General features: G+C 41.0%; 1 protein-coding gene across 1 annotated transcript; it reads left to right on the top strand.

Moving 5' to 3' along the window:
- The first annotated feature begins 10438 nt into the window (after positions 1-10438).
- Positions 10439-42899, top strand: Cand1 (cullin associated and neddylation dissociated 1). Its single transcript, XM_027392324.2, has 15 exons — positions 10439-10807; positions 18717-18860; positions 22507-22661; positions 23831-23954; positions 25358-25614; positions 25894-25999; positions 27167-27312; positions 30139-30431; positions 32167-32308; positions 32598-34091; positions 34583-34678; positions 35926-36095; positions 36176-36340; positions 37558-37665; positions 42131-42899. Exons 1-15 carry the CDS (start codon positions 10740-10742, stop codon positions 42353-42355), a joined length of 3693 nt encoding a protein of 1230 aa, XP_027248125.1. The 5' UTR covers positions 10439-10739; the 3' UTR covers positions 42356-42899.
- The last annotated feature ends 29190 nt before the right edge of the window (positions 42900-72089 follow it).

Below are 72089 nucleotides of genomic sequence, written 5' to 3' on the forward strand. Positions count from 1 at the left end.
ATGACTTACTCCTATGTCATAGATCAAATACTGTCTTCTGGGAGAAGTCCATAAAAGAAAATCAAAGCCACTTTGACACTTAAAGTCTAAATAATTATGTTTTTCAGTAACATGTTTTTATTTTTATTATTTTGACTGTGTTATGGAAATACAATTAACATCCAATAAGCAATACACTTTGTACAGTATATGTGTTGATGAGTTTTGACATCTGTATGCACACGTGCAATCACTACCAAATTAAAGTGCAAACACTTCTATCATTCCCAGTTAACCTGGAACTCTTTAATTAGTCCCTCCCTCCACCCTAACTCCTAGACAAACGCTGAGATGCTTTGTGTCCCTATAGATAAGCAGTTTCTATAATTATCTATGATTAATGAGTAGATTCATAGATGATTTTTCAGTTCCTTTCACCTAACTCTCTTTACTAATGATTATTTTGATAATAATGATACTAATGATATTATCATTATACTAATAATGATAATAATAATAATAATAATAATAATAATAATAATAATAATGAACTCCCTTCATCTGCTGTGGTGCATCCTACCCATGGTTCATCCCTCTTTATTGCAGGAAGCATCCACTGCTTAGACATGATATAATTTATTTATGTATTACCGTGTTGGTGGACATTTGGAGTATTTCATGTTCTACTTCTTGATATGAATATATGTTTTTATTTCTCTTAGGAAAGTATCCATGAATGAAATGGGAAGGTCATATGGTAGATGCATCATTAACTTTTGAAGAAATTACTAAACTTTTCTACAGTCTATATGAATTCCAGCCATCCTATTGTCTTTATCAACACTTGGTCTACTCAACTTCCAAATTTAGCTATCCTAAGACTTATATATTAGCATCCCATAGGATTTTATTTGCCTCCTGTAGCTTCTTTGTTGATGTATCCAACCAAATATATTTCATATCTTTAAAACCAGGAATTGCATCTTATTATTTAGTTGTATATGCTGATTGCATGTTATGAATTCTAGACCTTTTCAAATATACTTTTCGGGTGTTTTCCCTTGTTTTAGACCTGGATAAAAGTAATAGTCCAATCAATAAATATTTTCTTCTGCACTGATCCTAAGTAGTGACATGGCTTAACATTGAAAATAGATTACAGCAAACCAATGATGCTTTTGGAAATTCACACATGCTTATGGCTTTTTTTTGTGATATACAAGGAGAGGTTTCTTATAATGCTTTTCATAGTCCATATGGGAAAGGAAAGTGCCTGTTTTTCAAACTGACATACATAGATAGTGAATGGCTAGTTTCATGTCAACTTGATACAACTGAGTCATTTGAGAGGAGGGGACCTCAAAATTCCCCCACCAGATAGGCCTGCAGACAAGCTTATGGGACAGATTCTTACTTAGTGATAGATGTGGGAAGACCTAGCCCATTGCAGGGAGTGCCACCCATGGGTAGGTGGTCCTGTGGGTATATAAGAAAGCAAATTGAGAAAGCCAACAGAACAAGCCAGTAAGCATCACTCCTCCTTGGCTGTCCCGCGCCATAGTCTTGCCAGCAAGAACCACACAGGACATTCGGATCCTTCTGCAGTAAAGCTTTAATGCGTCTTGAGAGGAGAGCATTAGCTTACCAGAGCGGAGACCCCGAGCCAAGAATCCCGTCCCCTTATAAAAGCTCACAAACTCTGAGCGATGCGTGTACAGCTGGGATAGGTGCATGACTCGTCACCCTATATGACGCCATGGAATAGGCGGGGCTAGGCAGTGGAAAAACACTGGGCACATGTATACCAACGTTGTTTACTTGATCCGTCAGCAGATGTCAGCGCCATCTTGTAATGGCGAATGTGAGTGCGACTACTCACACTTGGCCTCTGTGTCAACTCATACCTCCAGGTTTCTGCCCTGCTTGGGTTGCTTGAGCTCCTGTTCTGCTTCATTTTCTGCCCCGACTTTCCTCCATGATGCAATTTTCAGCGATTTTGAATATTTTTTAAACACACACACACACACACACAATGCTTGCACTGGTGTTTTGCCTTTGTGCATGCCTGTGTAACTGGAGTTACAGACAGTTGTGTGCTACTATGTGAGAGCTGGGAATTGAACCTGTGTCCTCTGAAAGAGGACAGTGTTCCTAACTGCTGTACCATTTCTCCAGCACAAGAGATTTTGAATATTTTAAGAAGAGTTTATATTTTTAAGTGTTTGAAATTTTAAGGACTGTAGGACTTTTAAAAGTTGTAATGTTTTATATTGTGATATTGATATTGATGTGAGATCCTTGGGGATGAATAAGAAAGGAAGGGTTATGGCTCAGCAGTGACATGCTTGCATGCCAAGTTGACAAGAGGTCAAACGCCTTGGATTTTGGTCATGGTGTTTCACCACAGCAACAGAAAACTCTAAGACAGATAGTAAAAGCACAGCTTATATGATCAGCTGTTTTTCCTAGAATGTATTTTTTTACTTACCTATTATTATAAGTAGTAATTATGTACTGATATTAGTTCATAATGTCCCAAACTATTTCTCTTTTTCTTTACTTCTTCCTTCCATTTTTCTTGTTCCTCTTTTCTTCTTGTTCTTCTTCTAGAAAAAAGGTTTTATTTTGGCTCACAGTTCAAAAATACAGTTCATCATGGTGGGGAAAACTGTAGAAACAGGAGCTTGAGGCAGCTGGTTACATTGTGTCTGCAATCAGAAAGCAGAGAGAGCTGAACACTCAATTTCTTTTGCATTTATTTTGATTAAACTACTATTTTCCAGCCTCACTTTAAGTTTTAAAAGTTCCTGATCTGCAGGTTCATGACTTCTCTTTAAGTACCCATTAACACTTTTTCTCAAAAGTCAAAACTTATACTTGGTAGTATAAGTAGTATAGCTTATACTTGGTAGCATAAGAACAATATACTTCTAAACAATAGTATGAGGATCATTAACACAATATATTTAAGGAAACAGCTAGTGTTTGCTGGATTCTAGCACTTTCTTCTGCTTCCTTATGCCCAAAGCCATGGCAAGTTTGACACTGGATACAATCATAATTGCATTTTCCACAAACATCCTGGAAAAACTCTCTTGTCAATTCATATCAGAAATATATGGTGTTTCTTTTATTGGTGTAAAAGTCAGACACAAAACTGGGATGGTAGGCATTCCAACAGAGCACCTCAATGACATAAATAATCTCTGCAATTTTCACTAATATGCTGCACATGTATTTCTAACTCTAAGAGAATAATTCCTTCACAGAATAGCAATTACATTTGATTTAGAGGGCCACTAAAAATTAACCAAGTGCTGCTAGCAATTGTTTAGTAGAGGATAGATCATAAGAAAAACTAGCTGTTGGGATGTTTCTCATCAGTTTGAAATACACCAGGAGCTTAGTCTCACATGCATTTTCTTCCCTTGGCATCTAAGTTGAAGTTGGTATTGATAAATGATCCATAACAGGAAGCATTTGTGTCTATTTGAGTGTGAAGCTGTCTGCTCCCAAATACAAATCAGAACTGCCCTTTTCCTCCTCTCTTAACATACCCCCCTTGACATTCAAACAGATGTCCTCATATCTTGGAAATGAATAACTAGTTTAATAAATACAGCTCTTTTTTAAAAACTCACAACAAATGTAGGAATTGATTGTAGCCAAATTTACTTGGTAGGGGATTAATTTTAAAGTAGATTTTGAATTAGTTTTGTCCCAGGGACGGCCTATCCATCATAATTCAGCATTCAGTTTAGAGAAAAATATCAAGAAGGCAATGGTTTCCAACTTAGTTTCACAATGTTTTCATCCTTGAGATGGTAAATAGTTACAACTTGAAACTCTGTGTCCAAGCATGTCCAGCACCTGGCATCTAGGTGCTACTTATCCCTGTTTGGGACTTGGGATACATGTTTGCATACTAAATGTTCTGAAACACTCCATAAATAAGAAAATAGTTTTCTAAGCTTAAAAAAAAGAAACTTCATGGGGGGTGTCCATGAGTGTCACCTATGCATATAAAGGTCAGAGGACAACTTGTAGGAGTGTGCTCTTTACGTTCCAACACCTGGGTCACAGGGATGGAACTCACAGCCCAACTTCTTTGCCCACTGAACCATCTTGTCAGTCCAATTCTTTCACTTTTAACCACTGCTCTGCTACCACGGACAGCATATATTCCAAGATACAAATGTGGTTTTTGTTTGGTTGTCCAGGGTTGGAGAATGAACCCAGACCCAAGGGAATCAGTAGTATTAACATTTTATGAAACATGTTCACTATAGTTCCATTTGGGAAATGAAGCAGACCCTCAAAGTGGACTTTTCTCCTGCCATAGTAGGGATGCTTTAGTGAAAATCTTTAGTGGACTTCAATTAGATGTAATTTTATTTTACTTTCCTTGTTTCTATCTGGGGTACTGGTGAACAGTCAAACAGCTGATAGGGAAGATAAGCAAATGAAATTATTTGGAAGTTGGATCATAGGTCGTTCTAGTACTTTTCTTAAAATCATTGTTGATATCAAATATCAATATATTGTCCCATACTTCCTCAACACGTGTAAAATGAGGCAAATTCTGCTATTTTAAAAGTCCCAGTGTTAGCCAGGCATGGTGGGGCACACCTTTAATCCCATCAGTGGGAGGCCTAGGCAGGCAGATCTCTGAGTTCGAGGCCAGCCTGGTTGGTGTACAGAGCTAGTTTCAGGACAGCCAGGGCTACACAGAGAAACCCTGTCTCAAAAAAGAAAACAAAACAGAAACCAAACACAAAGCAAAAGTCTCAGGGCTGAAAATATTATATGTACTTTATCTTCATATTTTTAAAACCAATCTAGTCAGACATTTTGCCTCCCACCAATGTGCTCCAGGCCTCAAAGGTTCCATGTGGAGAATGAATGCTAGAAGAAATAGTGGAACTATTGATGGCTGGAAAGTATTGGGTCTTTCTCCCCCTGCTCACTGCATAAACAATATAATGACCATAACAGAAAGTACAGGAAATGAAAGTCTTTTCAAGAAGGGAAGATTCAATAGAGATTTCTGGTCAGCCCAGGAGTCATTAGGGGTGATGAAAAACATGGACATTGTGGTTGCAATGGTGATAGGAAAAACCAAACAACAAAGAAAGCATTTGTGTTGGTGAGCATTGCTGCTTCCTTATTCTTTGCTTGACCACATCAGTGTATATTTAAGGAAAGCAGAAGAGAAGTACAGAGACATGCAGGGTGGAGAGGGGCTGACTATGCAGAGCTCTGTGTTCCTTCCATGACATGTAGCAAAGGGCCATGGGTTTTTCCACACATGGGCATATCTTCTGAAATAAGCTGGGCTTCAGTGCTGTGAAGTTTCCCATCTAGGAGTGCTGTTGCCACCTGGAGGCCTACAAATGTTCTCAGACCTTTTCCATCATGGAAAACGTGCAGTGGAGTGATCTCTGAGGCAATGAAAACAACTCATGGCCTCAGGCCTCATAAAAGTAGTGTTTGGGCATTTGCCAAAACCAGCATTAACAGCAAAGATAGACTTATAGTATGTGAACAGAGAATATCTATGTCCTTTGTCTTCTCTTCTTTTGCAGTCCACCCTCAGCCCTACAGGATCTAGAAGTAGAAGGAAATGTCTGTATGACCATTGAAGTAAATCTGTATCTTGTTTGGTTTTCTGCTGCTCTAACACAATACTACAGGCTGGGCAGATTATAAACCGTAGAAGTCTATTTGGCTTGTGGTTCAGGAAGATAGGAATTCCTAAACTGTGGTCTCAGCACCTGGCGAGGACTTTGTATCATAATATGGTAGAAAGGCCAGTGAAAATACATGAGTCAGAAAGGAGATCTTTGTGAACTCATCTCTTAAATCAGGATCTCACTCCCAGAATAATGGCACTAACTCATTCATCATTCATGAAGACAAAGGACATGTGACATAATCATGTCTTAAAGATTCCATCCGTGGGCTAGGGATGTAGCTCAGGGTTAGAGTGGTTACTTAGTATGTACAAGGCCTTGGCAACACACAAGCATACACACACACATACATGCACACATGCACACATACATGCTTGCATGCACATGCACATATACACACATGCACACGCATACATGCACGAACACACACACACACATAGAGTGGAGGATGGAACACAAGCCTTTTAAATTTATCACAGTGATAATAAACTCCAACAGAGTTTTGAACAGGATGTTTAAATCACTGCATTTAAATTGGATTGTTTTTTTCTGTTTTTCAAGACAGGGTTTCTCTGTGTAGCTTTGGAGGCTGTCCTGGCACTTGCTCTGGAGACCAGGCTGGCCTCGAACTCATAGAGATCTACCTGCCTCTGCCTCCTGAGTTCTGGGATAAAAGGCATGTGCCACCAACGCCCGGCTTAAATTGGATTTTTAATGCCTCCAAAAGTCTGGAAATCTATGGTCTGCCCAGGAGGTCATTAAACATCATTGGAAATATTTTACACATAAGTTTGTAATAATGTAACAGGTCATGCTGTTACATCAGTTACTCAGTTAATGAATTATACATTTCCATTGCTGTCGCCCTAGTCATTCATCTTTTAAAGCTCCTCCTAGTCCTATCATATTTAAACATACTAAAGGCAATGCTAAGTTCTACTCTTCTTTTTAAACATATACCAGAACTCTGTCTTGATTCTATTCTCATGCTGAGACCCTATTCTAAATTTTGCCTGTTATGTCAGAAACCTGTATGTGTATACACATGCTTGAGTATATGCATTTGTGTAGGGGTCGTTAGTCACACATGTGCACCGGAATGTGGAGGCAATTGTTTCTGTCTTCTTTTTTTAAAAAGATGTATTTATTTATGTATATAGGTGTTTTGTGTGCAAGTACATATGCACAACAGAGGAGGGCACCCCAATTCATGAGACTAGAGTTATAGACAGTTGTTGACTACCATGGGGGTACTGGGAATTGAACCCAGGACCTCTGGTACTGTAATACCCCTGGAAGCTCAGGCCTCCAGGATCTCAATCCAGGATCGCCGCTGCCCCAATCACCATGCGGAGGTGGAAACTTGATGCAAACAGCACGAGGCTTTATTATAGTTGTTTAACGAGCTAACCCCATGTTAGCTCGGGTCTTTCATCCACCCGCCATGGCAGATGGCTAGAAAAGACAGCTCGAACCATCTGCATAGAGATCTTATAGGGCAGTATAAGGGGAGTGTCTAGGGGTACACACAGGCTCAGGATTGGTGTGCCTCCTGGCTTGGAGGTTTTGCCCTGTGTTGATTGGTCAACTGGTTGTTATGGCCCATAGGCCCTACCAGGGCAGTTGCTATGCTCTTCAATGTGTGCTTGTCCATAAAGCACACCCAGAGCCGTAAAGCATAGCACCACCAGCTAACTTCTGATTGGTTCCTTGCCACAAGGCAGGCATCTGACCTCCTAGTGACTAAGACAAGGTCAGGCAAGTGCGTGTTTGGCTGTTATGGCTGCTGAAATGGGGAGCTGGTCCCTTCAGTACAGCAGCCAGTGCTCTTAATGGTTGAGCCATCTATCCAGCCCATTGATTTTGTTTTTTTTTTTTTGTTGTTTTGTTTTGTTTTTCTTTTTTGGTTTTTCAAGGCAGGGTTTCTCCGTGGCTTTGGAGACTATCCTGGAACTAGCTCTTGTAGACCAGGCTGGCCTTTAACTCACAGAGATCCTCCTGCCTCTGCCTCCCAAGTGCTGGATTAAAGGCTTGGGCCACCAACGCCCAGCCAGCCCATTGATTCTTAATTGTTTGCTTTCCTTTTTGTTTTCGAGACAGGGTTTCTCTGTGTAGCTGTGGAGCCTATCCTAGCACTCACTCTGTAGACCAGGCTGGCCTTGAACTTACAGAGATCCACCTGCCTCTGCCTCCCAAGTGCTTGGATTAAAGGCATGTGCCCCCAACGCCCAGTGATTCTTAATTCTTAAGACAGACTCTTTCACTAACCTTAGGCTATGTGACAAAACTTTTTCTGGAAGCCCCACCACACTCCACCCACACATCTGACTCTAAGTTTTAACTCTCTGAAGGCAATACTTGGAAGGCCATCATTTTTCTCACGAAGAAACTGAGGTTTGGAAAGGTTAAAATAAATTGCCCAAGATACATAGTAAGTTGCAGGAAAAATTGTCTATATCCCAGGTACCTGGCTGCAAATAATGTAGTCTGTTGGGGATTGGTAAAAGAGTTGCATACCAAAAGACAAACTGTTATTCTCTGTCTTCCTAGATACTAAAGAAGGATTATTCCAAATAACGAAGGTTTGCAGTTTTCAGATTTACATGAGAAAAATGACCTGCTCATGTGTGTTGGGGATATACATTAAATCTCGAGTAAAATTTGCTAATAGATGAAGAAAATTGGAGCTGAAATGGTAAAGTTTGATGAAAAAAGTGTCCTAAGAGTGGTAGAGTTATACTAAATGAAAGGAGTGTATGGCATTAATGCAAAAAAACCTACACTAATCCCATTAATGTCAAAGGAAACATGGGGGTCGACAAAAGCAGCATGAGGAAATGGAAACCAGCACTGAATCCAAATCATATTTAAACTAATAGTTAAGTTTTGTAACAGTTCATTCGGTACTATTATTTGATGACTATATCAAAAAGAAAGCAAAATTAGGTAGCTTGGCTGGGATTTGAAAAATTTGGAAACAGTGAGATTTATTGTTTGAGTCCGGAAATGAATCTGATCCTTCCAATTCTTTACTGGGCTCTTTGTTCTTACAGACATGTCTGCTAGTTAGTTCTCCTAACAGATTTTTAGCTGTTGATCACTGTAATGGCCATCGTTACAACTTGGCCACGAGTTCGGGCGAAGGGATCTGCGGATTAAATAAAGACAAGACAGCCGGTCACTCTTGCAAGAATGCCAGTTTATTTCAGAGGGGAGTAGACTCACATACCAACAGCAGTCACAGTGGAAATTTACTCAGACAAAGGTCCTTGTCCCCAAGCCCCTCGGCAATGGGCGGATAGTTTGCATACTTGCATACAGGCGTAGATGGAAGGAGGGAAATGAACACCTAATCTGGAGGTGGACAGAGAACACCAAGGGCACCTAAGGTCACCCAGCAGGGTCTCATCAGGAACGTCTAGTCATGAGGAGGACAGCAAACCCCAAGGGCACCTTAGGTCATCCAGTAGGGTCCCAACAGATCACTAGCTGGCAAACTTTTTTGAAAACTCTCAAATACTGAACAGGTAAGGAAGCTTGGATAGCAAGGAAACGCATGGCTGCTATTTCACCTCTGATGGCTGTGTTGGTTTCTCTGAGGAGACAGGAAGACAGTCAGAGGATCAAGTGCACAAAAGCGACCATTGAATGATGTAGAGCCTGAGTGTAATCTTTAACAACACTTTTTGTTTTCTTTGAGACGGGGTTGCACTACACAGTCCTGGGTGGCCTGGGACTCGCTTTGTAGACCAGGCTGGTCTGGTATACACCCTCCCTTGCATCTGCCTCTGGAGTCCAGGTATTAGAATCCAAAGTTGGCCTTGGTAGGGTATTCTTACTAGGACCTAACTGGAGTCAGGAAACTGGCTCTAGGATGAATGAAGGGAGCCTGTTCCTCCACAAGTGTCCCGGCCCTGATGCCCTTTAGCTAGGCAACATTAGTGCTAAGAAGGCTCGGCGAGGAACCTGCAAAACACCAATGATGCAATGCTTTTGATCGAAAATAACAGCAGAACATGAGGGCAGCAGGGAGCGAGGGGCGGTGTTTTCAGGTAAATAAAACACTCAAGATAGAAATCTGGAGGGAGGCGACGGAAAGGTTTTTAATTAGCATAACCGCGTAGCCTGCCTGCAAATCCCAGCATTCTCTCCGACCCTGGGAGCCAATGAGCAAGCACCAGGTCAAGCAGCCAATGCCGTCCTTCGCATATCACCGGTTGAATTGTGGGAATTGTGGTTTTCACGTGGCAGCCACACAGCATGGTTGCCAGGGCGCAGCGTCGGCCACGCGTACCGTCCGGAAGGCAAGCTCGTTTCACGGCGCTCCCGTTGGCCTCCGGGTCGGCTGTGAGCACCGCCACTCACGAGCCTCGCGCGCTTTAAAACGCACAAATCTCTCTCTCCTTTTCCTCTTAATGTCCTACGGAGCAAAGCACGCAATCCATTTCAGGAGCACTCCGGCCTGCTGCGCTCAGGGCCCGTCCTTTAACCGTCGCTTTAAGGTCTCGCGAGACAAGGCCCTTGCGGCGTTGTCATTCCGCCTGAAAGGCGGGCCGCGCGGAGACAGACATCGGGCGCAGCCAACGGGAGCGGCTCTTTCAGCAGCGCCTGCGCAGAGCGCTCGGGACGGCCTCGGTGAACTCCGACCCCGCCTCCCCGCAGCGCCCTGCGTCGGCCGCCCCCGCCCTCCCTGCGAAGGAGGCGGGCTTTGGCCTCTTGCCCTGGGGAGCGAGTGCGGAGGGAGTGCGAGCGAGACGGCCCGAGCGAGCGCAAGTGTCTGGCTTCCCGGCGAGGCCCAGCCGTCCGTCCCGCCGCCCATGAGCTCGTTGCTCCGCGAGCAGCTCCGTCGTTAGGCCGTCCCCGTCACTCTCTCGTTCTCCTCGCCCCCTCCCCCCGGGACAGGCACCCACCCTGTCTGGCCGGGGACCGGACATCGTGTCGAAGCGCCTTCCCCAGCCCGTGTCGCGCTGCGACCCTGGAAGCGGGCGCCGCCGCCAACGAGAGGAGGAGCCCCGGCCGCGGGCCCCAGCAGCCACCGAGCCAGCAGGCGGGATCGAGGCCGGCAACATGGCGAGCGCTTCGTACCACATTTCCAACTTGCTGGAAAAAATGACATCCAGCGACAAGGACTTTAGGTGAGACCGAAACCCGACCCTCAGCCCCACCTCGGGGAGCTGTTGGGGGTGGTGGGGACGGGACGGGACGGGGACAGCCGCCACCGCCGCCCGGGCCTCGCGGCAGGCCCTGCCCCACCCCTCAGTCCGGCGGGTCTCCAGCCACCCCCTCCCCCATCTCTCCTCTAGGCCGTTGTCCGCCGCGGCCACCGGGTCCCTTCTGCGCCCCGGCGTCCCGATCGCATCCTTTGTCCACCCCTGGGGACACGATGCTAGCGTCCCAGGTGACGCCAAGGGGCCGAAGGCACCCCCTCCGGTGGGGAAGGTGTTTTTCCCGGCCGGGAGACGAGCGGCCGGGCCTAGTCCCCGAGACACCAGGCCGTCCTGGCGCTGGCTGGGCACAAGCTGCTGCTGCTCACCAGCCACGCAGCCGCCGCCTGCTCTCCCGCGGATGGGAATGGGGTGCAACGATCAACTTTGTGTTTTTTGGTTTTTTTTGAGGTCTCCTCTGATTGGATTATATACTTTTTTTTTTAACCCCCCTCGCATAATTCTTGTTCGCGAAGGTGGGGAGAAGGGGGAGAGGAACCCGGGGTGGGGGGTTGGGGGAAACTTGGCCTGCGGGGTTTTTCCCGCCAGCATCGCTGTCACTTTCCCAGGTCAGGTGAAACCCCAAGCAGGATCTCCGGGTTTCAGTCTCTCTCAGATTCACTAAACAAAATCATGGCCAGAGGGCTGAATTGTTGAGCTCTTTGCCGAGCAAATCAATCTTGGAAAGAGGGGCTGGTGAGCCGTGAAGCTTAATCATACATAGAGTTGTGTTCTGGGAGACCTGGACTATTGGGTCTCCGTGCACATTGAAGGAGTCGTATTTTCACGGATTAGGTTAAGGCCCCCCCCCTACACACACACACACACACACACACACACACACACACACACACACACACAATGTCCCCCCCCTACACACACACACACACACACACACACACACAGAGTTACATCCTTCCTGACTCCTGTTCCTTCACAAATAAATAAGCCCTATGTCAAAACAAGAAAACAGCTATTACTTGTATATTTAAGTTTTGTTCCCTAGTGCTTTGGGAGATACAGTTTTGTGTACATTTAAAAAGAACAAATAGTCTTTTGGTTGAAACTAGCCTAGGAGCTTGTGTTTTTGCTGTGTGAACTGTTTAACACCTGAAGATTTGTCCAAATCATATCAGAAGCAATTTTCCGATCTGGGAAAGGAGATCCCTGGGGAAAATAATGCCTTTGTTCCTAGATAAAGTAATTAAAGTGGTCAGTGAAATGCAGGGTCGTTTCTGTGACTCAGAACCACTAATACCTTAATTTTTTTTTCTTTTCTACTTAGCAATCTTCTAAGTCTTGTTTCCATTTAAGTGGGGAAAAGCGACGTGTTTGTTTCAAGCATTGAAGTTTTAGATTTGTTTCTGGGACTCAAATCGGAGATTGAAGGGATTGTTTTTAGACTGTTGAGGATTAGGATGAGTTTGATTTCTTCTGGGTCTTGGCTTGCTCACAGTTGAAGTCTTGAGTTTTAAATAAATGGAACACACATGTAAACTCAACTGTATGAGGGAGGGAGTGTGTGTGTGTGTGTGTGTGTGTGTGTGTGATTCCCTCCTCACTTATGTCCCGTGGGCTCCCTATCAAAGTACTAAGTTTGATTATTTTTGCTTAAAGGCAGTGGATCACACAGTTTTGTTAATTATTGTAGTTTTGAAAGACTACAGTAGTTTCCTGTGGGGTGATACAGTGCATGTAGCTATCAATTGAAGTAATTTCCTGTAAATGTGTGCAGCCTGGCGATGGTGGCGCATGCCTTTAATCCCAGCACTCAGGAGGCAGAGGCAGGTAGATCTCTGTGAGTTCGAGGCCAGCCTGGTCTCCAGAGCGAGTGTAAGGATAGGCTCCAAAGCTACACAGAGAAACCCTGTTTCGAAAAACAAGAACCAAAACAAAAAACCAACCAAACAAAAGAATGTGTGCATACTTGGATTTTTCTTTAATAAGAAGGAAATAATGAAGCCTTGATGCCATTCTACACCGATTTTCTTCCTTTAGGTTGGGGTGAATCAAGGCATTGATAAAACTATTGGCCACAGTTCTAGAATTTGATGAATGTTACCTTTAGTAACAACAACTTACTTTTTAACATTATTACATTTTTAATAATGGGGGGGGTGTTTGAGACAAGGTTTCTTTGTGTAACAGCCCTGGCTGTCCTTGAACTTCCCGACTGCCTCCCAAGTGCCGGGATTAAAGATGTATGCCAATACAGACCAGTTGTTAACAGCTATTAACTCTGTTTTAAGGACTTTTTTGTTTGTTTGTTTGTTTTATTTTGTTTTTTGTTGTTGTTGACAGGGTTTCTCTGTGCAGCTTTGGAGCTTATCCTGGCACTTGCTCGGTCGACCAGACTGGCCTTGAACTCAGAGATCTGCCTGCCTCTGCCTCCAGAGTGATTTTTTTTTTAATGAGTTTTAACTATCTACTTAACAAATGTTTGGGACCGAATCACTCTGTATGTTAAATATTAAACATTTTTGAAGATTAATTGACACATTTGAGCTCTTCTTTTGAAGAGTTTTCTATATTTTCATTATATAAGTGCATCATTTTTTAAAGCCATGCTTGGTTCTTATTACAAGTTTAGTTGCTTTGGTATTTTTAAATACTTAATTGCCAGAAGATTGGAAGTCAGGTTGAGCAGCCTTATATAATGTCTGACTTGTATAAAGGACTATGGGCAACACTGGAGCACCAGAATAGCTGTTAGTTTTGGCCCAACACAGAATTGTGAGGTAAGAGATTTTGCCGGTTTTGAGGAATGTATGTATGTATGTATGTATGTATTATATATATATCGGCTCTCTAGATGAACTTTAAGTAACAATGTCATGTCATGGTGTCAAAAGTTTGGACATGCTCATAAGGAAGGAAGACAATGTCTTTAGAAGGAAGAAAGAACTACATTCTGTGGTGAAGTACAAAGGGTTAGGCCTAGTTAACAGCCCTGAGTTCTCTTCTGTGATATTCATGGCTTCATTGTCTGTGTTTACAAAGTCTCATGGATAGGATGGCTCTTTTTATACAGCAGTTCAGTCTATTTGGCAGAAAGGTTAAACAGCATGAGCATAATCCGTTTATGGAATTTAAATTACAGGCATATTTTATTTTTAAAACATCACCTATTTCTTTAATTTTAGCCTTTGGTGTTGTGGATAAAGGGAGCAAAAGGAGGTGAAATAGGAACTTGGAAGCTAATGATGGGACATTGTGTGTCCCAATATCGAGGAAGGATAGTTCCTGTCAACTACTGGATAGGGAGCTGGAGTTAGGGATGTTTGTGAGCCACTATGTTGGTGCTGGGTATTGCAACTGAGTTCTAAGAGCAACAAGTACTCTTTAACCTTGGAGCCATCTGGCTCTTCAGTGTGTGGGGACTCGATCTTACTTGAGAGCCTGTAGTACTTGAATTGCATTTAGTTCCAAGGTAAAGGAAGGCAAAAGCATGCAAGAATTTCAAGAAATCTTTTCAAGAAACCATTGTAAAACAATTCTGTGCTGCTTGATACAATCTTGAGATAATTTATGATGTTGGTAGTGGTTTGTTACAAAGTGTGTTTAGTTGTTTTGAAAACTAGAAAATACTTCCCTTTGGAAACTTTAAGGTTAGTAAAAATCTAAGCCTGTGAAGAAGTCAGGAGTGGGAAGGGAGCTTGGAGAGTTTTTTTGCTTAGCTGAAAGTGAGTTTTCACATTGACATAAAAGGAAATGTAAGTGTCACCATCTTAATTGCCTTTTCTTGAAGAGCAGGAGAGTAAAAGGTGACTTGGGATACTTTGTATGCACTCTAAGGCAGGTGATGGTTACAGCTTGCTTGACCTTCCTGCATGCACAGACAGATCAGCAGTGATGAGAGTTCTACTGAAAGGGGAGAAAGGAATGTCATAGAAGGAACTTATCTATATAGATAAATTATTCCAGGCTTATTCATAGCTCTAGTAAATGTATGAGGAAAAGGTGGTATGTTTATAAAGTCTTTGAAAGGTAACTGCAGGATGATGCATTCTGGCCAAGTCACCTAGATCTCTGCTGTAGTAAAGAGTAAAGTTGTATTTATATATTGAGGAGGAGGTGGGGAGAGTTACTCCTTTGTCATGGTGGTGTGAGATGCTCCAGTAAGCTTCTGACTTTTAACGGTGGCTGCTCCATAACACTGAGACAACCTCTCATTAAAATGCCCCGAGGAGCTAGTTCTTCCTCCCTGACATCTGGGGTGCCTGCATAATCTGGCTGTTCTCTCATTCAAGCCTTATTTTATCCCTTAAATTCAAATACAAGGAGTTGGTCCTTACTGTTTGTAGTGGCATGTACTGGAAAATTCCCTCAAATCTGAACTAGCTGATGGTGAGCCTGGAATAATTGTTTTTAAGGTGATTTTGAAGTTGGTTTCTGTGAGTTCCTGATTCCTGCATTTTTATTAGTTATGTTAATAATTTTATTATGTCTATTTGCATTTAAAAACACTTTAATATGGTTGATTAAACCTTGAGCACACTGTCAATAGTACTTTAACACATGCATGAATGAAGCTTATTTAACACACTTTTTCCAGAAGGCCCTTTTGTTTATGGAAATGCTAGACAGTGCTAAAGATTATGTGTGGGGGCCACGTTAAGCAACAAAACTATCAGCAGAAAGTTTAAGACCACGAAGCTCTAAATAACCCGGGAGAAGATTAGTTGTCTGTGGTATGAAAGTTGAAACCAGGATGCAGAACCCTACTGCAATGAAGAGTGTGTGTTGGATGACTCAAATTTGTCATCACTTTGCAGCTGTCTGCAGGTGTTTACAAAGTGGGGCGGATTCTTGCAGGACTTACTAATTTTTTAACAAGTTAATTCACAGGTGTAAGCCTTGATATTTAGTGTGCATTGTCTTTGTGCTGTAGTAGTGCTCCTAACCCTGTCTCCAGTCCAGCTGATGGTTGACTCTTTCTGAAGTGCTATAATAGGTCTGCTGGAAGGCAGGCAGTTCCAATCGTTTCTCTTCTCAGCTCCGTCCCATGTGTCTGTCTTTTGGTAACTTCACAGTGCTCTTAATCTAAAGCCTAAAGTCCTGATGTATTTACAGATCTCTTTAATTCCCAGCCCTTGCTTTCCTGGCATCAGTTGTTTCCCTTTTGCAGAATAATTCTGTCTGCTCATCACATCTCAGTTTTCCTTGAGAGAGGGAGTCCGTTTTTGTTTGCTGGATGTTTTATCAGGATGTTGTGATTTCTTTTAAATTTTCTAATTTTATTTTTCTGATTGGATTCCATCTATTCTGTTTGAGAGGGTGTGTGTTAGCTTCTGTCTGGGATTGGGGGTGTCCTGTAGAGGCTAAAAGGCAATCAGATCCCTTAGAGCTAGAGTTAACAGTGGTGAGCTGTCTAATGTGAGTGGTGCGATCCAAACTCTGGTCCTTAGGACTCAGAACTCTTAGCCACTTAACCATCTCTCCATCTGCACTTTGCTTGATGAGACTTGGCTTTGTAGTATTTATCTCAGTTCATAATTGTGCAAGTACTTAAGTGTTCATTTATGAAGCCTTAAAAGTATTCCCCTTACTGGGTTGTAATGTAAATTCTAAAACAGCGGGGACTTGGATCTGCTTTTACTTGCCTGTGTAACCTTGGCAGTTTGTAGATACCTGGTATGTTGATTTCTTAATGCATGATTAATGAATACTGGGACCATTTGCAGCTTCACTTTAGCCTGCATTTCCATTATCTGTGATTAAATTTCTCCAGACACACTAAACAGGTAGGCAGCCCTTTACTCTGAGGTGCTCTATGGTTCCCTCCACTACTCTCCACTAGGACAGCTTCCCCATGGAATCCCTATTCCTGCTCTGAGACCTAAACTAGCAGGTGCTTTGTTTGACATGATGGTTTGGATGGTTTCAGTAAGTGTTACTTTGTTTTTTTAAGACAGGATCTCCTGTAACTTTGTCTAGCCTAAAAGTCATTTAGCCTGTCTGACCTTGGCCTGATCCTTCTCCACTCACCTCTTAAGTACTGGGATTGTAGGTGGGCTTTTTAGTATTAGAAATTTGTAAGAAAATAATTTTAAAAGAGATAATTATGCATATTTGAAACTTTAGGTAAAACTAATAAATTCTTGGAAAAACTTGTAAAGATGAGGTTTGTGTATTTATGACTGTCTGTCCCATTAGGAGAGGAGAGGAGAGAGGAGAGGAGAGAGAGAGAGAGAGAGAGAGAGAGAGAGAGAGAGAGAGAGAGAGAGAGAGAGAGAGAGAGAATGTCTGCCTTAGAACCTAGAACAGTAGAGTGTGCAGGAGAGTCTTCCAAATGAGCTTTCAGTCTGCTTGAGGACAGCCTTCAGACTGACTGAAAACTTCCTTCCAAGAGTATTATGTAGGTTTTTATGTAGGACTAGGAAAGAAACTTACAGAACTACCTGGTTTTAGCATTGCCACTGAGAGGTAATCTTGGGATTATGGTACTTTCATCTAGTTTTTCTGTTGTTGAAAATGCTGTTGATAACTTTGCTGATATTCATTTCAACCTTAAAAGTATTTAGCTGCTAATCACTGTGGTTTTGAAAATCAATAGGCTTCTTTATTCAATGCTTTTGATGTCAAGGTGTAGGCTTGTGTTTAGCTTAGTCTTGGCTTCCTAGCCTAAAAGACAGTGAATAAGTAGAAGGTGAGTAAAAGAATGGACCCATTCTTGTATCCAGTAGAACACACCAGAACCGTGAGTACTTTGTTACTTGTCACTAGACTGGACAGCTGGCATTACCTAACCCTGAGGGCTCTAAACTATCGAGTATTTAATGTGCTTTATTTAAGGAAAGCACACTAAGGTGGTTTGAGTAAGGATGGCCCCCCATTGGAGTGCCATATTTGAATGCTTAGTTGCCAGGGAGTGGAACGGTTTGAAAAGATCATAAGGAGAAGGGGGTGTGGCCTTGTTGGAGCCAGCATATCATATAAGAGTTGCCTTGGTCATGGTATCTCTTCATAGGAATGGGATAGTGACTAAGACATTTATATACCTGCATTAATGTATTATGCAGTTTTTCCCACTTCTGAATATTAATCAAAACTTTGTTTTCAATATTTTGTTTTGTTTTGGTTTGGTTTTTCGAGACAGAGTTTCTCTGTGTAGCTTTGGAGCCTATCCTGGCACTCACTCTGAAGACCAGGCTGGCCTTGAACTCACAGAGATCCACCTGCCTCTGCCTCCCCTCCCAAGTGCTGGGATTAAAGGTGTGCGCCACCAATGCGCAGCATTGTTTTTCTTATAATGGGGGGAGCTTCAAAAAGTGCCTGTCTAATTTACCTCCTATTGCCTCAATGTGAACATAAGTTTTTCTTTAGCTGTTTTATGGAACTTGATAAAAATTGAGTAATACTTGATAAAAATCAAATTGTGTGCTTTCATGTAGTTTAAAACTGACATGGTTTTAAATGGATATTGATTCCTAATTATTGAAAATATCCTTAAAATTACATTTTACTAATCATTAAATTGTCTTGCCAGCCATCACCATATAGCCTATTGACAACATTGCCAGAATGTCGCTATAATAGTTTATAGTTATGATAGTTGTGTTTTTCAGTTTAAACACAGACGTTGGCATTTCTGTGTGAAAAAGTCAGTATTTTAGTGCTTTAAATCATCCCTCCTTCCCTCCTTTGTCTTCCTCTCTGTCTTTCTCTGTCCACAAAGTAGGATTTCTCTGTGTGGCCCTGGCTTTTCTGGAACTCACTCTGTAGACCAGACCGGCCTCCAACTCAGATCTTCTGCCTCTGCGTCCCAAGTGTTAGGGTAAAAGTGTGCACCACCACTGCTGAACTAAATTGTTTTAACAATTTTTAAAATTTTTAATAGGTTTATGGCTACAAATGATTTGATGACAGAATTGCAGAAAGATTCCATCAAATTGGATGATGACAGTGAAAGGAAAGTAGTGAAAATGATTTTGAAGTTGCTAGAAGATAAAAATGGTGAAGTACAGAACTTAGCTGTCAAATGGTAAGTTGTGTCTTGTTTGGTCACTGTTTAAAACTGATATTGAAGTCTGATGTTGTCTTTCTTTTCTAGAAAGTTTCTTTTTGAGATTTTTAGGTTACCGGTAAATGTTGAAATTGCATGTGATTAATGCAGGGTGTTTCATTATAGAATCTAACTTGTTAGTGTAGACTTTCATGAGATTATTTAACTTTTGGGAAATATATGTTGAATGATTGCATGTGATTAATGCAGGGTGTTTCAAACATTACAGAATCTAACTTGTTAGTGTAGACTTTCATGAGATTATTTAACTTTTGGGAAGTGTATGTATATGTAGAGAAATCAAGAAACAGTGCTTCTTGTGTGACCATTGTCTGTTTTTGTTTGTTTTGTTTTTGGTCTGCATTTGAAAGTCCTGCTCTAGTTGAGGTGAAATTTAAAAACAGACTCAGAAAAACAAAACTTGTCTTACAAAATGGTAGCTATAAAGACTGCATGTGCCTGCCTGAAATCACAAGGGGCATAGGCAGGGGGATCATACATTCCAGGCTAACAAGGGATTAAAAGGCAGACGACAACTAAAGGTGAACTTGATATGATACTGTGTTAAAAAGAATCTGCTTGAAGTTGCAGAAATTTCAGTTGTCCTTTAGTGTGCTGCTAAGGAGCACTTCTCACTAGTTAGAATCTTGGCAGTTGTTATTTATTATTCTTAGAGTATAGAATTTGAGTTCTCAGTAAATTGTTTGGAGCCCATTTAAACCCTGCTCCCAAGTAGCCAGGAGGCAGAAGCAAGAGGGTCTCCAGACTAAAGGCCTACCTAGGGGCTTAGTAAGCTTTGGCTCAGATAAGGAAGTGGAATTCGAGCTGGAAGAATGGCTCAGGGGTTGAGGGTTTGCTTACCATGTGTTCTTCCTAGTATCACAAACAGTAAACGAGTTAGTAAGTCTGTTTAGTTCTGGGATTTAAATATTAGAAACAATGGAGAAAGTAAGATAGCTTCCTCTTTGAAATTCTTTGTCATTGTATACATCATTCAGTATCAATGGAAAGCCTTTTCCTTCTGTGATATGTGTGGAACTAATTTTGTGGAAACGGTAAAGTCAGAGCTGTTTGTTTCTTCCCATATGGATGGGGCAGCTGTTGCAGCGCCGTGCATTGAAAAGACCTTCCTTTCCCCCCACTGAATTGAATTCAGAATTTACTTGGCATCTTTGGAAAAAAAATCAATCGAGTATAGAAGTGTGTGTTTTACACTTTTGTGCTCTATCGACCCAACTGTCTGTTCTTACAACAGTGTTACGCTGTTACATTGTCATTGCTTGGGCTTTTCCACCTGGTCCTGCTAAAATTTTAGACCAGATTGCTCTAAATTGAATGGGGGAGCTATTATGTTTGTGTAGCGGCATCCCTGCCCGTTGTCATTGTTTGCTTTACCACTTCTTTCCCAGATCACAGTGGTGAATGTTTAATAGATGTGTCAAATCCTCCTGAGAGCAAAACTTGCCTTTGGTGCTATAATGTATAGTAACTGAGTTAACATGGCTGACATTGTTTAGCTTGACTTTTTTTCCTTTCTTGAAACTATATTGTGTCTTTAAAAGCCCTTATTATTTTAATCATTCTGTCAATTTTTGTATTTAAAATACCAGCAGGGTCAAGTGCAGTAGTGATTATGCCTCATGCCCCTGGCGCTCAGTCTTTCCACTATGAACCACAGTTTTTCCTATCTGTTAGTTACATGAAGTTTTTTTAACTCCATGGAGTTTTGTACCTAGCAGTCACTTCAGTGGTGAATCTCTTGAATTCCTGATTATTATTTGGGGATGTTGGAGGTAAATCTTCTCTGAGTAGTTTGAGTAGTTATTGGCTGAGAGGGATCTTGGTTTCTGTGATACTGTTTTGCCATTTCTCTTTAGTAATACCAATTCTCTTTGCATGCATTTTAGAAGTGTATGCTCTCAAATATGAAATTATTGATGTTTATTTAAACAATAAGGAAGCCTTTATTCAAACTCAGCAGTTGTGATAAATGCAAGATTATTGCAGTAGCAGGGGAGATTGAATTCACCTATGAATAAAAGGACAAGTGGGGATTATAGCCAAAAAGCAGAAGGGGGAAATTAGGAGATGGAACATAACACAGGAGGAGACATGAGTGAGGGAATTCTTAGCTTGCTGCTTGGCTTTTGCCTGCTTGCCCAGCAAAGATGGAAGCAAAGTCACAGCCTTTATTGAAAAGAGGCCTCTGGAGCATCTGAAAAAAATTTGGCCATTTTTACCAGTGATTAGGTAGGTACATTTTTAATTGCTATAACCTAGTGTGTGACTGTTTCATAGAACAGAAGACTTTATTAATGTTTTTGTAAATGTTGACATAGTTGGATTTGGAGAAGTTGCTTTTCTTGTTTTCTCTGTGATTCCCACCCACTCGATTCCTTTAGATTACTTAAGCAGTAGTTCTCGAAGTGATCTGGGTACCTCCTGAGGTGGTCCATTACCTGAGAAGTTCAGGCTGTCCCTGAATAATACTGTTGAGAACTTATGCTGGTTTTTGAGGATATATAATTGTGTATGTTTGGTGTATGTGCACATTTGTGTGTGTATGTGTGTGTGTGTGTATATATATACACGTGGAAAGCACTTAACTAGCTAAGCCATGTCTCTGGCCTCCTCCTCACTAATTTCTTTCAGTATATATTCCATTTATTTTAGTTTCTGGTCTTATCTCCATTAGAAATGGTTCTTTTTTTTTCCCCCTTGTTTGCATTTTAACATCCTATCCCCACTAAGTCTCCTGACTTTGACCCCTGTATTTGGTTGGGGTTGCTTACCTAAGTGAAAGCTATTGAAATAGTCTTCTTTGCGCTCTCGCTCTCTCTCTCTCTCTCTCTCTCTCTCTCTCTCTCTCTCTCTCTCTCTCTCTCTCCAAAGCCTACTACCAAAAAAATCTTACCCAGAAATCTGCCAATAATATTGAATGTGAAAGTTTTAGGAAACTAAAATAGTACCTTTTATATTTTATAGTTATGTGAGTTTTTTACCTCATAAGCTTGACAGTAAATCCTCTATTTTAGGGCCCAGGCCTTCTTGATGAATGTTCAGGTAATGAACATGCCTATAGTGTGCTCCAGTGTTTGGGCTGGGCAGGACATACAGGAAGGACTTCTATCCTCATGGAGGGGTTCAACCAGCAGGAGTTAATAGAAACACAACAGTATAAAACAAGAGATGTGCAGTGTGCTTTCGTGGTTTTCATTGTTCTTTTAAATTTTAGACAGGAAATTAAAAGAAACTAAAACAGTAACAAGGGTCAAAGTTGGCAATGTAACATTGCATGGAATTTTTCTTATTTGCAAATCTTGTTGGGAGCAGACACCTGACTGTTAAAGCTTTCTGTTTGTGTTTATGTGCTTGAAGTGTTAACATGCAGGATGGAAGTCCTCTTCAGGACTTGTTACTCTGCTGGAAATCAATGGGGATATTGGAAAACAACTACAAGGAGCTATCAGTCAATTCCTTCATCCTTAGTTGTATATCATTTATGGTATGGGCATCTGTGGTTAAAATTGACAGTTACTAGGCAAGATTTATATTTCTGCTTACTTTTCCTGTTTATTTTTGTGTTTATCTAGATGTTAAAAGACCTTCCTTCTTTATGTTGCAGCCTTGGCCCTTTAGTGAGTAAAGTCAAAGAGTACCAAGTAGAGACGATCGTAGACACCCTCTGCACAAACATGCTTTCCGATAAGGAGCAGCTTCGAGATATTTCCAGTATTGGCCTTAAAACAGTGATTGGGGAACTTCCTCCAGCTTCCAGTGGTAAGCAGGGACCCTTTTATTATTTTCTTTCTACATGGAGGTTCATCCTATCCTCCCTGTGTTACAAGGCAGAGAGAGGTGATTTGAAGCCTTATTGTTAAACACAAATGTAATTTTTGAGTAAATGGAATTTAAATGTACCAAGTCAGTTCTGCGCGATATTTATGTTGAAGCAGGGTGTTAACGGTGCTTGCTATGTGTTCTACAGCTGCAGGTGAGAGAGTTCTGCTTGCTGTACAGCCTCTGCAGTGTGGGAAAAGATAACCAGCTGTTAACTTCTCATTACTTTGTAATTCCAAGTTTGATCTAGCTTGTTATGTAAAAGTTGTAACAGTTAAGTTATAGCTATGAAATAGTTTTTACTAGTAGCTTTAGTTATGTTTGAGTTCCTTTCAGTTACTTGATAACTTAATAATTAATGCATCTGGTAATTAACTTTTGGCCTCTGCCAGAATTATCTAGGTAATGTGAATATGCAGTTGGTTTTGACTACAGTGCTGGTGTTGACATTATTGTTTCTTCTGCAAATGGAGGGGGCTTATGTGCCTACTATCATTTTCTGACTATTGATAGTTCAATACATTTGTCATGACCAGGGTTGCTTCGGCGAGTCACACAGTTGAGATTTATAATTTACAGAGATGAAGTTATCACCTGAAGTTTTGACTTGTAGTTGGGTAAAGATCTAAACACTTTTGAGGGGCTTTGAATGAGACTCAGTGGTAAAGTATGCCTATCATGTACAGGGAGGGTCCTGGGTTCCATGCCTCCTGCCATAAGAAAGAAAGCAATTCTTTTCATCTCAAATGGGAGCTTTTCTGCCGGAGCATGCCAGTGTTGCTTCACTCTCGTTAAGCAGCCAAAGAGTCCATTGGTTCCCAAGGATGTGACATGTAATTAGTTATCTTACCTGTTTTCATGCTGTCTTCATGGTTTTCCCTTTTTCAGTAGTTGCCTGGCAAAATGTGAATAGTGATAGTCACATTTCCTGCACCCCTTTGACAATTACTCTATTTCTGATTTTTGATTAGGTCTAATAAGGTATTTTCTTTTAAAAACATGTTTTGCCTTAGCAAGGATCTGTTAATTGTCTTAGACAACTTTAGTATGTTGAATATTTGGTAACCAGTGCAGATACCAGACAGATGACATATTTGAACCTCTTACAGGCTCTGCACTTGCTGCTAATGTGTGTAAGAAGATTACTGGCCGCCTTACTAGCGCAATAGCAAAGCAGGAAGATGTCTCTGTCCAGCTAGAGGCCTTGGATATTATGGCGGATATGCTGAGCAGGTAGGTGTGCCAACTACTTATTTGTATTATGTATATTAAAAAAATTGGCCTAGATTTCCGTAGTTGTGGGTAAAGGAAATGTGAGCTGTTTTATGTATCACAGATGTTTTGTGATTCTGAAAAACCTTCAGTTTATGATTGAACTTTTTTTTTTTTTTTTTTTTTAGCAGTTTATGTTTTATTATTGTGTTCATGCTCAGTAATCTGCCTAAGTGAGGGGATGTTTTAGTGGAAGTCACAAATCTGCGGTTAAACAATAATAACCTCAACAGCCACTGTGTTTCCATTGCATGCTTGCTGGGCATTTTCGGGGCAGGGCTTGGATTTTATTCACTTGTTGCTTTCCTACTTTTCTGTGGCAGCAGGCTTAGGAATAAATGAGCCACTCCTAAGAAAATAGACCTTAAAGGGCATTTCCATGTCAGTGTGTCCTTGTTTCTAATAATTATTAGTACTTCATTATTTGTGACTAATATTGTAGTTAATTTGGTTTAGTATAAAAATAGTTGAGGGTTTTAATATAGAAGATTATGTGTATATTAAATGTATGTAATGATGGGTTTTTATTACCCTATCATACATAGAGCACTCACTACCTTTTACCCTAGGAGGTAAGAAGAGAAATGGCTAAGGGCCAAAAGGAGTGAAGACTAAGTAGGACCGTGTTCAGTGAAGCTTTTTATGGAAATGGTGGAGTTTGAAGAATAGGTGGCACTTGGATTATTAAATGTGCTATGGTGTAGAATGAGTACATGTAAGAATGTTGAAGCCAGGATATGGAGTGAATACAAAGGCAGTAGGGGGTCCTTTGGTGGATTGGGGGTCCTGCTGAGGTGGGAAGAAATGTATTGATAAGCGGTGATAACCCAGGCAGGCTTTTTGTCCTGTGTGATTTGCTTACTGGCACTTGTTGGCACATGGTGGTATGAATGCTGTTGGCTAATTTAGCTGTGCATGCTAGGGGATTGGGAAACACAATTTTGGGGGCAAATGAACCAATAAAACTGAGCTTGAGATGGACAAAGAAAAGAAGTGAGAAGGGTGAAGAGACATCAAGGTTTTTGGTGTTGTGACTAATCAAAAAAATAAGATTTGAAATACTTTGAAATCTCAGAAGGAGGGAAGTGACAATATCATTGTGACTTTTGTTTGGTGTTTTGCCAGCAATTGGTAAACCAGCGTATAATAGGTAATATAGGTCTCACTGCTAGGAATAATTTGGGGAAACATAACTCCATATATGTTTAGCTTAGGGTTTTCAGTTGCATTGGTAGTGACAGTGAAAATTCAGCTTTTCTTTTCTTTTGAGTTCCACTTTGTCTCAACCTAATTTGTACTCTGATAGTAGTGCTTTGGCATGTTGAATTTGTTGTTTTCTTTCTGTTTTTCTCTTTTTTTTTAAGGCAAGGAGGACTTCTTGTAAATTTCCATCCTTCGATTCTGACCTGTCTACTCCCCCAGCTGACGAGTCCTAGACTTGCAGTGAGGAAAAGAACCATTATTGCTCTTGGCCATCTAGTTATGAGCTGTGGGAATATAGTTTTTGTAGACCTTATTGAACATCTTTTGTCAGAGTTGTCCAAAAATGACTCCATGTCAACAACAAGGACCTACATCCAATGTATTGCTGCTATTAGTAGGCAAGCTGGCCATAGAATAGGTAAGATATCTAAGTGTTTCAAAGTTGTCTATGTTTTCCACTGTATGTGTCTTTTGTGCATGATGTGCGTGGGACTCAATGAGCATGTGAGGTCAAAGAGCAACTCTGGAGTCGGTTCTCTCCTTCCACCAGAACATGGGTTTTGGGGATCAAACCAGGCCTCCAGCTCTGCAACAGGCACCTTTACCCTCTGAGACCTCTCACTGGTTGGCCCCCTAAAATTGCTTATATATATATTTTTTAAGTATGTAGTTTTAAAAAGCAATGTGCTTTTCCTAGGTGAATACCTGGAGAAGATAATTCCTTTGGTGGTAAAATTTTGTAATGTAGATGACGATGAATTAAGAGAATACTGCATTCAAGCTTTTGAATCGTTTGTGAGAAGGTATAAGATCTCTGTGTTTTTAAATTTTTTTTTCCTTAAGATTGGAATAGTTATTAAGATTAGGTAAATACTAACATAGGATTTCAGATGTATTTTATCTAATTCTTCATTAAGTAGTGATTGACTACTAATAGAATATTTGTAGCAAATGTCATCTTACTATTATAAAATCTAATAGTTTCATTTACTTTGAAAATGTTTATCGTTAGATAAACTTATACAAGGGAGAATGTCGTGTAATATAGTGTGTCTCCAGAATAACAGGATTTTCCAAGAGAAGCATAGTAGGTTGTTTTTCTTTTCAACCTTCTTATGTTTTAGACCTGTCATACCTGTTTTGCCAACATAGTGATTCTCAATTTGGAAACTTTGGCACTAATTTTCTTTTTAAAATCTTAGTAAAAATTGTGTGAAAGCTGTATTAGCCGAATGTTTGCCTTTGAGTAAGAGTATGGGTGGTGTCTTGATCCTAACTAGTTTTGGTCTAGGCTTTACCCTTTTTACCTCATAGTTTACGGAGCACCATTATAGTTGTGCCAATTTAAAAATATTAATGCGTATGGGTATTTGGGCTGCATGGGTGACTGCACCAAGTGTGCATCTGGTACTCATGGAAGCCAAAAGAAAGTATTAGATCCCCTGGTAGTGGAATTACAGGCAGGTGTGAGCCTCCATGTTGATGCTGGGGATTGAATCTGGGTTCTTTGTGAGAGCAGCCAGGGGTCTTGACAACTAACTAAGCTGTCTCCAGCTTCCATGCCAAGTTGTGAAAATTGGAAATGTTGAGATTCATTTTATTAAGAACTACAAATTTCCCCTTAGTTTTGACTTTGGGCATATGTGTATTTTGGTTGATAATTAGCATACAGTGAGAGAAGACCATGCTAAGTGAATGTTGACTAACAATTTCACAAGTGCTAATTAGTGACTTAAGGATCTCTATACTGTTCCCCCTTGAGCCATGTACTTATTATTTATATGGTATTTGTGGGGACAAACATCCTAAAAGTAAATATCATTTGCAAGGTAAATCTTTTCAGACATGAAGCTCATGGGACAAAAATTTCATTGGTCAGCAACCACTTTGCTGTTACTGCTAATAACTGAAGCAGGGAGTAAATTGTAGTTTGTGTCTTAAATTAAAGCAGCTCTTGTCTTTGTATTTAGATGCCCTAAGGAAGTTTATCCTCATGTTTCTACCATTATAAACATTTGTCTGAAATATCTTACCTATGATCCAAATTACAATTATGATGATGAAGATGAAGATGAGAATGCTATGGACGCTGATGGTGGAGATGATGATGATCAAGGTATTTCAGATTATATAGAAGGAATCTTTTAACTTCATAAAAGAAGCCAGTTTTAGAGATGGAAAGATGATTTTTTTTCCCAAGAGATTATTTTTTATTAGTTCAAATTAGAAACAATCCTGCTTCACATGTCAATCCCTTCTCCCCTACCCCCAACCTTCCCCATTAGCCCCCCATCTCATCCCTCCTCTGTTCCCCATGGGGGTTCACCAAAGTCTGTCATATCATCCTGGGCAAGGCCTAGGCCCTCCCCTTGAGTCCAGGCCTAGAGAGCATCCCTCCATGTGGGATGGGCTCCCAAAGTCCATTCTTACACCAGGGATAAAGAGTGCCGAGGCCTCCTCATTGACATCCACGTTCAGGGGTCTGGAACAGTCCCGTATTGGCCTCACAGACATCAGTCTGAGGTTCATGCTCTCCTTCTTGTTCAGGTCAGCTGTTTCTGTGGGTTTCACCAGGCTGGTCCTGACCTCTTTACAACTGAGTTCCAGAGTTCAGTTCAGCCCCTGGATGAGGACTCTAGGATGGCATATAAGGCAGCCATCAGTCTCATTATAGGGGAAGGACATTTAGGTTAGCCTCTCCACCATTGCCTAGATTGTCATAGATATCTGGAAATTTCCTTAATGCCAGTTCTCTCCTGGGACCTATAATGGCTCCCTCTGTTACGGTATCTCTCATTCTGCTCTCCTCTATTCCCCCAACTCAGCCTTCCTGCTTCTCCCCTCCTCTTCTCCCACTTCTTAAATGCAAATTGTACCAGTTTTGTTCCTTAGAACTTTATTTTCTTGTGGGTCTCAAGCCTAGAGTCTTATGCACCACATGGATAACAACTGTATTCTTTATATCCCCAGTCCAGTGTTTATACTTTTTTTTTTAAACAAAGCATTTGTGCAAGATAAGCCATAGTTTTTCGAAAAATGAATCTAAATATATACATATTCAGGGTAGTTTGGTATTGAAAAATCCTAAATATTGTTTGAGACCCTGTTTAATATTCATGAATAACATAACCATTTCTGTGGCTTCTGTGATTAAAGTCAGGCTGATTTGTGGTAGTGCTTCAAGGGCATAGCAATTGCTGTTTTGTTTGTTTGGAAGAATTATAATAGAGGTATTCAAATAGATAGATTACCATATATATAGGTTAGTAGGTTTTCTGTTATTTTTATAGTAATTTTTAGTTCGATTATATGTACTTAACACAATAACTTTCTTATAAAATCTGTGATTTAGCCTATCCAAAAAACAAATATACCCTCCCCAACTCCATCTACTCCTCCAGCAGGTACTGCCCCTTTTCCTCTCTATAACTCTCCTCAATTGAATTCAGTTAAGTTCATTTCTTCCTCTTCTGTCTTGAATGTAGTTCTGGTGATGGACAAGATTGTAAATGCCTGAAAACTTATATTACTTGCTCTCTTAGCATCCAGGGACCAGGATACCATACTTCTGCCTGTCTTCTGTTCTGGTTCTTATTCATCTCTGACCACTAAATGGAATGTGCCTGGGCTAAATCTTTGTACTTAATCTGTAGCACTCTAATTTTCCTTTGGATCTTACCTAGTCTTCTGAGTTTAGTACCACTATTAACTCAGCTATATACTTTTCCTGCACATCTGGGTTCATACATGAATGTCTAATTAATGTTACTGGTTGCTTAACTAAAATATCTTATTCCTGCCCTTTCTCCAGCCCCTGATCCTTCTTTAGTCTCTTCCATCTTAGAATAACTCCTCCATTCCTCACACCGAAAAGCCTTCCCTCAGTATGCATAACTTTATACCCCTTTAGCATTTTTATTTTAGCACAATCATTTTCATGCATATTGTAATTGATTATCATCCACCTATTAGAACGCAATCTTCCTGAAGACTAGAAAATTTAACCTTCATTGCTTTGCTTTCAGTGTAGTATCTAGGATAATGCTTGGCTTGACCCATAGTTGTCACTTGGTAAATGTGTTGTATTAATGAATAGAAAACTTAGGAGTGAAATTTATGTTCCAGGCTTTGAGTTGGTGTTACCATGCTAAATAACCCAAGTCCTTCAGCTGCTTTTAAATTAGATGAGCTAAATATAAGAAATATTACTCAACCATGGTGTTGTCATTTCAGTGATTAAGACATTTGTTAATTTTCTATTAAAAATGTATTACTAGGATGCAATTTTCATGATGTGTTGATGGAAGAAAGAATTTGGTTTATTTTCTGTTACATAGATTAACTCTTATGTTGGTACTACCTTATAATTTTTAAATAGGTATTGTTATGAATCTGGTGCCTTATATTTTAGCAGTATTTAGTTCAATTTCCTTATGAGAGATAGATGTCCAGTCTCTTCAGACAGATTGATCAGAAGTTGAGAACTTTGTCTTTGTCCTGATAACACACAAGAGGCTCAGAATAGGATGCTTCTTCTTGCTGAAAATTATTCCTATCTATTCTCTCTACTACATCTATAGATAAATATGCTTTGTATATGGTTCATCTTATAAATGCCCATTGATTGATTTTTTTTCCTATTGAGTTTTGAATTTAAGACTGAGAAGTTTATGAGTTTCTAAGTACTCACTGTATTGATGAAAAGGTTTTAAGCCAGTTTGTCATCTATACAAGACAGTGCTTAGCTGATTAAAGCATTGCATGGTTATAAAGAGTTCTTTATCTGTTTTTGTATTCTACTCTTTTTTAAGCCACCTATTGATGTAGACATTAAAGCTACATTAACTAATTGTCTTCCTTGAAATGCCAGTTCGCTTTCTGTGTTAAATTATGTACTTTCTCTACCATTAATAGCCTGTTCAACATTAAAACTTCCCTTTAGGGAGTGATGATGAATACAGTGATGATGATGACATGAGTTGGAAAGTGAGACGCGCAGCTGCTAAGTGCCTGGATGCCGTAGTTAGCACAAGGCATGAAATGCTTCCAGAATTCTACAAGACCGTCTCTCCTGCCCTGATATCCAGATTTAAAGAGCGTGAAGAGAACGTAAAAGCAGATGTTTTTCATGCGTACCTTTCTCTTTTGAAGCAAACTCGTCCTGTGCAGAGTTGGCTGTGTGACCCTGATGCAATGGAACAGGGAGAAACACCCTTCACAATGCTGCAGAGCCAGGTCAGTGAGTGAGTGTGTGAGTGTGTGTGTGTGTGTGTGTGTGTGTGTGTGTGTGTGTGTGTGTGTGTGTGTGTGTGTGTGTGTGTGTGTGTGTGTGTGTGTGTGTGCGCGCGTACGCTAAAGTCACTGACGGAGGCTGCTTTACAAGTTGTTCTTCAGGAAAAACGGAGTGCCTCGATTGTTTAGGGAAGCATGAAGTCCGTAAGAGCTCAGTTACTTGTAAACCATTGGTTGTGATTTAAATATACCTTAAGATTCAGGAAATTATCTGTGATATTAGTGGATACATCAGAGCTGTGGGATCATATATCCAGCGTCACTCATAATTTATATGATCTTAGATAGTCGTTTTTATTAAGTCTTGCTATTAACCCTTTGTAGTAGGGTTTTCTTAGATATAGCTACCCAGGGTTGTGGTGGATGAAATTACCAGTGTAGTTTTAGTGTCTGGTTTACTACATAGTAATTTTTTTCCAAAGGCCCTGAACATCACTCCCATTTACTGAATATTTGTTCATACCAGACGTTTTCCTATCTATATGTAATTCCTATAGCAGCTGTAGGCATTTTTATGTGTTTTTGCTCTTTTTCCTTTCCTTGAGATGGTCTCATGTTATAGCCCTAGCTGACCTGCACTCTCAGCAGTCCTTTTGCCTCAGCCCCCAAGTGCTAAGATTACAGGCATGATCTGCTGTGCCTTGTGTTTCATAGATCACAAAGCACTTGTTGAAAGATTAAACCAGGAGAGGACAAACATCATGTCTGCCTACCCCCATCTCCCCAAGACAGGCTGTCACTGCATAGCCCTGGCTCTCCTGGAACTCACTCTGTAAACCAGGCTGGCCTCAAAGAGGCCATCTGCCTCTGCCTCCCAAGTGCTGGGATTAAAGCCGTGTGCCACCAGCGTCTGGCTAGCTGCCCTATTTTTAAGTAATGCAAATACATTTTGAACTGTGCTTGTTAATAAAAGTGAATATGAATATTAATTATGAAAGTGGATGGTATAAAATGGATGGATGGATAGATGGATTAGAAAGATAAATAAATAGCAGATGGATACAGTAAACATAGAGAAATTGTATAGTAGAACCACAAGGAATTCTGAGAATCTCTACTGTCTGTATTTCTCAGATCATTTTTATTTATGAGACCTGTCTGTTAGGGAGATGGTGTTTTAATATCTTTCTACTTTGTCATTGTGTGAAGTTTTGGAAATCTTGGTCTGTAGCCTTCCATGTATGACTTGTCAGTAAAGAATATACTGAAGTTAACATTAGAAAGTTTAGATCAGATGTCCCTGAATTTTACTCCTGATGCTTGTACCTTTGAAGTTTGATGTCTTCTATTGTAATAGCAAACTAAAAAAGGAAAAGGATACCAATTTGATGGGTATTTTTCTGAAACTTCCTTTCTCGTATTTTTCTATTAATAAATTATATGCTTAATTTTTTGGTTGGAAATTACTCTAGTCATTGAAGACTTGTTGCTTGTTAGGAAGCTTTTTCTCCAGTTTCTTGATGCTATGGAGCACATATAGTTATAATACAGTATGTACAGTACATGAATACATTTAAACTTGGTTCCTATATAATAGTGCCTGTCTTAGTATTGGAGAGCTGACTTGGAAATGTGACAAAAAAAAGACAGATTCTTTTGCTTATTTCCTGTAAGTCATACTAAGTATATGGAGGAAGTACCTTTAGATCAGCTAGCTAATGAATATATGATATTCCAGGTTCCCAACATCGTTAAAGCTCTGCACAAACAGATGAAAGAAAAGAGTGTGAAGACCCGACAGTGTTGTTTTAACATGTTAACTGAACTGGTAAATGTATTACCTGGGGCACTAACACAACACATTCCTGTACTTGTACCAGGTATGTAAGGCACAATCTGTTTGTGTGCTTACTAAGCACTTTCATTTTAGCACTTTAAAAAAAGGTTGTGACAATTTGTACCTACAACTTTTTAATCTGACCATTTGTACACATGAAGTTGCCCCTTGTAAATAAAGGGGATTTAATGTTTTCTATAGATTGTAAAGCATATGCCATTTTACAGATTATATAATGCAGTTGGAAATTTTTAACAGTTTTTCAGGGGTTGGTTTTTAATTATTTCTGGAAACTGCATAGAAATGATCAGATGTTTTTGTTGGCTTTTCAGGAATCATTTTCTCACTGAATGATAAATCCAGTTCATCAAATTTGAAGATTGATGCGTTGTCATGCCTATATGTAATCCTTTGTAACCACTCGCCTCAAGTTTTCCATCCTCACGTTCAGGCTTTGGTCCCTGCAGTGGTGGCATGTGTTGGAGACCCGTTTTACAAGATCACATCAGAAGCACTTCTCGTCACTCAGCAGCTGGTCAGAGTGATCCGCCCTTTAGATCAGCCTTCCTCTTTTGATGCGGCTCCTTACATCAAAGATCTGTTCACCTGTACAATCAAGCGGTTAAAAGCAGCTGATATTGATCAGGAAGTCAAGGAAAGGGCTATTTCCTGTATGGGACAAATTATTTGCAACCTTGGAGACAATTTGGGTCCTGACCTATCAAACACACTTCAGATTTTCTTGGAGAGACTCAAGAATGAAATTACCCGGTTAACTACAGTAAAGGCATTGACGCTGATTGCTGGGTCACCATTGAAGATAGATTTGAGGCCTGTCCTGGGAGAAGGACTTCCTATCCTTGCTTCATTTCTCAGGAAAAACCAGAGAGCTTTGAAACTGGGTACCCTTTCTGCCCTAGATATTCTAATTAAAAACTACAGTGACAGCTTGACAGCTGCCATGATTGATGCAGTCCTAGATGAGCTCCCTCCTCTTATCAGCGAAAGTGATATGCATGTTTCCCAGATGGCTATCAGCTTTCTTACTACCCTGGCAAAAGTCTATCCCTCTTCCCTTTCAAAGATAAGTGGATCTATTCTCAATGAACTGATTGGACTTGTGAGATCACCTCTACTGCAGGGAGGAGCTCTTAGTGCCATGCTAGACTTTTTCCAAGCACTGGTTGTCACTGGAACAAACAATTTAGGCTACATGGATTTGTTGCGCATGCTGACTGGTCCAGTTTATTCTCAGAGCACAGCTCTTACTCATAAGCAGTCTTATTATTCCATTGCCAAATGTGTAGCTGCCCTAACCAGAGCATGCCCTAAAGAGGGACCTGCTGTCGTAGGTCAGTTTATTCAAGATGTCAAGAACTCAAGGTCTACAGATTCCATTCGTCTCTTAGCACTCCTTTCTCTTGGAGAAGTTGGACAACATATTGACTTAAGTGGGCAGTTGGAATTAAAATCTGTAATATTAGAGGCTTTCTCATCTCCTAGTGAAGAAGTTAAGTCAGCTGCATCCTACGCACTAGGCAGCATTAGTGTAGGCAACCTTCCTGAGTATCTGCCATTTGTACTACAAGAAATAACCAGTCAGCCCAAGAGGCAGTATCTTCTGCTTCATTCCTTGAAGGAGATCATCAGCTCTGCATCAGTGGCAGGCCTTAAGCCGTATGTTGAGAACATCTGGACCTTGCTGCTAAAGCACTGTGAGTGTGCAGAGGAAGGCACCAGAAATGTTGTCGCTGAATGTCTGGGGAAGCTCACTCTTATAGATCCTGAAACTCTCCTTCCACGGCTCAAAGGGTATTTGATATCAGGTTGGTATCTAGGTCTATCTAGATGTCCTTACCTATAAGTTTGTTGACTTAGTTCCTTGAAAGATGCCAATTGAACTAAAACCATCTGCTTTTTTATTTTAACATGTTAAAGTCACATGTGCTGAAAATGTGTTGTATGTTTGGCATGTGTTCTAATGTGAAACGATATTCAAAGGGACTTTTGTTTCTGAGAAGGATAAAGCCTGATTGGGTAATTCTGAAACAGTGTGATCTAGTTCTAGTTCTTTATACTGACTACATTTTACTGTTATTATTTTGAATTAAAATATAGTTAAGACAACTCTTGAATTTAATATGAAGACCTAGTAATATTTATGGTAAGAAAACTCTTAGTTTAGTGTCCTGAGAGCTAGAAAACAGCCTCTGGGGACAATGTTGAGTTTTACAAAGTTTTGTGACACAGTTTAAAACATCATTTATGAACATTAATGGAGTGCATACCCATAGACTTGCAATTTGTTTTTGGTTAGGGTCATCATATGCCCGAAGCTCAGTGGTTACAGCTGTGAAGTTTACGATTTCCGATCATCCTCAGCCTATTGATCCACTATTAAAGAACTGCATAGGTGAGTGGAGACAACTGATGCTGGTTAGCTACTTTGGGAGTACAGAGTTTTCTCAAGCTACTGTACTGCAATAACTAAGACCCACTGTGAAAATTTTATTACTGGTGAAGTAAAACTTACCAAGGTAACTTTTATTATAAATATCATTTATAATGTATGGTTTTACAAGTTTAGTAGCTATATTTATATAGGCATTTCTTTACCAGAAAGAACTACCAGATGATTTTGCTCATACTGAAGTTGCTAAATATAGCAGCATGTCTTAATAGTTAGGCTCCTCGGTTATCATATTTTGATGATGACCTAAAATAACCTTAATGAATAAAGCAAATAAAGATAGAACTGGGGAAGAGCTTGCTAGAAGGTTCCAATGTCTCAGCATTATTTTAACAGTGCGGTACCTATAGTCGATGGTTTTATTACTCGAAATTGGTAATCCAGTTTGGCGGCACTGACTTCATTCCGTCTTCTGAAAGACTGTTGGTAACAGAATTGAGATGATACAGAGGAAATGACAGAATGCCAGACACAGTGTGCACGCTTTTCCTTTCTGAGTCACCCTGAAAGCATTATCTTCATCTGTTGATTGACTAAAAGTACCTGCCCAAAGCTTCTCAGTTAATATGGGATATTATAATCTGAAGCACGGGATGTGTGCTCTTAAGCAGTTTTGCATTTTAATTTCTCTCTGCACATTTTCATAATGGCAGACTTATCTATTTTTAAATAGCTGGATATTTGGCATTTATCCTGTTAGGTTTTAGTTTCCTCTTGTCACACTCTTGCACTCTTATTAATTCCTGTGTTTCTCAGTGGAGACACGGATAGCTTTAGGAGGTGCAATCCTTTTTCCTTTGAATTGTATTTCTCCTGAGTCTATAAAGAGAGCTTAGTTGCTTGCTGCTTTTAGTGAAGTGTAAGGAATTTTAACATGTTATGTTTGCTGGGTACTGGCTCATTGAAAAATAGTGAATGAGGAACTTCAGGTACTGCTCTATATGTCCTCTGTGTTTTAGGTGCCAAGAGAGAGTTATCAATGAAAAATGTACACACATTCATCAATGATGGTTTGGTTCCATCTGCTGGAATAAACTTAATGGCTAACTTCATCTTGTCACTGGTTCTCTGTGACCTTCATTGAAGAAATAGCAGTGAGATCCACAATAAATAAGACAGCTTAGAAAGAATACTGTGTAAATTGTGTTCTAAACTTACACAAGGATGTTGTTTCTCTTAAAATTTTTCAGGTGATTTTCTAAAAACGTTAGAAGACCCAGATTTGAACGTAAGAAGAGTGGCCTTGGTCACATTCAATTCTGCAGCCCACAACAAGCCATCGCTGATAAGGGATCTCCTGGACTCTGTGCTTCCCCATCTTTACAATGAGACAAAAGTCAGAAAGGAACTTATAAGAGAGGTGAGTGAGTGACATCACATCAGTTATTTGCACTTGCCTTCAGTTGTTGCCTGCTTGCATGTTCCTTCTTGTTTTAACAGGTAGAAATGGGTCCATTTAAACATACGGTTGACGATGGTCTGGACATTAGAAAAGCAGCTTTTGAATGTATGTACACACTTCTAGACAGCTGTCTTGATAGACTGGATATCTTTGAATTTCTAAATCATGTTGAAGATGGTTTGAAGGACCATTATGATATTAAGGTAAGATGTTTGTGTCTATAGGCTTTGATGTGCAACTTTTATACTTGTACTTGGGTATATAAGTAAGAAATATTAAGCCATCTACCAAGAGTTTTAGTAAGCATCTTATAAACTGTATGTACAAAGTCGTAGAAAGACACTGTGACATCAGTTGGTTCACAAGAAAAATCCAAAACCTTTTTTTTTTTTTTTTTACTGAAGGAAGAGAAGTGAAACTCAAATGTTTAAAAAATGCAGTTTGGCCTCCTTAATGAATAGTGCTTACCATCTTCTTTGCCTCAGAATCCAGACACATTTTACTGCTGAAAGTACAACTGTGACATTTCAGGTTGGCCTGATGAGAGACTAGCAGCTTTCTTGCTTTCCCTGTGGTGTCTTGATGTATTTTCTTTGGGCTGTATTTCAGGCTAGGCTGAATGTTAACTTTGTTTACCTTTTTATTTCAATACAAGGTAACACTGTTAATAGCAGGGACTGTGGTAGTTGAGACCTGCAAGAGCTGCCTTTTCAGAAACCTTAGAGCCTTAGAAGGAGTCACAGAAGCATGGATTTTGCTTCTGTGTCTTATTTTCCTGTTTATCCTGTTAGTCATTTCTCTTTCAAAGTGTTAGTAAATGAGTGATTTTAAAAAAAACAAGTAAATGAATTATTATATCCTTTTCATGATACTCTAATGAGGGCATTTGGCTGGCAGAGTAGAGGTGGCTGCTGACATGTTAACTGAGCCATGGTACCAGAATTCCAGCTTTTTTGTTGCAGTTGTAGGCATTTATAGTTGAAGGGAGAAAGAATATTTTAATACAGATTTTTCAGGTTTTGTATGGACTTATTTGAGTAACCAACTGCCCTCCCAAACTTTGCTGAGAAAGTAGAACTTTCTATAAAGTTTTCTTCCAGTTGAGCATGTTCCTAATTCAGTGAATTTTAGTTCCATCACATGTGGGCCTTTTCAGGAATACTGTTTTCTGCCTTCCAGCAGGTGAAATAGCACTCTGTAAGGAGTTGGGCTGAGGAATGGGTGTTGTAAATGCATCTACCCAGGTGATTCTGATGTTTGGTCTCTAGAGGTTACCTCAGATAAGGTTTACAATGGATCTGATTCTGGATGGCAGATTAAACTACCATGATTGCATACTAACCATTTTTCTGTTAAAAAATGTGTGTCACAATGTGGATTTTTGTCTTTAGAAAAATATATCTTTTTTTATTCCTTATAGATGCTAACATTTTTAATGTTGGTGCGACTATCTACCCTTTGTCCAAGCGCAGTACTACAAAGGTTGGATCGACTTGTTGAGCCACTACGTGCTACATGTACAACTAAGGTAATTGTTGCAAGGCATCAACTGAGGCTACATTTGGCATAGGAATTATGAGGTGTGGAAAAGCACTCTGTTATTTCAGGAAAAATGTTAAAATTTGTGACCATAAATTTTTAAAATTCTTAATTAATATGGGCATTTTACATGGTGGGGTGTGTTTATTTTGAGGTAGAATCTTACATTTTAGTTAGACTGGCTTTCAACTCCAGTTCATCTCAGTCTTCTAAATGCTGAGATTACAGGCATATCCCACTATGCCTAGGCAATGGATTTTTGTTACATTTTGTTTTATAAAATTAATTTAAGCCAGGTGGTGGTGGTGGTGGTGCACGCCTTTAATCCCAACACTTTGGAGGCAGAGACAGGTGGATCTCTGTGAGTTTCAGACCAGCCTGGTCTACAAGAGATAGTTCCAAGAGAGCCTCCAAAACCACAGAGAAACCCTGCCTTGAAAAACAAAACAAAACAAAATTAATTTAAAAACAAAGCTGAGTGGTGATGGTGCATACCTTTAATCCCAACATTCAGGAGGCAGAGTTTGAGGCCAGCGAGGTCTACAGAGAGCTCCAGGACACTCAGGGATACACAGAGAAAAGCTTGTCTTTTCCTGATACATTACAAATTCCAGGTTCCTAGCTTTTCTTTTCTCTGACTTTTGGCATTTAATTTGTTCTCTTTATGTTTCATGGACATTTTGAGGAGCCTGGGTGTTTGTTTCTTCAGAGGTCTTCAGTTTTGGCATTGTCTTTCTTGGGAAATAATTAGTATTTCAGTCCATTGCATTTTAGTTTGTTTTCTATTGATGTGATAAAGACCATAATAAATGTGACTTGGGGAGGAAAGAGTTTATTCCATGTTACAGCTAATACACCACCATGAAGGGAATTTAGGGCAGGAACTGATGGAGAGGCCACCGAGGAGTGCTGCTTACTGGTTTGCCTCTCCTGACTTGCTCAGTTTACTTATTTACTCCAGTACCCCTGCCTAAGGACAACACTGCCCATAGTGTCTAGGCCCTTCAGTTCAATCAGTTTAGAAAATGTGCCCCCCCCCCCACTCACTTATAGTACAATCTGATAGGTACAGTTGCTCAGTTGACATTCTCTGTTCTCAACTCCTGCTTGTATCAGGGTGACCAAAAACTAACCACTACAGTTCTACACATTTTCTTGGCTCAGTTTATTATGGTTTTTAGAGACAGGGTTTCTCTGTGTAGCCCTGGCTGTCCTGGAACTCACAGAGATCTGCCTGCCTCTGCTACCAGAGTGCTGGGATTAAAGGCATGCATCACCACTGCCTGGCTCGGTTCAGTTTCATAGATCAAATATATCCATAAATTTATTCAGTGCTTAGAATTTTTCATTTCTTTTCATATAAGCTTTCATAATATTCCCTAATGGTGTTTTTGGATTTCAGTGGTATCTGTTGTAATATTTCTTATTCCATCTCAAGTCTAACTAACTTGGCTCTTAGCTCTTTCTCTTGAGAGTTGTCAGTTTTGTTTGTTTTCAAAAGGCCAACTCTGTTTCATTAATTTCTTGTGTTATTAGGAATCTCTGATTTCTGCCTCACTAATTTCAGCTCTGACTTTTGTGTTTTCTTACTTTCTGCTTTTCAGGTTTTATTATTGTTTTCTAAATTTTTAGCACAAACTGACCTGAAACTTGTGGTGCAGCCCAGGTTGGCCTCTACCTCTTGATTATTGAAGTACATCATTAGCTTATTGGAGGTTTCTGATTCTTTTTTTCATTGTAGATAACTCATAGCTATAGACTTGAGTCCTATACTGGACTCATCCTAGTAAAGTGCAATTGGACAGAGTGATGGGACAGTGTTAACTCTGCTTGCTGTCAGAGCCAGATAAAGACAGCAGAACTGTAGACCATTTCCTCAATGATCCAGAACCGGAAATCCTCATGTACTTGGGAGAATTGAGCAACACATTAGAAAAATCAAGTTGGTTTTATTACAGGCTGTAGGGACAATTAATATACACAAATCACTAAGTGAAATATAGCACAAAACAAAAAGAAAATACTATATAACATTCAGTAGATGCAGGAAAAACTCTTACAAAACTAAGCATCCCTTAGTCCTGTAGAACTGGAAACCAAAGGATCATTCTGCAACATAATAAAGGCACTGTGCAACAAATCGATAGCCAGCATTACTCTTAACTGGGAAAAGCTTAAAGAAAGCATTCTCTCTTAAATAAAATATGACAAGGTTGTCCACACTTTTCTTACTCAATATAGTTCCTAAAATCTTCAAATGATAGGGCAAGAAAAGGGTAAAACAGGAACAAAAAAAGTAACTAGCCACCTTACCCCTGTTTCTGGATAATGTGGTTTTATAACTAAAAGATCTAGAATCTTAGTTATATATACCGGTGCAAACTGCAGAGAAGTCATGACAACCAGTACGGAAACCCTCAATAGCCAGAGTTGTTCTGAGCAAAATCATCCACACTGGAAGCATCACAGTATGTTAGTTACAGTATGTACAGACCCATAGCAGCGAAAGCAGTGTGATACTGATTGATTGGCACAGTCAGACAAAAAGATAAAAGGACCAAAACATAATCCTCAGGAATAAGCCTACACAGCTGCAGCCATCTGGGTTTTATTTTATTTTTGTTGTTTGCTTGATTATTTTTACTAATTTGTCCCCTCCTGCTTCTTTATTCATCTGATTCTTGACAACATTGGAGAGAAAAAAAAACAGCCCTCTAGATACTAATGCTGGGAAACTGGGCATCCACATATGGAGACTGGAATTAGATTCCTCCCTCTCTTGATTGTTTGGGTTGGGGAGGTTGTTTTTTTTGTTGTTGTTTGGTTAGTTGTTTTTTTTGGAGACAGGGTTTCTCTGTGTAACTCTGGCTGTCCTAGAACTCACTGTAGACCAGGCTGGCCTCTCATTCAGAGATCCACCTGCCTCTGCCTCTGCCTCCCGAGTTCTGGGATTAAAGGTGTGAGCCACCATTGCCTAGCAGATCCCTCCCTTTTCTTCTGTTCAGAGATCAACTCAGTATGATCAGAAATCCTAAGCTAAGATTTTGAAACCATGAGTGGAAACACAATACTTTAATATATTGACATAGACAGTGATTTTTTTAAATTTTTTTTATAGGGCTCTTAAAGTCAAAAACTGACAGGTAGGATAGGCTTCATTGTGCACAGCAGAGAAAACAACGGAGTGAAGAGACAGCATGTAGACCAGGAGAAAACCTACACAGGTCTTCCTGTGATGAGGGCTTGGTACCCAGAATAGAAACAAAATGACAGAGCAGATAATTTAGTATATAGATGAGGAATGTACTGGATAGTACTTTTCAAATGAAGTTGTACAGTAAGTAATGAAAGAGCATCATTAAGGAAACAAATCAAAACTACTGAGATTTCCATCTCATGTTCTCAAGAAAACAATAGGAAACATGCTAGTGAGGATAGGATGTAAGGAAAGGGAATTCTGGTAGTGCTGAGAGGGACATAAATGAGTCAACCACTGGCGATCAGTCACAGTAGCATGAGCTACCATGACACACAGTACAAATACATGCATCGTACCATGTTTATTGAAACACTGTTCACAGTAGCCAACTATGGAATCAGTCTAGGTGCTCATGAGATGAGTGGGTTTTTTTAAGTGTAATATGTAGTATGTATATGCATACATACATACATACAAGCAAACATACAGTACAGAATAGCAGCAAGAAAAATGAAATTACATCATTTCTAGGGAAATGAGTAGACTTGAGATATTCATGGTAAGCAAAACTAGCCAGGCTCAGACAAACATGATTTTCCCTTCATATGTAGATTTAGGCAAAACAAACAAAACCACATAGAACAATGAAAACAATGAAAGGTGGTGGCTCACGCCTTTAATCCCAGCACTCAGGAGGCAGAGGCAGGTAGATCTCTGTGAGTTTGAGGACAGCCAGGGCTGTTGCACAGAGAAACCCTGTCTCCAAAAAACAAAACAAAGACATGAAAGTAAAAAGTGGACTGAAGTATATTATTATTTCAGGACAAGATATAATTAGGCTTCAAAAAATGAAGCATTTGGTTCTTACCAGGGAGGGATGTGACCTATATGAGGGAGGTGCCTGAAATGAATTTTGGAAAATGAGAACTTTGGACCCTGAAGCAAGTTTAGTTGCATTTTAGTCAAAGCAATTATAAATAAAGGTATGCATGGAAATATAAGTATTTGGTTTCTTGATAGGGTCTAATTTCCTCTGTTTGTATGAAGTAGGGCTTTTTATAATAGGGCTTGGGTAAATTGTCCCTTACTAGGAGAGAGCTTGTGCCTCAAAAAGAGGTTTGGTGTACACTGTACTTTAAGTGCCCTGTGTCTTCTGGACCTGTGAGGGTGTAGCTTTATATTACTTACCAGGAGTTCCTGTCTGCAGAAGTTTTGTTAGTGTTACAATGTAACCTGATTTTACTTTGTATTGCAGGTAAAGGCAAACTCCGTAAAGCAGGAGTTTGAAAAACAAGATGAGTTAAAGCGATCCGCCATGAGGGCAGTGGCAGCATTACTAACCATTCCAGAGGCAGAGAAGAGCCCACTCATGAGTGAATTCCAATCCCAGATCAGCTCTAACCCTGAACTGGCGGCCATCTTTGAGAGTATCCAAAAGGATTCTTCATCCACTAATTTGGAGTCAATGGATACTAGTTAGATGTGTGTTCCACATGGGGACCATTACATTTGACCGCACAATGCACTGAGTCGACAAGGTGACCATAGACACAGGAGAGAAGTGTCTAGAAGCTTCGGGATGTTCCACTTTTGTTTTCCTCCATGGAGAGTTTGTTCAGCTTTCTTCCATTGTTGTTTTTATAGCAATTACTTCAGAAATCTGTATTTCCATAATCCAGAGGTTGTAAAACCACTAATGTTTTTAGTGGTTAGGGCAACATTTGAAATGGGAACTAAAGTTAGGATTTATGGAATGTGGAGATAGGGTCCAGTATCTGTTTGCCCTGTAATGTGTAGGATTAAAATGTTAAAATTTTGTGACCATGGATTTCTCGTTTTATAAATTCTCTCATTTAAAATCAATCCTGCAACACAAAAACCATGTTTCTTCTTGTATGACCTCTTCTTTGAGCAATAGAAATTGATTTTTAACTGGCAGATAAGAATATCCATTTAAGACATTATATATATTTCAGAGATTGGCATCTTAGCAAAGATAATAAAGTACCACTCTTAAGTATAAAGCTTAACAATATCCCCTTGTGCACACTGATTTTGCATGAACAGGTTTACAAATATGTATTGTCTGTAACAGCATGTGCAGATTATTCACAACACCAGTTAAAATAAGCATTAATGCGATTTTCTGATACTTTTGAACAGAAAATATTGGTGAGAGAGGAGTGAATGTTGGAACTGGTTTTTCTAATGGCCGGTGTGAATTTTTTTTGTATTCAGCAAATCAAGTCACAGAAATTTGCAGCTTTCTATTATAAATTATCTTACACACTTACGTACTTAGTTTTTTGCTGTAACACATTTGTGTGTGTGTTTTCACCAAGCAGTTCTCAAAGCCAGACTGTTTCATTCCTGTTCTGCTTTTGTTACTGAAGGATTAAAAAACTCACCTGCACTTTCAAGTTTGGTTTTTAGGAAATTCTGAAACTGCCCATTACTCATTTTGTTAGCCGAGGCTTCCTTGTAGTTGAGTTAACGGTCCCACCTCCCCAGCCCGTTTCTTGTCCAGCTAACTTCTCTTGTCAAGCTAACCTCCGTGTTGTCTTTGGTAAGTGTGGGCTGTTTGCTGGGGGAGCAGAGCTTTTGCAGTTCCTTCTGTCTTAGCTGAAGTTTTCTCTTAACATTCCACAAGCTCATTTAACATTGTAGCCTCCTCCTGCAGGTTGCCGTGCTCCTGTGAACCATAAGACTTACTCTGAAATAAAGACATCTCTTGATGCAGTACAGTTTACATGCATTTAAGGGGGCAGTGTTAGTCACCAGTTTGAAACTGCAATGTTAATGCAAAACTGGATTAAAATACCTTTCCAGTTACTGGGTGCATGCGCTGTGACAGTGGGACACAGTTGTTTCAGGTGGTAACAGACTGGCTATTAGAGAACAGCTTGGCTGAGTGCCAGGTGCCGCCCAAGACATTGGTACTGGTGAGGATTCCCGTTATACATTGGATGTTGGTACCATGTCAAAATATAGCAGGTAACAATCCTATCCCATAATTTGCATACAACTAATAAGTTTAGTAGATTGTGTACTATGCATTAGAATGGTATAGATAAGGTTAAGATTTGGACTAAATGGTTTCACGGTGAGTTACATCAGGCTCTAGGACTGAACAGAATTTTGACAGTCATGTGTTGTGTGACTGTCTCAGTTAATTACCTAAAGTTAAACCCATACACTTTCCATGGGTTTTTCCTTGGTTTGACTTGAATTCAAGGTACATGTTATGTTTTGTTGTTTTGAATCTTGCAAGTGAGTTCATTTTCCTACATTGATAAATTACTTTCTGAAGAAAATGCTACTTTAATGGTTACAGTGTGGCACTACCTACACATACAGAGCTGAGGAATCATATGTATATATACCTATACACAGGCCATCAGAGGAATGCTCAGGGTTTAAGTGCTGAGCCACACTAGTGTGGTTGGTGACGTGGTCCAGATCTTAAATGGAAGTAGCAAGGAATGGAGTACAGATGCTAGAAAGGTCGGGCCGCTGCCTGGCGGTTTTCTACCTGGAATGTTCTTAGAAGTCAGTAGTGTTGAGGGCAAGCCTTTGGTGATTTTTATGAATACATTAAAGTTAGTTTAAATGTATCTGGAATTTTTTAAAAGAAAGCTCAATATGCATTTGGGTTTAGACTGTCTTATAAAATTTAGGAAGGAAGTCTAACTTCAGAGTTATTTATAAGGTTAGGATTGAATGCTACTATTTAATCATATATTTTATTAGTGATGTCTAAAAGCTGCTTAACTAGCAGTTAGAATTCTTAAAAGATTGGAATATGATGGCTTTGTTAAATGTTTATATTTACATAAATTAATCATAATTAAGCAACCAAAAGAGTCCTTTTTAATCTACACATTCCTTTCGTAAACAAATAACACAGGGACTTCTATAGGATGTTTTAATATTTTTGTATCCAGACCTGACTCAGATATGAAGTCATGATTGAAGTTCAAAAGGTATATAAAATTCAAAAGTACATAAAGTTCAGAAAGTATATAAGACCCTCTGCTGCTGAAAATTTTGTTTAGTTTTGTTCAGTTTGTTAATATGTCTTCAGAACCACGTTCACTTATGTGATGACGTGTATAGTCATGCTTTGTAATTGGAGTGATACTTTCTGTCACATTAAATTTGACTGAGAATCTTTAGGAGGCTGAGGCAGGAGGGTCATGAGTTCAAGGCCAGCTTGGGCTATATAAGGAGACCGTGTGTGTGTGTGTGTGTGTGTGTGTGTGTGTGTGTGTGTGTGTGTGTGTAAAATTAAATTTTAGCTTTTCCTCATTTTGATTTTCGCTTTTAAGTTGCTGTCTTCCTCAATCTCTGTGGAGTGGAAAATTGACATTTGGTTGGAAAATGGGATACAATAGAAGTGTGCCAGCAGCTATCCAAAGCTCATGGATAAAGCTGTTTTCTTAGAAAAAACACAAAGTGAAATTACATATTTTTCCCTTTCAGTACAAGAGTAGCTTGTTTTCCTAGTAATACCAATAAAGATTTTGGGAAGACCCGTATCATGGCTTAGGACATCCGGTTTCAGTAACATGGTTTTATTCTTTCTGTGTTAGAAAACTTGTGGCATCCCAAAAAGCATTTTGTTTTCTTGGCATTTTAACAACCAGCTCTGAAAATGCCGAAGAGGTGATGTGCTAGACCTACAGTATCAGTGAGTCAAATTCTGAAAGATTTTATTGAATAGATGAAAGTTCTGTGTTGGAGCCCTGAGACCTTTAATTCTAGTATCAGATCTCTGGGGTGGTTTTGGAATGTTTGTTTTGCTGGGGTCTTCAAAAGAGATAGTGGGAAGAAAACTTAACTTGAAACAAAATCCTTTACAAATGAAGGAGTGTTGGGATTAGCAAATTTAGCCACTTGGTAATAGCTGGTGGTCGTTAAGTGTCTTGTGGAACATTCGTTCTCACAGACGAATGAAAAGCTGTAGAGTTGTACTCTGTATGATACCATGACAGCCCTGTGTTTACTAGTTTGTAATAAGCTATTTCTCTGAAAAGCTACTTTACTTGTTTCATACATTTCTTTTTTCACGTTTAAACAAAACTGCCACTGCTTGCTTAGGTGAGGGCAGCCAAATGTGTATGTACCTGTACTCCTAGTGTAAGACGTGTATTTGCTTGCAATCATTGCCATATGTAAACTAAGCAAGGCTTTCCTAACAGATGTGGAAATAAACTCCTGGTTCCTTATTCTAGAAATAAATCCATGTTTTCCTTCAGAATTTATACTGCAATAGACAAAAATGTTACTTTAGATTCGGGTTTTTGTGGTTGACACTGTTAAAGAGTTTACTGAGTGTGAGTGTATTGTAAGATAGCTCCATCCTGGCCACTGCCTTATGGGGGCCAGCACTGCACTAACACTCCTTCAGGGACACTGCTCCAAGTCCCCAGATGAGGGGACAATGCCTGCATTGCTGCCTCAGTTGAGATCCATTCTTTTTGAGGAAGAGTTTTCTCATTTCTATCCACTAGATCCAGCAGCAGTTAGATAGGTGTTTCTTTGAAAACGAAACTTACTAAGTAAGAGTTCTTCCTGGGTATCAAGTTTTTCATCTTACTGTATAGTTGTTGCTTATACTCACCGATTGTGCTGATTGGCATGATTCCATGAAAACAGCTTTGTCACAGACAACATGGCGCCCAATGGTTTAAATTTATGATCTTCAGTAAGTCCTGGAATCTATTTTCTCTGGCTGTAAAGTGGCATAGTTTAATAGATAAAGCGCCGGCAGTGTAATATGGTGTCTGAAACAGTTGAAATTGGTGTGCAGTGTGTAAGCTTCAATGACCAAAAGAATCTAGTGCACGTGAGTTCTTAATAAGACCTAAGAAATAGTTTCAAAAAACCTTTTTCATGAATTTGCCTGTTAACTGGCTTCCTAGTCTATTTGGGTAACTTCCTGTTTGTGCCACATGGTGACTTTTCCATGCTTCCAAAGTGTATTTGGCAATAGCTATTCAAGTTAAGACGACTATAACAAGTTTTTGCTATTTTTTTAGAATTAGCTCAGGAACAAGAGAAAGTGATTTAGTGTGAATCTTGATGCTCCTGTGGGTTTTCTGAAGACTGAAGATGGTAGGGCAAAACGGCAGAACTGACACAAATTATCTTTGAAATAAGAACATTGAATGAGTGAGTTTTGAAACTCGGTTTGCTTAGGAGAAATAGTATAAGGAATGATGATAATTGCTTTCTTATATACAGTAACAAAAAATGAGGTTAATTTATCAGGAATTTGACTATAGAATGAATGGTGACTGGGTTTAGCAGCCTTTCACACTTTCTTGCATAGAGGTTTTCTGTGTTGAAATCTACATTTAGGGCTGCCAGATGGCTCAGTTGCTAAAGGCACTTGCTCCTCAAACCCTGTTGATATGAGTTTGATCCTTGGGATGATGGGTCCACAGGGTGGAAAGTTCCCCCAAGTTGTCTTCTGGCCTCCCTTAGACCCCCCCCATAAAATAACAAATTTTAAAAAATAAAATCTACACTTAAGGGGCTGGAGAGATGTCACAGAGGTTAAGAGCACTGACTGCTCTTCCAGAGGTCCCAAGTTCAATTCCCAGCAACCACATGGTGGCTCACAACCATCCATTATGAGATCTGGTGCCCTCTTCTGGTGTGCAGATATACATGGAAGCAGAAGGTTGTATACATAATAAAATTTAAAAAATAAAAAAACTACACTTAAAACAAACACTTTGTTCTCCAACATCAGATCTCTACAAAAAGCAACCCAGAAGTTAGATAAGCATACAAGCCTGCTCAGAGCACTACTCCTGAAAAATGTGCGGCCGTGGCTCCTACACAGGCAACATCAAAAGGGAGCTGGAGAGAGATCAGGCATGTGATGTGCATGCAACACACATGAACATTTAAGAAAAGGGGGCCTGTTGCAAAAGGAAATCCCATTGTATTGCTCCTATGGACTGCCAGGTGAAAGGCTGGGCCATGTAAAGCTACTAGTAGATAGCATGGTAGTGGCGAAAGTCAAGTTTGGTTTGGTTTAGGGCAGAGAGGCTCTATTGGGATGGGGATACATTGCATGCAACAGGGCATCATTGGCTAAAGTATGCAGGCATGTCTACAAGGCCAGTTAAGGGACACAGTGGCTAGTCTAAAAGGAGTAGTGAGAGTCAGGGATGGGCAGGGATTGAAGACCTTGAATTTGAAGGGACACTAGCGAACTAGAAAAAGGATTCAAAACTGGTCAGTGATGTGACGGGATTTCCATATGAAAGATGAGCTGTCACTTGGAAAATGGAGTGGGAAGAATGCAAGGCATTACTGGTGAGGCAGGACAAGCTGGAGTAATGTAGGGAGTGGTTAATCCAATAGAGTTTGGGGTTTAGAACAAGAGTGCTTTATTCTGTGAACATAGTAGGCAGCATGGAAGGTCCCTTCCCACTTGGGACCCAGGGTAACCAAAATGCTATTTGGAGACATGCTTGTCTCTGCAGTAGAGGGAAGTGGGAAGTGAATCAAAAGATTCTGGACATTAACTTGAAATGACACACCTCATCTGACCACATTTTAGTAGGAGAGCAAATCATGCTGACATCCAACAGTTCATTCAAAAGGTCGGTGAGAATGGCTTGCAGTTGAGTGCACGAGAAGTAGCTTTGACCATATTGAAATGTTCTCATTAGATGTATGAAACATTAAGCCTTGCTTCATCTCCACTGCCATCCCTGGGTTATAAAACAGAGGAGTGTGGGTTACATAGATTATGTCTCCCTTGTCACGTTTTTTGCTTGCTGTGGGCCATTGTGTCTCCCATCTGTGGTGATTTGAATGAGAATGGTGGCCCCATGGGCTCGTAAATTTGTGTGCTAGATCCACAGTTGAGCTGCCTGGAAGGATTGGGAAGTATGGCCTTGGAGGAGGTTTGTCCTTGTTGGAGAAGGTGTGTCTCTGGGAGTGGGGCTTTGAGGTTTCAAAAGCCTATGCCAGGCCTAATGTCTGCCTGCCTGTGGGTCAGGCTGTAAAGCTCTCAGCCTCTGCTCAGTGCCATGCGTGCCACCATGCTTCCAGCCTTGATGATAATTGACTAAGCCTCTGAAACTGCAAACAAGCTCCCAATTAAATGTGTTTCTTTATAAGAGTTGTGTTGGTCATGGTTTATCTTCACTGCAATAGAACAGTGAATGAGACACCAGCACTCCAGTTGCCCTGCCTGCCTCACCAGAGATGAGGGAGGAAGGTTTCATTCATCCCACAGGCAAACCACAGCTTTACGAGTTTCTGTTCTGACATGCATTGCTCTCTGCAAAGTGTACATTCCCTTATGATTTGGGGGGTAGGAATACATGCTTTATTACCTCATTTTTTCCCTTTAAAGTTACATTAATATTGTAACTTGTCAATAAACTGCTCTTAAGAGTGAAATATTCACTGGGTGTTGGTGGCACACGCCTTTAATCCCAGCACTCGGGAGGCAGAGGCAGGTGGATCTCTGTGTGTACGAGGCCAGCTTGGTCTACAAGAGCTAGTTCCAGGACAACCTCCAAAGCCACAGAGAAACCCTGAGACCTTTCTATGCCTTGAGGATGCAAACATTCTACAGGAAAGATGTAGGTAAAGAGTAATGAAAGGAACATCCCTAGTGGGGCATCTGGGCTACAAGATGGTCTGGATGGCATGTGTAATCCCCAGCTCACAAGCAGACACATCAATTCTCAAGACTATTATGTAGCCAACTTTCCAAACTCCCTTAAAATATTTAGAGAGATAGAATTGCAACATATTTGTAGGCTTACACAGTTCTAACAGACTAAACAATATAGTAATTCCAATAGTATGCACTACAAACAAGTAAAAAAGACAAAATGTGGTTTGAATAAAAATGGCCCTCATAGTTTCATGTGTTTGAATGCAGGCCCATAGGGAGTGGCACTATTAGGAAGTGTGGCTTTGTTGGAGTGGGTGTGGCCTTGTTGAAGTGTGTCACTGTGGAGGCGGGCTTTGAGGTCTCATGCTCAAGCCACATCCAGTGTCTCAATTCACTTCCTGTTGCCTACACAAGATGTAGAATTCTCAGTTCCAGCATCATGTCTGCCTGCACACCACTGTATCCTATTGTGATATGGACTGAACCTCTGAACTGTAAGCCAGCCCCAATTGAATGTTTTCCTTTATAAGAGTTGCCTTAGTCATGGTATCTCTTCACAGCAATAGAAACCCTAAGACAGAGTGAAACATTGAAGAAGAGCTTTGAAAACTGGATAGTTTTGAATTCCTTAGAAACAGGCAAAACCTGTCTCATTTAGTTATTTCTGAGTGAGAGTGCATTAAATATGTTAATAGCTAGTTGCAGACATAGGCTTAACTGCCCAGTCATCCTTATGAGATTAATTATAAGTTCAGCACTGCATTACATTCTGACTGCTTCTCTGGTCGGTAGCCATTGCCTCCCAACTGGTGCTGGCTGGGGTTTTGACTCCTATTAGAGAGGTTTTGAAATTCTAGGTGAAATCTGTCTACCATGACCTCCTTGGGGAGTTCTTCCAGTTGATTTTGATGAGGTTCATGTGGGTGGGCCTTTTAGATTTATGAGAACATAAAACTACTGGTTTCATTGTTTATAAAGGCAAAGATACTGAATAAATTAAGCTGAAAAAAAAAGAACCTTCAGATGGAAAAATAACCATTTAAAATAGTTTGTTCAATTCACAAAATGCCTTGAGCCCTTTCCTATGAGCCTGGTACTCTTAGAGAGTGGGGACATGGGACTGGACTTAAGAGCAGCATAGTCATAAGGAGCTCCTAGTCTTATCTGAAGAAGGAGGCGATGGTACAAACTGACAAGTGTATCAAGTGCTAACAAGTACTAAGAAGAATCAAGTGGAAGAAGAATGGGATGCTATTTTATTTTTTGTTTTGTATATGCCTGGGGAGTAATACTTAACGCTCACATATGTGTGGGTACATATATGTGTATGGGGGCCAGAGGCTGACTTAGGTGTTTTCTCCTCTTGCTCTCCATCTTATTGAGACAGGCTCTTTCACCTAACCAGGAACTTCTCAATTTGATTAGACTAGCTGGCCATGAGCCCTGAGTATTCACCGTTCTATGCCTCCCCTGATCTGTGGGGTTACAGATACCACATGGCTATGCTCAGATTTTTACATGAGTGTTCTGAATCCAACTTGGGTCCTCATACTTGGAAGGCAAGTACTTACACATCAAGTCATTCTCTTAAAGTAATGGTTCTCAACCTTCTAATGCTGCCACCCTTTAATACAGTTCCTCATGTTGTGGTGACCACCAAACATAAAATTATTTCATTGCTACTTCATAACTGTGATTTTGCTACTGTTATGAGTCATAATGTAAATATCTGGTATGGAGGATATCTCATATGCCATCCCTGTGAAATGGTTGTTTGATCCCCAAAGGGGTCTTGGCCCACAGGTTGAGAACCACTCTGCTAGACCCTAGAGTTGAGACCGCTGTCCTAGAGTGCCACATTAAAGAGCAAAGCCTTCAGTGATAAGGTGACAAATGAGGAAGTAATTGAAAGAAGTTGGAGTTTCCAAGGATGAAGAGAATTTTAATCAGAGGATGGAGAAACAGCAAGAGAAAAGAAAGGCTCTGGGGTAACAATGATCAAGGGTGTTCAAAGAACAGCAAGAAAGTCTGTGAGGAAAGTGCAGGAAATGAGGGAAGAGCAGAGGTCTTGTGGGCGAAGGGTCAGGCAGGAAGACAGCATGCTCAGGAGGGAACTGTAGATGGAGAGTCGTTGGAGAATGGATGTGATTCCCTTCCACAAGTGGGCACCTTAGGAAAACTCAGCTGTTTTCAAACAATTCTGAGGCTCTGATAGTCAAAGTGAGCAATACAAAGCATGCTAATGTGCAAGGCCTTCCATAGTTATGCACAGAATGTAGCTTACACCACAGATGTTCGTCACGTTACACTTCTGGTGACTAAAGTCTAAGTGTGTGTGAGAGAGAGAGACAGAGACAGAGGGAGAGACAAGGAGAGAGAGATCTAAATTTGTACCTTTTCCTTAATTTCTCATTTCTCTTGGTTTAATATCTGGTGGTTCAAAAGAAAATACCCCCCCTCAAAGGGAGTGGCACTATTAGGAGGTGTGGCCTTGTTGGAGTAGGTGTGGTCTTGTTGGAGGAAGTGTGTCCCTGTGGAAGCGGGCTTTGATATGCTCAAGCCATGCTCAGTGTCTCAGTCTACTTCCTGTTGCCTGAATATCAACATGTAGCAGCTTCTCCATCACCGTGTCTGCCTGCACACCACCATGCTTCCCACAATGATAATGGACTAAGACTCCGAAACTGTAAGCTACCACCACAATGATAGACAGCAACAAGAAAAGTATCAAATAGAGGAAATGGAGACCAAGAGTGAGATGAAAGTGGATTACTGGGAAATGTGGAAGAGTTTGAATGTGGGCTAACAAAGTGCTTCCTTGGCACAGTTGTGTCCTCTGATGCTCCCTAGAGTGGCTGGTGTCAGGAAACATCTTGTACAGGTTCCACGCTCATCATCAACTTTCCCAGAAATGAAAATCCTGTACTTGATTTCATACTTTTGACAGAGATTCTCCCTGCTCCACCATTTGGGTTCATTGTTACTGAAAAGTGTTTTGGAAAATAGGCAGGTGCTATTCCATAATAACATAAAAAGGCTGTCAGTTTGCAATAAGCCTTAAATGTTGCTACCACTGTGTCAGGGAAGAAGCACTACCCAGCCTCTGTCTCTCTGCTACTGTGTCTCTAACCAAGATGTGCCTGTTGATTTCCAGCTCGTAGGAGCTTGGTCCTTGTGGCTTACATCCTGGTCCCTTTCAGGATTCTCTTCTTTTCTCTGCAGAAGTAGCTCAAGTGGGTCCAGCTCTCAGAGCTTTTATGTCCTCATGGCCTTGGACGTAATAGGGCCTACCTACTGTGGCCCCGGCTTGGCTTTAGCTTTACTTTAGCCATCATTTCTCTCTAGGACAGTGGTCCTCAACCTTCCTAATGCTTAGACACTTTAATACAGTTTCCCATGCCGTGGTGACCCCCAACCACAAAATCATTTTCATTGCTACTTCATAACTGTCATCTTGCTACTGTTATGAATTGACATGGAAATATTTTTGGAGATAGAGGCTTGCTAAAGGGGTGGCGACCCATAGGTTGAGAACTGCTGCTCTAGTTGAGTTTTATCTAGTGGTGCAACGCTGGTTCCCAGAGGCGGCTGGTCCAGTCTCAACTACTTCCTGCTTTTGAGGAATTATGGGAATGTGACGGAAGAAGCTGATAGGAGGGGCTTAGCAGCTGACATGATATTCTATTTGTGGTTTTCAGGTTGAATGTAAGGACTCCTGCAGGTGACCATTGCCCTCTGGAGAGCACACTGAGAAGTGGGGAACTACTGTTTCTGCAATCTGGGCTCCCCTCAAATCTTTCTGGGGTTTGACTGCAAAGCTCTCGTCCTGCTCCCTCCTTTTCTCCAGCAATTGTTCTGGGCACTGATGCGGGGCTCTTTCCAGGGATGGCTTACCCAAATTGAGCCCAGGCTCCCCAGACTCTGTTTTCCTACTCAGTAGCTAAATTCTCATTTTGGGAGGTGTGGGGGTGGATTGCAGTACAGGCACTCTCATAGCATCGTGTCTTACGGATTACTGCTTAGAGCCAGGGTTTCAAGTTCTCCAGCATTTGGTATATTCCAGTTTTCACAACTAGAACCCAACAGAACAAAACAACACCCCTCCCCAAGGAAAAATCTCCAAATAAAAGCAACAACAAAACCTTGCGAACTTACTCTCCCTTTCAAAATAAAACAGAAGGCCAATTTCCTGACTCACACAAGGCAAGTTGAAAGCTATGGCCTTTGCCCCTGAGCACAGCGAAGTGCAGCTGTGACTGGGTACCGGTTTGGGGACTAGGGCAGATGCATAGGAGTCATGCTCGACCCAGCTCTGAGTCCTGGGCTTATAACGTCCACCTCCTCTGGTTACTTGGTTGAAGCTATGATAGCTCATAGCATGTGGCTCATAGCATGCGGTGGTGGAATGCACAGGGAGGGTCTTGCAGGATCAAAGAGGCAAAGGGTGGCAGGTGACCGTGAAAAGCAACTGGGCTGAGGCTGCGGGCAAGTAAGCGATCCCCAGTCCTTTGATCCAGAAGCAAGAGCATGCGTGACCTGTGGAGACCAAGAGAGCCTGGCTCATCTTGGGTAACTTGCAAGGCTGAAGTCAGGTGGCTAATGGAACAGGAACTTATGTTGGGAGAGATGTCACACATAGGTCTGACAATTTGTTAGACCACCTTGTAGGAGAAACTGAAGCCAAGATGATGATGCTGGGTGATATCACACCTTGACCATTTAGTAATGCAAAACCAGGACCTCAAGGACAGGCTTGGGATGTAGGTGGGGGCTGTCACCAGACCTCTGTGTTCCTCTTCCCATTGGGTTATCTTCCTTTCTCTGCTTTTCACTGTTACTGTCGCCTTAATTGGCCTACTGTTGACAGGTGGGTAAGCCTAACTTGTTGGGGCTGCTGAGGCCCAACCCCTGACCCCAATAACTCTAGTCACATTGTTCCTCAGGAAAATTTAGTTTCTGACTCTGAAATGTTCACCTTCTCAGTCTGGAGCCTATTAAGCCTGACACTCTTTTTTTTTTTTTTTTCATCTTCAGAGAGCTTTCAGTTCCATGTTGTGGAACTAGAGTCATTTCTTTATTAGCCATCTTTTCTGGTGACTCTTAACCATCCTGCTAATACTATGAGGCAACCATTTCTCTCTTTGTTCTCCTCTTTCCTCTGGCCACTTGCCTCTTCACTCCTAGCCTTCTGTCCTCACTTCTTACTCATACCTCTCTCCTCCGCCCAGGTGAGGGCCTATTCAGATGCTTAGGCACATACAGATGCAAATAAGAGGCATATTACCCTCAGGCCATGGTAAACAAAAGTAACCCTGCTGACATTAACAATACAATAGTGGGCCGGAGCTTCCTGGCACCACTGCTGTTTACCGTGGCCAGAACATGGGACCCAAAATATTCCATAACAGAGATATTCGGTCCCCCACAATTCCTCTCTCTTAAATTAATAAAAAGAAACCTGTGCTTCTGTATCAAGACAGATGACTGCACCTGTTTTAGGAGGCTCCCTTCAACCTACCAGGGGTGCCCGTCATGGAATCACGCATTCCATCATGTGTGTTCTGTCTTAGGAATTCCCTGAAGGCAAGGAAAACCGTACCCGTCTTTGGCTGGAACCAGTCTCTGTAAAACAAATAAGGTTAGTGGGGGATGGGCCATAGTCCTGCTCCAAGCGTTCTGAATCAGCAAGAAACCTCCAGGAGAATAGCATCTTAGCTCCCGGGGCTGCAAACCTTCTCCTGCGGATGAAGATATTTAAAGGTTAAAAATGGCCTTTTTAAAATCTCTGTGGCAATGCCTCTGATACGGACCTTATTAAAGTTTGCTCCCTAAAACATACTTCTATCCTAAGGCTTATAAACAGCCCGTTACATTCCTGTAAGAATGAACTCTGACTTCTAGTTTCCAATAACATTTGCATAACACATATAGCAAGATTACAAACATTAACAATTCCTTCATGAACATACATTAGGGTGAGTTACAAAGCAATCAAAAGACAGTAAGATATTCTCACAATCTGTGGGGTGTGAACAATTTCACAATTCTAATTTTTTTTTTCGTTATTCCCTGCCTGGGACTCAATGCCTCTTCAGACTTTTTCTATCGCTTGCTCAGAGTCCGAATTCCTACCATCAGGTTTGTAATATCAGTCTTTGAAAGTTAACTAAAAACTCTCTTGTCCATGTCTTGTTTAAGCATTGTGACGGAGCTTCTGCCACTCTGGTTCATGCCAGTATCCAACTGTCCTAAATGGGTCCTTTCTCCCAATCGGAAAACTAAGCCTGACACTCTTTATGTGTGAGTCAGCAGTGGGAGTGTGAACATAGCCAGGTGTTTTTATCCTCCTTGGATCTGTGAAGTCAACCTTCAACTCACAGAGGATCAGCTGGGAAGCTTCAGGGGTTGGGAGACTGAGACACAGTGGCAGCTTTTGCTAGGTATCATGGGCAGTGTTCTTGCCCAGAGGTTTAGCATTGAGAGATGTCAGCTCCCTTGGCCACCTGCTTTGGATAAAAGAGCTCAATGTGGTAGTTGTCACTGAACTAAGTATTGCCCTGTAGACAAGGTTGGTCTCGAACTCACAGAGATCCTCCTGCCCCTGCTTCCCAAGTGCTGGGATTAAAGGCGTGTGTCACCACCACTACCACTCACCACCCACCACCCACCACCCGACTGTCGCCATTCTTTTTCTGTTCAATCCTTGCCAAATTCAGACTTCCCAACTTCCTGGGGACTCAGAAGTGGAGTAGAGGTGGGAGATAGGAACTGTGTCTTTTCTATGATTCTTGTTTTCAAAAAGCACTTCCATTTACTTATTTATTTTGAGGAGGGGTGGAGGTCAGAGGACACTTGTGGGATCTCTCTTCTCACCGTATGGATTCTGGGAATTAAATTCGGGTCATTTGGTAGAAAACACCTTTTCCCTTGAGAAACCTCTCTGGTTTTGCAAGGCTAAACCTTCACGAGAAGTTGAATACAATAAAAATAAAGAGGCCAGCAGACATTAACATCTTTTATATCAATCACAAAAGGGAGACACTTTCTAGCTCTGAACTCTCACCTTTGCACTCCACGCTGAATAAGCATAATTAGTATTCAAAAAGGAAACTTCAGCCCCAGCCTCCTTGAGACATTGTGACTTGTGGAAGCTATAAAAGTCAGCAAAATCAAGAGGGTGGGGCATGGTAAGAGGGGATAAAACACTTGGAGAGAATAGGTTTCCCAGTGTCCCTGCGATGATGCTTTTCAGTCGACCGTGGATGTAAATGGCTGTGGTTAATGGCTGTGGTGCAGGAACCAGAAGCCGGTGGACAGAGACACTGCCCATTCTTCAGTTTTAGGATCCCCCCAGCCCCCACTTATCACATGAGAGGAATTTGCTCCAAATACTTTAAAATATTACACCAGATTCCCTTTTTGTTACATAAATCAAATCTTTGGAAACAAAGACAGGCAGGATTTTGCTTATAAAAGCTGAGATACCAGCATGGGACTGACTGAGACCCCAGGAACATGGGTTTCAGTGAGGAAACCTCGGAAATCTACAGGACCTCCTGTAGTAGTTCAGTCCTTATCCCTAGCATAGGTGTGGACTTTGGGAGCCCAATCCACATAGAGGGATACTCCCTGAGCCAAGACACACAGGGGTGGGCCTAAGCCCTATCCCAAAGGATACGATAGACTCTGATGACACCCTATGGAAGGCCTCACCCTCCCTGGGGAGCAGAAAGGATGTGTGATAGGTAGGGTGTTAGTAGGGGGGGGTGGGGGTCGGTAGGGGAGGACGGGAGGGAGTGGAAACTGGGAATGACAGGTAAAACAATCTTGTTTCTAATTCAAATAAAAAAGGGAGAGAAAAAAAAAAAAAGCTCACACTCTGAATCATTCGGTTTTGTTTGTGCCAAATGTATGAATAACTTGAAGCTAGGTCAGCAAGCAGGAGTTTAATATGGGAAAATTATTAGCCTTGTAACTACTGTTTTAAAATTCCTTGAATTCTTTTGCCAAGTCCTGAGACTTAAAATGCAAAGAGGAGTGTGATTACTCGAGAGATAGCCTAGAAATTATTATTTTTACTGTCTCTCTGAATTCCTGCAGTGCTATTGCAGGATCTCAATGTCTCTTCTCTGAAGAGAACTCAGAGCTCCGGGGATCGCAGTTCCAAGGGCTGGTTACTCAGGTTTGATGTTATCGTTGGCTCTCAAACATCTGACGCTGGCTGGCTGCACGTTTGCCTCGTAGCTTCCTTGTTTGCCTAACATTATGCTAATTTACCTGGACTGGGAGAGGCAGTGACTATAAGATTTTCTTTGCCTTTCCTGAGAATTTAGTTCAATTATCTTAATTTTAAGCCTGAAATACTAGCACCACACTCCACCCGCCTCTCAGCCTCAGTTCCTTCTTCCAGAAGGTGGCGCTAGAGCATCAGAAAATCCAAAGTAAGCACTGTGTTTTGCCTCTCAAGACCTCCCACTGTGGAACTTCTTCCTGCCCAGGTTGGATTGCTCCACAGAACATCGGTGAAGCTTTTTCACTTCAGTATTTGACACCTATGTCCTGTGTGAAGAGAGGAGGAAGGGATTTTGAGCTCATTTGCTCCTCCTTTTTTCCTAGCTTCTCGAGGTTGGGTGTAGGAGATATTGACTAGATTGACTTCTGGCTGCATGGTGATGCATTTTACTAACGTCTGAAGATGATGCTTTTCAACCTACAATTATGATTTTTAAGATGTAGACAGAGTTTCTGCAGCACCTGATCCCACAACCGTTTAGCCCCAAATAAACACAGTCTTATATTAAATATTAACTGTTTGGTCAATTGGCTCAGGCTTCTTACTGGCTAGCTCTCTCTTAATTATTAACCCATAACTATTAATCTATGTATTTCTACATGGCCTTATCTTATCAGAGAATGCTGGCATCCTATCTTCCCAGTAGCTACATGGAGTCTCTCTGCATCCTCTCTCTGCCTTCCTCTCCCCAGAATTCTCCTTGTCTGGTAGCCCCGCCTATACTTCCTCCCTGGCTACTGGCCAATCAATGTTTTATTCATCAACTGATAAGAGAAACATATATACAGAAGAACATCCCCCATCATCTGAACTACTGTGGCAGCTATATGCTTTAGGGGATAGTAAGATACTACAGGGCCTTTAGAAACTATTAGTTTTCAATATTTATTTCTTTATAGCCAGGGTCATACTGTGTGGCCCAGGTTGGTCTATAACTCATGGTACCCTTGTCTCTGGCTCCAGAGGGCTGAGATTACAAGAATTTGATCCCATAGCCAGTACAATTTTTAGTATTAATTGATTCATGGTCATTGTAAGTATTTCTGGGGTGCATGGCAGCTTTGCAGTATGTATTCTTTTTATTTTACATGCATTGGTGTTTTTCCTGCATGTTTGTATGTCTGTGTGAGGGTATTAGATCCACTGGAACTGGAGTTAGAAAAAGCTGTGATCTGCCATGTGGGTGCTGGGAATTGAACCCAGGTAACTGGGGAAGACAAGTGCTTTTAACCACTGAGCCATGCCCAGCTGCTTTGCAGTATGTGTATGCATGTGTGCAATACTCAGGTCAGGGCAAATCGCTTACCTATCACCTTAGACATCTATCTTTTCTTTGTGTTGGGAACATTCAGAGTCCTTTCTCCTAGCTGCTTTAAAATATTGCCTTAATCCTTGTCAGCCATGGTGGTTGAGAGAATACTTGGAGTGATTTTTCCTCACCAACTACTCCTGGATGCTTTGTCCATCTGGAGGCTAATGTCCAAAACCTCTTTGTATTTGCTGTTCTGCATGGTATTTTCCACATTGCTGTTTGACAGTTCTCCCCATAGGCCAAGTTTAGGTAAAGCAAGAGGGCCTTGGCTCCAAAACAATTTTAGGCACCTTGATGGGTGTGGACACTTGAGGTCTTGCTTGTTTACCTAGCAATTGCTTTCTAGTCTCTTAATGGGGGAGAGAGGCAGTCATCTAAGGTTCATAACAGCTGCCTGTTTAGAATTAGCTGCCCCTCCAGAAGGATCTAATTAAAATGTCTGTTTTTGTTTTTTATTGCACTGAAGCGTTTATTATAATAAAAAGCTAGTGTTTTAGCAAGAACAATGCCAAGAAAAATTGGAATGGGTATACACAGGGATCAAATGGAAGGTTAAGTATAAAAAGAAAACCCAGATATATGTAACACCAACCCCCCACACACCACACTATGGCATTCCACAGTTATAGCATTCTATAATTGTAATTGCTTGATTCTAGGTCAGTCTGTTGCTAGGTTCTTTCCCTGACATAAACCTGGGGGAAGGAGAAATGGCTCAGCAGTTAAGAGCTCTTCTAGTTCTTGCAAAGGACCTGAGTTCCATTCCCACACCTGTATAGTGGTTCATGGTTGTCCCTGATTCCAGTTCTGGGGGATTCAACATCTTATTCCCACCTCCTTGGATGTACATGTAAGCAAAACATATGCATAAATAAGTCTACAAAAATTCTTTAATATCAATTTCCTTTAAAGTACATATAGATGACCAATACATGCATATTTAATTCACTCCTAATATAAACATTATTAAGCTTGTACTTGATGCAAGGTCCTGAATTAGGTATTAGGGATGCCAGACCAACTGAGTGCATTGAGACCTACTGAGTGTGCTAATAAAGAGTGTCAGGCTTGCCATCTCAAGGTGCTGTGTACATTCCCCAGTTCTGTAAGTGAACACCTCTGAGAGGGAGGTGTGGACAGGCTGACTCCTTGTGAGGACTGTGAGAGTGAGCCAGTTCCCCTCCATCCTAACTCCCGGAGTCTGTGACAGTCTTGGTACTCCTTGGCTTCTGGTGCATCAATCCACCTTCCAGCTGCATCTTCTCAGGATGGCCTCTCTCTGTCTCCTCATCTCCCACTTTTAGAAAGGTACCAATCCTGCTGGAGTAGGGGCCCACCCATCTTACCTCAGGTTAACCTCATCTTCATATTATTAGGAGGATTCTGGGGAAAGGATGCAGAGAGGATTGGCCAGGGAGAGACGCCATGTAGCTGTTGAAGGAATAGCATGCTGGAGCCTTCTTTGGAAAGACGGGTCCATGTAGATATAAATAGATCAATAGTTATGGGTTAAATGCTGGATTAAGGGCAAGCTACAGCCTTGTGGCTATACATAGTTTAATAGAAATGGATTAATAATTAAGAGACAGCTAGCCAATAAGAAGCCTGAGCCATTGGCCAAACAGTTTATATTTAATATAACCCTCTGCATGTTTATTTGCCACTAAACAGCTGTGGGACCAGTTGGAACAGAAACTACATCCACAGCCAGCTGGTTAGAAGTACAGGGGCCTGAACTCATGATTGACATCCAAAATGAGGACCGTCTCTTGGGACATGATATTAACCTAGAGAAACAACATCATGAATGAATAGATATAGGTGTCCTACTTAGGAATGAGTAAGTACTCAGATGGAAACATGTTGCTGCGAAAATGGGGAGAGTTGGATGGGGAAATGATCAAATTTGACTGTATACCTGTGTATGAAATTCTCAAAGATTCAAGAAAAATTGAAAAAAAAAAAGGAATTGAATTGCAGGATCCTCAAAAGCTGGGAGGGGAGATGGGAGGATAACATTCTGAATAATTTGTCATCAGATGTGCCCTGAGAGTAGAAACTGAGCATAGTAGGTAGAAGAGATTCACCCACCTTGAGTATACTGCTAAGGACCAGACGAGACTATTGCAGAGGGTGAAGGAATACTTCTTTGTACTCTTTAATGTTCTTTACTTAGTTTATTACCTGGATTTTCTGGAATAACAAGAGAGGGCCAGCAAGATGGCTCAGGGTGCTTGCTAAGGAAGCCTGATTAACTGAGTTTGACAACAGGAACACACAGTGGAAGGGGAGACCAGACTCCTGAGGGTTATCCTCTGACCTCTGTACATGATGTGGCAGGCATATGACTGCATGTACACGTGGGCATAAATCTCTGACCCACTGTTGCTTGTCTACCACATAAGGAGGTCAGCTCCACAGTAATGAAATCCACACCATAATTCCGGGGCAAAGCTTATGGTTGACATGTCTGGTAGAGAATTTGAAGGAAGGAACACAGAGCCAGATTATGGAGTTGAGGTGGTCTGAAAGAAAGTGGCCCCTGTAGGCTCAAGGAGTGGCACTATTAGGAGATGTAGTCTTGTTGGAGTAGTTGTGGCCTAGTTGGAGGAAGTATGTCATTGAGGGTGGGTTTTGAATTTTCAATACTCAAGCCAGGCCCAGTGTCACTCTTCTTGCTGCCTGCTGATCCCATTTTAGTTCCTCTTCCAGTCTGCCTGTATGCTGCCTTGCTTCCCACCATGATGATAATGGACTAAACCTCTGAACTTTAAGCCAGCCCCAATTAAATGTTTTCCTATATAAGAATAGCCATAGTCTTGATGTCTCTTCCCAGCAATGAAACCCTAACTAGGACAGGAGGGTTTGGATGACACAGTAAGATGGCTAGTTATGCAACATAAATTGGGGACCCTGGGAATTTAACCCTGCATGAACAGGGCTGTGCACTGGAGGCATTACTATGTTGACCCTATGTGATGGATTGTCAGGGATGATATCTGTGGTGGGACTCTTTAGGAAGCACATATACGCAAATTTTATAAAGATTGATAGGAGCAGGCAGCTGCATGGTGGAAGATGGAGTTTAGTGGCAGAACACTTGGCTAGCACGTGTAAGGCTTTGGCTTCTGCTATCCAAACACTAAGTAGTCTGGCCCTCACTTTGAAAAAAGTAGCCGGGTGGTGGTGGTGCACACCTTTAATCCTAGCTCTTTGGAGGCAGAGGCAGGCAAATTTCTAGAGTTTGAGGCCAGCCTGGTCTCTGGTCTTCAGAGCAAGTTCTGGGACAACAAGGGCTACACAGAGAAACCCTGTCTTGAAACAACACCCCCCCCCAAAAAAAGGAAAAAATAAAATGGCTGTGGTGGCATTTGCCTTAACCTAGCCCTTTAGGAAGCTGAGGCTGCTTTATTTGAGACCAAACTGGGCAACATACCAAGAATCATATCATTTGGTAAAAAAGTAAACAGGTGCAGAGCCTTCAGCTAGCTATTAAGCTGTAAGATTGAGACCTTTGTGAATAAGATTTAATAATCTTACAATGGGGAGTGAGGGTTCTGTTTTCCCCTTTCACTATGGGAAGACAGCAGAGGGTTGTCTCTGAGGACATCTACACACAGTAGCACGCACGCACGCGCGCGCGCGCGCACACACACACACACACACACACACACACACACACACACCTACACAAATGCAAGAGCAGTGAGCATAAATGCAATGTTTGACCTAATTGTTGAGTTACATAACAGTAGCAACAAAGTAGCCAGAACAGCAAACAAGTGGGCATGGTCTGGCAGAGGCTCTTGGTTTGGTACAAGGCTTTGTGCACTTGGGGAGGTCAGTTTATCCTTGTGGAAGTTCATCCTCCTGGAAGTACCCAACTAGTTCTAATTATGTCTTTGACACTATGTTTATGAATTTTAAATTTGCTTTTTGTGTCTAAAAAAGAGCTAATATTATGATATAATAATCATCTTTTTAAAAATAAAAAACAGCACTCTAAAAATAAAACCATTAAGTAATTTCTGATGCAGAGATATCAAAGGTAATCTGATGCTAGATCATTGGGCAAACCTACTTCCTTAATAAGGTTAGGAAAACTTTAAAAGATGCAAAACAACATGCCCATCTGACATGAAAGATTGTAGACACTATAGCAGATACAGACACTCTCCTGTTTAAAAAGTGCTGGAGGATAGTTTGATAAAGTATTGAAGAATATATAAAATTTGCATATATATTCTGACATAGATATACTAACATATGCATATTATGGTGATTTGAATAAGAATGGCCCCCACAGGCTCATATATTTCAATTCTTAGTCACCAGGGAATAGAACTCTTTGATAGGTTTAGAAGGATTACAAGGTGTGGCCTTGTTGGAAGAAATGTGTCACTGGAGGTGGGCTCTGAGGGTTCAAAGGCTACACCCGACCCAGAGTTCTCTCTCTCTCTCTCTCTCTCTCTCTCTCTCTCTCTGTGTGTGTGTGTGTGTGTGTGTGTGTGTGTGTTTATGTTTGTGTATCAGGATATAGCTCTCTGCTATTGCTCCAGTTCCTGCCTACATGCTGCCATGCACCCTGGAATGAAGATAATCAACTAAACCTCTGAAACTGTAAGCAAACCCCCAATTAAATGATTTCTTTTTATAAGAGCTGCAACAGAACAATGACTAAGACACATGTACACACACAAATGTATTTAATGAAGCTGTATCCACTAAATGGAATATGAAAAGCTGTATTGGGTCTGACAGAGACCACTGCTTTCATGTAACTGAAGTGATTTTTTTTCCCACAACCCTAGCATGGCAGATCACAGTATGAATAATCTCCTCTCTGCTAATTGGGGAGCATACTTCTGAAAGAGCAATAGATCATCTTAATTAGAAGTAAGGTTTAGGATGTTAAGAGAATGGTAATCCGGGCCAAGTTTGTTTAGCATGGGAAGCAGAAACCTACCCTGAATTGCTGCTCCTGGTTAGGACTGTGTGCTCTCTGCGTTGATTCACCTGGAGGTGGTGAGAGTTCTGGTCAGCCTGAGCTATAATGAAGAAAGACATGAGTGCTCATATTGCTCTTCTTGTTCCCACTGGTCGACACAGCCTCTTATTGACCTTACAGGTGGCCAGAGCCCTCAGGATCCCTTGAGTCTGTCAAACCCTGTGATGTGGGGGCACCACAGACAGAAGACACTAAGCACCAATCCTCTTATTTGTCTTCTTGACTCATCTCCTCCCTTTCCTCACCTCCTGTCTTCTGCCATTCTGCTTTATTTAACCCCCTCCACTTGCAATGTGTTTCTCTTGTCCCTGATGGTGATTACCCGCCCCCATTTGTTTGTTTGTTTGTTCTTTTGACACACTGTTTCTCTGTGTATCTGACACCCTAGATGTCCTGGAACTTGCTTTGTAGACAAGACTGGCCTTTAACTCATAGAGATCCACTTGCCTCTGCCTCTCAAGTGCTGGGATTAAAGTATCGTGCCACTACAGCCTGACAAACCCATATTCTCAAGTGAGTGCTGAACATATATCATAGCACTAAAGACAGGTGCCTTGACCCCCCCATTTCCTTCCTTCCTTTCCTCCTCCCCCTTTTTCTTTCTTTCTTTCTTTCTTTCTTTCTTTCTTTCTTCCTTCCTTCCTTCCTTCCTTCCTTCCTTCCTTCCTTCCTTCCTTTCCTTTCCCCCCCTCTTTCTTTTTAAATCCAAGCTGATTAAAGCTTTGAATTGCTTCATAGCTTCAAATTTCCCTCCCTCCTGCCTCAACCTCACAGCTGAGGTCACAAACCTGTGTCATTAGCCAAAGTTACTTCAATTCTTTTTCCACTTAGGTAATATTTTTAATTAGGAGAGAGACTGGGTTAGGTCTGGAATCACAGAACAGCATAGTGAATTTGTAAACTGACTCAAAGTGCCAGTCTATGGGGTGTGAGCAAAACTTCAGCCATGCTTCTTTTCCATGCCCTACACTTTTCTTTGCCTAAAGATCCTATTCCTGCCAGCCAGTCACTCTGGAAGCCAAATAAGCTCAGATGGAGCCTAATGTACTCATCTAACTCCATTGAGCTTCCTTTTCTGTTAAGCATGAAGGCACAGCATAGCGTTGATGGCTCTGCATAAATAATGATCACACTGGCATGGTCTTCAAAGCCTTGGTTCCAAAGTGGCCTTATGTATTGTTATGGTTCATGATTGGAATATGAAATGACTTCTGTTGGTCTATGAAACTGACATTGGATTCCCCACTGTTTGCACTACTTGTCAAAGCTAGAGAAACTTTAGGAGGTAGAGCCTTGCCTAGAAGCAGATCACATGGGAACATGTTTTGGGAGCTGTATGTTGTCCCAGGCTTTTCTCTCCCCTTCTCTCTGCTTCATGTCCACCATAAGATCAATAGCTCTCCTGAGTCATGTATGATGCTATGATATTTTGCTCAAACACAGAGGGTCAAGAAACCATGGACTGAGCCTTCTAATACCATGAACTGAAATCAGACCTTCCCTTTTAAAGTAATTTCTATGTTATTGTTTTTGTTTGTTTTATTTTATTTCATTTTTGGTTTTTGACAAACGTGACTAATATGAATCTACTACCCCATCTGAAAATTGCAATAGCACAATTACTTAACACAGGTTGGGAATATGTGTCTCTGTAGATGAGAAAGGTGAAATTTCCACTGAGGTTCATAGTTTCTTTTTAATATTTATTTATTTAGATTTTTTGAGACAAGATTTTTTCTGTGTGGCTCTGGTTGCCCTGGAACTTGCTCTGCAGACCAGGCTGGCTTTGAACTTGGAGATCTGCCTCTCTCTGCCCCCTAAGTGCTGAGATCAAAGGCTTGCACTATGACTACCTAGCTGAGATTCATAATTTTCTAAGTTGCTAGATCTTAACTGCCAGACATGTTTTGTTTTGTGTGTATGTGTTGGAGAAGTGTACTCATGCATGCATGTGCAGGACTGCATGTGTCCATATGTGCTCCTGTGTAGGCCAGAAGGGGACACTGGTATTTTTGTTTATCAATCTCATTTCTTTGAGATCAAGTCTCTCACTGAACCTAGTCTCAATTGACTAGCCTGGAGCTCACTGGCTGACTAGCCTGCAGCACACTGATGGACTAGACTGACTAGGCAGCAGGCCCCCTAGACCCTCCTTTTTGTGCTTCCCAATGTTGGGAAGCACACAGACACGTGCTGTGACATATGACTTTCCTCATGGATGCTGGGAATCCAAACTCAGGTCCTCATGCTTGCTTGGCAAGCCCCTTTACCCACAGAGCCATCTCTCTGGCCCTTGGACCCTCTTCTTGTGGCTTTAGAACTATTCTTCTTTTTGCTGTCTCTGTTGGAACCCATACATAGTAGACTGTGTGATGTTCTTCAAACACTAAGGAAGAATGCATACCTAAGTATGAGAGTACAGAGAGTAGAATATGAACTTCTACGTGTGTTATTCAATTACCAAATTTTCTCCCATCTATAAGTGCAATATCACACTCATCATGTCTCTTCCTCCTAATCATCCCAGGCAGGAAGAATGTGCAGGAAGTTTTGCTAGACCTTTCTACCTTTAGGGCCCCATGATGTCTCTCAAGCTACTCTGCAAATTATTAGCATCAAAAATCAGCCTTGCCAGGTGGATCTATGTGAGTTCGAGATCAACCAGGTCTATAAGAACTAGTTCCAGGACAGCCTCCATAGCCACAGAGAAACCATGCCTGGACCCCCCTCCCCCCAAAAAAAAAAATCAGCCTTGCATCCAGGCTCAATGTTTTCAGTTTTCTAGGTATATGTGAACCATAAAAGCTCTGCTAGTCTCATGCTTGGGTCAAACTCAGCCATTAATATCTTAACCAACTGGCCCAAAGAGAAAATATAAATGGCTACAAGTTTCTGCCTAGGAAGTATTTGGCATGCTGGAATTTAGAATGAATGCAAATCTCATTATCACCAAAGATCTATGATATTTAGATGAAGTGTTTGTCTTAGTTAGGGTTTTATTACTGTGAAGAAACACAATAACCACTGCAACTCTTATGAAGGAAAATATATAACTGGGGCTGGCTTACAGTTCAGAGGTTTCATGTATTATTGTCATGGAGGGAAGCATGGAGGCATGCAGGCAGACATGGTGCTGAGAAGTAGCTGAGAGTTCTACATCCAGATCCAAAGGCAGAGGGAGAGAGAGTGACACTGGGCCTGACTTGAGTATCTGAAACCTCAAAACCCTCCTCCAGTGACAGACACACTTCCTCCAACAAGGCCGCACCACCTAATAGTGCCACTTCCTATGAGCCTATGGCGGCCATTTTCATTCAAACCACCACAGTGTTCTTGGTTTGTTTTCCCTCTGCTTGTAGCTCTGTGAGCATGGGTTCTCTACAGCCTTCTCCATCTTTCCTTTCCATTAATGGGGTCAATGCTGGTGATAGATGACCCATAATTGCAATATCATGACAGTGTGAATAAGAACAGGCAGTTTACGGCTTGGAATCTGTAAACATATTACTCTACAATTGAGGGTTTAAGATTTAAGTGTGTTTCTGGGGGATGTGTATAAAGACATCATTCTTGGTCAATCACTGAGAGTAAGAACTGTCTTCAACTATGAATCATACAAGGGTATTCACAGTTAAGTCAAATTGCATCCAATTCCAAAAGTCTTCTTTTTTATGTGTCTTTATTTTAAAAACAACAGCATCCTTCAGTAACTCCCTACTAGATTTCAGATTCAACAATACCAACAATTGAAAGAACAAAGTAAAAAACCACTTTGAGTAAATTAGTCTTGTGTTGATCTAGCTTCTTTCATGAAGAATTTTATTTATCTTTTGAAAGCCTGTTTTTATTGAGGTATAACTCATTTACAAAATAGCAGGGGTTTTATGTTTGGATTTCTGTCAGCCTTTGGCAGTCTCATTTGACGCCAGCACACCATCTCACAGTCAGGCTATAGAAAATTCCCTTGAGTGTTTTGAAGAAACAGCATTGGCACTAGTCTCAGATAGCCCTTCCACAGCACCAGATGCTCAGCCACTCTCTACTCATCACAGGCTGCAGCTTCCAAGGATTATACCCACCACCACTACTGATTCTCTCTGTTTCCCCCCTTCCTCCCTCTCTCTCTCTGTCTCTCTGTCTCTGTCTGTCTCTGTCTGTCTCTCTGTCTCTCTGTCTCTCTCTCTCTCTCTCTCTCTCTCTCTCTCTCTCTCTCTCTCTCTCTCGTCTCCCCATGCAGCCCAGGCATGCCTGGAATTCACTATGTACATGCTGTCCTTGAACTCACAGAGATCCATCTGCTTCTGTTTTCCAAGAACACCCAGCTTACAACAGTCCTTCTCTTGTTCCCCAGAGTTCCAAGCCTCCTGCAGGAGTCCTCTGCTCAGTTTCTTCTTCCTCCTTGGGGTCCTCTAAACACTTCTGTGTTTGGGGGACCTCAGATATTCCTCTCTCAATCTGTTTTCCACTTGATTGACTTTTCTGTGCCTCCTTAGAACCAGAGATCTATTTCTTTCAAAACCCTCTCAAGTATCCTTTACAATATTTGGTTCAATGAGTGCTATAGACATCATTTGCAGAGTGTGAATGAGCATCATTTTCTCAAGGCTTAGACTCACTCCAGGCAACCTCTTTGGGCCCCATTTTGTGCTAAGAGCTCTAAGCACACACCCACTCCACAGAGGGATCCATTAGCTCATTCACCCTTTCAACCTCGTTCTTAATCGACTGGCACACAATTGTCTGTCTTCAAGTTACTGACCCAGAGCATTGGCTGGATCTGTCTATAGTGTGGTACATACTAAATAGGAATTTTAATGCTAACAATTAACTAGAATAGCATCTTTCTTGGACTGAGGCCATTCCTTTCTCTCTTGTGGGCTAGAAATGTTCTTTGAAGAACTATCAGGGCCATGAAAGTAGAAAGAAATTTTCATTAGCTCAATGTTTTAGGAGAGGCAAAAGGAAAAAATTCAAGGTTCATGAAAATATTTCTTAGAAGTTATAATTGTCCTGAAATGGCATTAATTAACCCCAAATGATAATGCTGTTGAATCACATTTTACCAACTTGCTTCTATTTGTAATCCAAGGAAGTCCTGGAGGAATAATTTTGGCCCCTGTATGTACATGGCTGACACAAATGAATAGCTTTTAAATAGGATTCAAAGAAATCTATAGAAATGAAGTTTTAACAATTTTATTTAAGCCCACTAGCAACCGTTTTTTCTCATAAGATTCTATAGAAATATTTAATGTTTTGTAGGTCACATGTTTAATTTTCTCTTGTGGCTGGGTAATTTTTTCTTTTTTTCTTTGAGAAGAGCCAAGCTGTAATGCCCAATCCTCCTGCCTCAGTTTCCTAGATGTGCTAAGATTTCAAGCACATACCACACTATACCTGGCCAGGATGTAACCTCAAACAAAGCTCAGACACTATAGAAAAGAAGGGAGTGTGGCTGTATAATCCTTGTCCAATATAGTTCATCAATGAATGGTCAAGAATTTTTCGAGAAAGGTACATAATCCATGACAGGAATATTTATTTAGAACACATTAAGCTGCATTGCTATGCAAGTCTGTAATCTTAGCACCAAGTTTCCAAGGGAGGAAAACACACACACACACAAACACACACACACACACACACACACACACACACACACACGAGTTCAAGATATTTCACTGACTGTATATCAAGGTCACAAAATGCCAGTGTGCAAGTACATATATTATTACTCAGTTTCCATAACCACAGTCAATGCTTGTGTAGCTTCTTTTCATGAAATGGAGTTAAAGACATAATTCCTGCTTCTCACTTAAAAAAAATATGATATTAGAGCAGCCAGTGCAGGCACAGACAGGGTCAGACATTTTGAATGTTTCCATTTTTTACTTTTTGACAAGTTTAGTTTATCCAAAAAAGTCTGGTTCCCCTGGATGGTGAAATGCTTGTTCCTCTGAGAATACAATTCCCTGCTTTGTTCAGCGGGCAACGGTGGGGACTGACACCTTCCTAATTGGGGCTGTTGCTGGCTATTGGGAAGCTTCCTCCTAGGGCAAGCACCAAGATCCAGAGTGACACTCCTGGACTTTGTAAGTGACAGAAACCCAATTTATAAGCCAAAGAGACAAAAATGGCCACTGAGATTTAGAAGCTGGCTCAGCTGTGATGACAAGGACAAATGTAGTTTGTTTACCCTGTGTGGCCTTGCCCTGCACCCATAGTTTCCTTCCCATGCTGTCAATGCATTTGCCTTTTCTCCTCTCTCCTGAAGAGCAGTGCTGTATGGATTCATGAGTGAGGTGCAGGTTAGGGCACGTGGGAAACACAGAGATGTGCAGGCAGAGTGCGGATGACTGATGAGATTTACTTATTTTGAAATTGATTACATAAGGAACTTGACTGGGTAGGCAATTATCCCTGAGGTTGTAAACCTGAGATAAATGTAAAATTAGACATGCATGAGAAAGATATGTTGGCCTGCATTGTTGGTTACTGCTCCTTAATAGTAACAACAACAATAGCTCAAATGTGTGGGTGTTTATTATGTGCAAGACAGGCTGGGTGAAGAGAGGCTGCTTATGATGAGTAGTGTTCTTAAAGTAAAGGATCTGAAATCTGGAGAAGCTCAGTAATATCAAGGGACCCGAATAGAGGCAGGGTGTGGTTAGGAAACCATATGCTCAAATGTCCCATCAGGTTTTTGGTTGACACAGGTGAGGATGGAAGACCGGAAACTGAGCTGATCAGTTTTTTTCCAGGTTCACAGGTCAAGCCTGAAACAGAAAGCAGATTTTAATTTGGGTCTGTTAAGAGCTATGGAATCAGTTTCTTTGTTGTTTCAGAAAACTAGAAATTGAAATAAAACAATAGAATTTTTTTTTTTTTTTTTTTTTTAGAAAACAGGACACACACATACACACACAAAATCAAAAAAGCATCCAGAATGCTCCAACCCAGGGTCATGTCTGAGCTACCCTGGTCAAACAGCAATATACCACTGTTCTGGCTAGTTTTATCTCAACTTGACACAAGCTAGAGTCATCAGAGAGGAAGGAACTTCAGCTGAGGAAATGCCTCCATGAGGTCCACCTGTAAGGCATTTTCTCATTTAGTGGGGGAGGGCCCAGATCCCTGGGCTGATGGTCTGGGTTGTTTAAGGAAGCAGGCTGAACAAGCTATGAGGAGCAAGCCAGTTAGAATCTCCCCTCCAAGGCCTCTGCACCAGCTCCTGCCCTCAGGTTCCTGCCCTGTTTGAGTTCCTGTCCTGACTTCCTTCAGTGTTGAACAGTGATGTGGAAGTGTAAGCCAAACAAACCCTTTTCTGCCCAGCTAGCTTTCTGGCCATGGTGTTTCATTGCAGCAACAGAAAGCCTGACTAAGACAACTTCAGTGAGGGTAGATCAGAGACCAAGGACTCTTGGTCTCCTACCTGTCCATATGGAATCTGTCCCTGCAGCATGCCTCCCTATGGATGGCCATTGATTAGGACACCAAGACCAGCCTATCAGCAATACAGGCCCAAGCCAGATTCAGGCTGCTCCACCTGTCTTGCTCATCTTTTCCTGTCATGGAAGTGAGTCTGTGCTCATGGCTGCTCTAGCTTGCCTTGGAGGGAAGGCAGATGCTGTTGTTAGTAGCCAAACTGGGTCACTACAGGGCTGTAGTGGAGCTCAGTGATAGAGTGCATTTGGCTTGCTTTTTAAATTGCACCTAGGAACTGTGGTTGAGAGACATCAAACGATATTATTTTGTCATCATGCTCATTGAAACTAGTTCCCTGCAGTTGAGGGAAATAAGCCTTAACAACCTTAAACTTTACTATTGGTTGGCATTTCTGAAGATTCTCACTTTCCTCTGCAAGACGTTACAAAATGATACTGTATCCACTCCTGAGATTTTTTTTTTCAAGGCATTTGAAGGTTTTCAACTTCAAAAACTAGGTCAT

Source organism: Cricetulus griseus (assembly GCF_003668045.3).
Source record: "Cricetulus griseus strain 17A/GY chromosome 1 unlocalized genomic scaffold, alternate assembly CriGri-PICRH-1.0 chr1_0, whole genome shotgun sequence".
NCBI classification, from domain to species: Eukaryota; Metazoa; Chordata; class Mammalia; order Rodentia; family Cricetidae; genus Cricetulus; species Cricetulus griseus.

What these genes read in the sequence shown, in the direction of transcription:
- Cand1 (XM_027392324.2), top strand. Translation starts at nt 10,740, where the DNA reads ATGGCGAGCGCTTCGTACCACATTTCCAACTTGCTGGAAAAAATGACA. An exon ending in GCAAGCTGGCCATAGAATAG is followed by an intron (nt 25,615 to 25,893) that starts GTAAGATATCTA and finishes TGCTTTTCCTAG; the next exon opens with GTGAATACCTGGAGAAGATA. An exon ending in ACTATTAAAGAACTGCATAG is followed by an intron (nt 34,679 to 35,925) that starts GTGAGTGGAGAC and finishes AAAATTTTTCAG; the next exon opens with GTGATTTTCTAAAAACGTTA.